Here is a 72089-nt window from a genome sequence, read left to right as displayed (position 1 = left end):
AACAATAAACCCTGAAAATGAAAAATGAAAATGACAACAATTAGTGTGCTCATCCTTGTATGGATGGATATATAAGGATGGGTGGATGGAGGTGATGAAGATGTGTATTTGGGGTGTGTCTGTGAGGTTATATGATTATTGGAAGGGGTGAATCTTGAAGGATGGCTATATGGGATGTGAGTGTGTGATTTTGGGTCTGTAGATGATTGTGTGGGTGGAAGGACTTTGTGGACGTGTGTGTATATGGGATTGCGGGGAATGTTTTAGGGGTATGACTATGTATAGGTAGCAGATATGGTTGTGAGGGAGTGTATGTTGGGGTTGTATGTGGGTTGTGTGTAAGTTGGATGTGTGTGTAGAAGTATGCATGGGGATGTGGTTAATGAAAGTGCATATGTGTATGAGGGTAAGTGTTGGAGAGGTGAATTGAGAAACTCTTCTCCCAAAACCCTAACAGCCCCCCTGCTTCTCCCCCCTACAGTCACACCTGACACTCCTCTATACTGTACATAGACGCTCTATGTTACATACTGTTCATAGCTATTTTATATTATACATAACTGTTTTATAATTATATTTATAATCACTCCTTCCACTTGTTGCTATTATGTCTTCTAGTTGCCCGTTGCGATTTTGCTCTCTTTTCCTCGCTTGCTTCTCTAGCTACTTGTATCCCCCCTTTTTTTCCCTGTTCATTGTAATTTTCCATTCTATAACTTTTCTGTAAACCGATATGATGTCCCCACGAATATCGGTATAGAAGACTTTTAAATAAATAAATAAATAAATAAATAAATAATTTTCTCTGTCTATGGGGTGTAGGTGTGAGTGGGTTTGTTAGGAGTGAATGTGTCTATGTAATGTCAGGATGCATGTGTGTGTGGGAGAAGGTAAGGCATGTGGGATGTGTGTGAAGGGTATGTGCACATGGTAGGTGAATGTAAAGTGTGTTTTTGGGGATGTGTGAGTGTGTTATGCATGGGCAAGGGGTGGATGTGGTAGTATGTGAGAAGGATATGTATGTATAAGAGGGGAGTGACCTCCTGCACTCCGGCCATCCGATGCCAGGACTCAAAATGGCGCCGATAGCCTTTGCCCATACTATGTCACAGGGGATACCGGTGCCATTGGTCAGCCCCTGTCACATGGTAGGAGCACAAGATGGCGCCGGTGACCATGTGACAGGGGCTGACCAATGGCACCGGTAACCCCTGTGACACAGGCTATCGGCACCATGATGAAACCAGCACCGAGGGTGTGAGAGTGTGTGAGAGGGTGTGAGAGTGCAGGGGATGTCTTCTGGACTCCCCGCTGGACCACCAAGGAGTTTTGGTAAGTCTGGGGGGGTCAGGAGGGTGGCGGGTTGTAGTTAATTTTAATTTTAGCTGGGACACGAATATAAATCACCGTATTAACGCATCGGGGCGCCATACGGCCGAATGCTACGCATTTGCTCCCCGACGAATCCGAATCATGAATGCAACGTATGGCGTCCCTCTGCACATCCCTAAGGGATATAAAATTTCTAGATTAACTTGTCTAGGGGGCAGAAGATACTGTAAATACTAAATAACACTGGTTGACACATTCTCAGCTACCCGTATTTTTCGCTCCATAAGACGCACCTGACCATAAGACGCACCTAGGATTCAGATGGGGAAAATTAAAAAAAAAAAAAAATTGTGCTAAACCGGCTCTGCGTCTGGGCGTCTTATGGAGCAAATTAGGGGAGTGCATAGCTTTTTTTTTTCTCCCCATTTTGTTTTCGGGTCTGGGGAGGGCCATTTCGGTCCACTCCCCAGATCAGAAAACTTTTCTTTCTCTGGGAACCCCTCCCCCCCAAAAAAACCCCCATCCCAACCCTTTAAATTAACAACCCCCACCCTCCTGACCCCCCAAGACCTGCCGACTTAATTTCCTACAACCCCCCACCCTCCTGACTCCCCCAAGACCTGCCGACTTAATTTCCTACAACCCCCCACCCTCCTGACCCCCCCCAAGACCTGCCAAACGTCCCTGGTGGTCCAGCGGGGGTCCAGGAGCGGTGTCCTGGGCTTGGGCCGTCAGCTGCCAGTAATCAAAATGGCGCCGACAGCCCTTTGCCTTCACTATGTCACTGAGACCGACCATAAAAACTGTCAGTCTAGCACTAACCCGTAAACGAGCATTCTCTGTTGCCGGTCCAATACTTTGGAACGCATTGCCTGAACACATTCGTCTGACTGCTAGCCGTATAGAATTCAAGAAACTGTTAAAAACCTATCTTTTCACTCAAGCATACAACATATACTAAGTCCACTACATTATAAGTCTCTGGTATTTTATGCTTATTTTATGATTTTAATGAATTTGTACTTAATTTTATTTTTGATTTGTTTGAATGCAATGTTAGTGTAATATTACTTGTGTATGTTCTAATATGTAAACCGCCTAGACGGATAGTTCCCTACCCATTGTGCGGTATATAAGAATTGTAAATAAATAAATAAATAAATAAATAAATAAATAAATACAATAGCAGCGGTCGGTCCCAGTGACATAGTGAGGGCAAAGGGCTGTCGGCGCCATTTTGTTTACTGGCAGCCGACAGCTCACGCCCAGGAGATCGTTCCCGGACCGCTCCTGGACCCCCGCTGGACCACCAGGGACGTTTGGCAGGTCTGGGGGGGGGGGGTCAGGAGGGTGGGGGGTTGTAGGAAATTAAGTCGGCAGGTCTTGGGGGGGTCAGGAGGGTGGGGGGTTGTAGGAAATTAAGTCGGCAGGTCAGGAGGGTAGGGGGTTGTAGGAAATTAAGTCGGCAGGTCTTGGGGGAGTCAGGAGGGTGGGGGGTTGTAGGAAATTAAGTCGGCAGGTCTTGGGGGGGTCAGGAGGGTGGGGGGTTGTAGGAAATTAAGTCGGCAGGTCTTGGGGGAGTCGGGGGGGGGGGTTTGTTAGATTTTTGTTTGGTTTTTTTTTTATATTCGCTCCATAAGACGCACATACATTTTCCCCCCACTTTTGGGGGGAAAAAAGTGCGTCTTATGGAGCGAAAAATACGGTATATCAGATTTCTGCATTCTATCAGGCAGAAAAGAAGAAAACCATTGTAAGATTCTGCTAGTTATACCTGTTTCAGACAAACACTTGGTCAGAATACCATAATCTACCATGTCAAATTCAGCAGACAAGTCACGCATCACTAACAAAGAGTCATTTATCTTATTTAACTCTCTGGAAAACTTCTGGCCCAAAGATGCCTTTCATCTGGCCAACCGCCCCAAGGCCTCTTCCTTAGTAACAGCTTTCAAGCCCCCCTGTCATCATTTTTATTTATTCCACTGTCCTCTCACAGACAAGAAAGCACTGTCCTCTCACTACAGCCATCTCTCTCCATTTCACAAATGATTAATGCAGTGGGACCTGCTATTACCAAGGTCATCAAGCCTCTCACAGTTGATACTGTTGCTCCTCTCTATTTGCCTCCCCTAAAAATGCCTTCCATCAGCATATTATGGCAGGTACTGTCAGTCATGGACCTGCTGTTATTTCTGGGTTGACTTCCTGGTTCCACATAACTGATAGACCCTTTGTTATGAGGTCTTTTAAAATTCCTGGCACACAGAAATCCCGCATTTTTAAAACGGCCTGGCCACGCCATATCTCCCGGTATGCATGGAAGTACCAGGCATTTAAAAAGGTGTGGGCCGGTGGTGAGGGCTGGGCAGGGTGAGGGCTGGCCAGGACAACGCCATTTTGTGCTGTCCCAGTTAAGCACATGCCGGCAGCCGGCCGGCACGTGCAACTTCTGCTTGGAGGAGCAGGTAAGTTTTTAAACAAAAAAAATAAGGTAGGTAGGGTGGGTTTAGGGGTCAGGGTAGAGAGGGGAAAAGGGTGGAAGGTTAGTTGGGGGGGGGGTATGGAATCCAATAAAGGAGCAGACTGGGAGGAAACTGGGCATAGGTCCGATCGCATTGCTGCACGTTTTTTTTTTACAAAATAACCTCCCCTTGCACGCACGAGTTGGAACCCATGCGCACATGTCTGCACCGATATAAAATCAGGCATGCATGTGCATGTATTGGATATTATAACATGCACACTTCGCCGCACGCATGATACAAAATCAGTGCGTCCATGTGCGCGTGCCTTGAACGGTGAAGTCTTTTAAAAATGTACCCTTTAGTTATGGGGATAGGGAAGTTCCTTCCCAGTCCATTCCTTTATTGAAGCAGACTGGGAGGGAACTGGGCAAAGACCCGATTGTGGTGCCGCACTTTTTTGATATAACAACTTTCCTTTGCACAGGTGAATCTGAACCCGCGTGCACATGCACGGGTATCTAATTTTATAACATGCACGCTGTGATGTGCGCATGATATAAAATTGGCGCATCAATGTGCACGCGCGGGAACCACGCACACATGGACGCCTGTGTGGTCTTTTTAAAATGTGCCCCTTAGTGTTGATGCCACTGCTGATTCTGCTCATGGATTCACTCTGCCTGTACTATGGCCACTGTGGCTCTTGTCATTGTCTCTTACTTAATCATCTGTTCAACCTGACAGTTGAATTTATTTTTTTCCCCTCTCTCTGCAGCCCTGGCCAAAAAATAAACATAAGGCCATTTAGGTTCCATACCTTGTGGTACCACCCCTAATACAATTTTAGATGTTTTAGCCCAGGGGTGTTATTTTATATTAGGCTAGGGGACTAGGAAGTCAAGGAGGGTAGCTGACTGGAGGGTGGAGGTCACTAGAGATTGGCCGGGTGGGTGTAGAGGCATCTGGTGTCTAGCTGTATGGGGATGCTATGGTTTGTTTTGCTTATAAAAGTGGTAAAAGAAAGTTTAACAGTCATTTCCAGCACCCCACCCTCCCCCCTCACCCAGCCAACTATCCCTACCCAGTCAGTATTCAACTACTCTTACCACCACCCAGATAGCCTCCAGTTGTTAATTCTCCCCACCCTCCTACTTCCCTGGTTCTTAATAAATCTACCTTTCTTTACATAAGACAAATGTAAATTGGTTCTCCAAGGACAAAGATCTTTGTTGCCATTGACATTCTTACTGTAGCTAAAGACCACATTGGGCATTCAGAGTCTTGAGGTAGTGAGCAGACTAAGCCTCAACATTTTTTTTTTCAGCTAAGCGATCGTTTTGGTTTGTATTCAGGACCCATATCTGTGTGCTTGCTTTGAGGCAGTAGCAGTCTGTGGTACAACCATTGTGATACCTAAACTACAGGGTGGTTGTAGAGGGGGAAATGAACAGATGTCAGTGTATTAAGTCAGGCTGGTCAAAATCCTCTCTGGGTTTTCTCTTGCATGTTCCCTTCCGTCCCAACCATGTCCTCTTTGAAGATGCTAATTGAGACATACGATAGAAGATTCTAAATACACAGTAATGTAATTTTGCGGCTCTCATGGAACTCTCTTCTCTCCTTCCTCACTTGGAATATGCTAGATTTTCTATTTCTTCCCTCTATACTGACAAGAAACCTCCATGTACCAGGCTTAGTTATATATTCCTTGGATGCAGTAGAAGGATGCAAGAGAAGAGAAGAACTGATTATGCTCAGAGTATTCACACTGTTTAGCATGCCCTTGGTAAACAGCATGCTCACTTTTGTTTTGCTGAATTAGTTTGTTCATTTATTCTATTTAACTGATACATTTTCAGGTTTCTGTGTATAGAATAATATGAGCACACTATTTCCGAGATTATTTACTGTGAGCATGCTGAAACATTTTGCATGGCTTTTTAAGAGGCTTTATTAAAAAGCCCATTATTATTATTATTATTATTATTATGTTTACTAGCCTAAACTAAAATTGGATTTATAAAAGTTTTATTGCATAGACCCCAATACCCACAATCCAAGTTTTGCTTTCATGGACTGTTAGTAGGGTAAAAGACCAAATAAATTACCCCCACACATCAAATATCCCCCTATTAAGAAAGTGCAGACTCAGCAATCTACTTATATACATACAAGATATAATTATAAATAAAGACATTTATATAAATCAGCCACAACTCTACCTTCCTGCAAGTTTACTGTATCTAATTACTTCTCTATAGATCTATTCTGAAAGCAAGAAGCTACGAGTTATCTGATCCTTACCACCTTACTCAGAATTCTTTTCCTGCTCTAGCAATTTCTGATCAATAAAGTGCTTAGTAGCCACATAATTGAAGAATGCACGTTATGATAAATTATTACAACGGTTGTTGGAAAAAGCAGAGGTACCACAGCCTTGAATTTTATAAAATTCTCCCACAAGGAGGGAAGGTTCTTATCTTTGCATAGATGGAAAGAATCATGAAAAAGTGAACAAAAGTACATTCATTTGAGAGCATTTTATTTCTATTCTAGATTCATGATTAGTTCTTTGTAAAAGTCTGTACAGGAGGCCCCCCAACATTCTTCATATTTTCAGAAATATGTAAAGTACTTTGTCTGCCAGAGGGCCAGGATAAGACAGAGAAATACTCTGCTTAGTAGCCTTTAAATTATCAATCATATAATATTTATCAATGTGCATCAAGCAACCAAAATCAAACCCAATATCAAACTGACAAAGCAGTACTCATTTCCTTTTTATTGACAGAAAACTTTTCTTCTGTGTACTCCATCATTTATAGGATTTGTATATTCTTATAGTTCAACTTTTTTTATTTTTTTTATCAGTTCTCATTCTGTATGAACTATTATATTTTTTGTGAAGGCATTATATATATTTGCTTATTTTATTCCACTGAATGGCTGATTGTTAATGCATCTTGTTTTATAGTCTCCAACTTACTCTAGATAGTATTTATTTATTTATCTATCTATCGAGTTTTATATACCGTCGTTCGGTTTCGCCATCACAATGGTTTACAAAGTTTCGATGTTTAACAGAGTTTCCAAAGATTCATGTGACTGTCAACATAAATATTGTAGTCTTTATAAACGTAGATTGTTGTGTTTCAGTTAAGTTTGTAAAACGGGCTTGCATTGGTTCCATAAGTTTGCATAGGGCTAATGGGAGTGAGGTAATATCTGAGAGTCATTGGGTGTTTTGGTAGGCTTTGGTAAACAACCAGGTTTTTAGTTCTTTTTTGAAGGTTTTTAGATTTTGCTGTGTTCTAAGTTCTAAGTATCAATATTATCTGTTAAATTTCAGTTTAAATTCCCTCAAGTCAAACAATTTGTTGATTTGCATTAACAGTTTATGGATTTAAAGTAATACAGTTCTTAAATTCTCTTAAAAAATAATCTTTTAAACTGAAATAACTATCAAATTTTCAGATATAGATGTACAGTTTGCTAATGGATTTATTACAGACTCATTAGGTGAAAGTCTGGAAGCAGAACCGTAGCCAGGCAATGTGGCGCCTATGGCCAAGTGAAAAACTGTGCTTTCACCCATTACACAGCACATGACACCATGAGTTGGGAGTGTTTGTTAAATGTTTGTACAGCATTGTGTAATGTATATTGGGCATGGGCATGACATTCAGAGAGAGCTACAAGAAAACAGAATTACAATGCAATAACATTTTTATAATCAAAACAGCACTAAGTGCCAGCACTCAAACAGCAATAACTCTACTTATGAAAGTGAACACTGCAAATATGACACACCCTATTAGGAAAACAGAACAAGCCAATCTGCTATTGTTCCCTACATACAAACTACACACTACTGGAAAAGCTCACTTCAGTCACACATGCAAAACATAGATAGACCTTCAAATACAGAACAAAGAGAATATAAAATAGAAATAGAAATGTACAGACAAAAACTGAACAGGAAACCTCAATGAGCCAAATTCTATATGAACTACAATAGAAACAGAGAAGCATTATATTCCTCATAAAACAATAAAATTAGTAAAACCATAGAAATAAAAAGAATAATTTGAAACTAATGAATAGAATAGCAATTAAAAATTAAAAACACTTCAAAATAACACCCAATAAATAAAACTAGTAAGGATTTTAAAAAATCCCCTGTTATCCATTATCTAGAACTTTTGATTTCTAGAAGCCCTAAAATTGTCATGGATTAGCAGACAGAGAGGAAGTGGAAACAGTCTCCCACACACACATGCTCTCTCTCTCTTCCACACATATACACACATGCAAGCTCTTTCACTCTCATACACAAGCTCTATCTCTCCCACACACACATACACGCATGCTCTCTCTCTCTCCCACACAATCTTGCTCCCCTTGCCTCCACTTCCCAGTACTCTTGGACCCAACCCCCTCTCCCCTTTCAGACCCCCAATGCCCCACCAGTTTTGCTCGCCTCTCCTCACCCAGACCCCCCCAGTCCCCAGCAGTCTTGCTAAACAGGCTCTCATCTCCCAGACCTCCACTTCCCAGGAGTCTTGCCCCCCAGCCTTTGACCCCTCCCAGCCTTCCTAGTGCCCAGAAATCTTGTTACCCCTTCCACACCTTCTTACCTACAATCCCCTCACTCACTGCAGGTGGCCAGTGCACGATTTCCCTAACACTGCTCACCCCCACGGTGCTAACGTAATCCCCTCATTCACCCTCCCTGCTCCTGAAGAATGGAAGGAATGAGCCTTGCAGCATGGGCTGCTTTCTCCCTCCCAACTGCCAGTGCTTGAATGACATCATCAGATGCCGATAGCAAGACTCAGTCCTTCATTTCTTTAGGAGCAGTGAGGGTGAATGAGAGGATCGTGCCATCCCACTGCCAACAATGAGGCTTCTCCCATTGTTGGTGGCCCATCATTCTGATGCCTATGAGTAGAAAAGCAGCATGGCCCGGCCAGAATCATTAGCATGGCCGGTGGACCTTGCTAATTTTCCACTTACTGAGGCCCTACATGACAGCAGCCTATTGGTAGTGGCACCTATATCGGCCATAGGAACACTACAGCTCTGTCTTGAAGAGCCTGATAAGTAGTAGTAGAAACAGGGGTCAGTATGGAAATCACCTCAGCTGAGGTTTCTGCTCAGATTTCTACATCTTGCTGCTAATACTTAATGGGCATAGCTTACATATGTATACATTGGAGTTGGGTTAGACTGGGCAGAAGGAAACAAAGATAATCTATCTCCAGCTGGATGTAAAGGAGTCTCATTTTACCTTCCTCTATATGGTATTTAACAAATAATTTCATCGAGGATTTTGTTGAGATAATGCTGCAAATACTCTCTCTTTCCAAAATATAAATGCTGAGTAATCAGACATGTATATCAATAAATAAAAGAAAAAGCCAGGGAAAAAAGTAATAATCTGACAGCCAGGACTAGTCACTCAATAGCTTCCTGAGTTCTTCCTGAATTCTTCTTTGGTAAACATTAGTATTGGGCTACTTTGCTGCCAATTTACAGTTACTCCACAGTAAATTGCCTCCAGTTCACAGCATCCTTATATCCATTCCACAGCTGTACCACCAAGGATAAAGCACTAATGTTCCAATTGTCATGAAACTCTATCAGTCACAGTCCTATCCAACTGTCTCACTGCTTCTTCATAGCCTCAAAGTGTCAACCTTATGGGTTCTTTCCAGGAACTACTGGTGCATGACAACTTCTGACTCTTTTCATGGTACTCCAAGAGCATGGCTTTTTTGTTCCAAAATCCCAGCTTCTAATAAACTGCACTACAATCGCACCACGCAGTGCTGAAAACCAGATTCCCACTATGCAGGATCATTTCCAATTGCAGAGCTACCAGAAAAAATTAAGTAAGTCAACCAGAATTAATATCAAACAAATAATCAAAGGAGAGATGCAGGGAAGATTGATGGTTTTTCAAGGTAGTGGAAAAACAGAGTAAAAAACACTTGATCTGTTAAAAGTTTCAAACCTTCAGTAGAACTTGACGACTCCCCATGATAAGTTCTTTCCCTGGTGCTTATCATGGGTTTTACAGCATGTAAATGTAACATACTATCATAGGAAATTTCAAAAGCCATTTACTTGCATTAAGGGGTAGATTTTAAAAGGGTGCGCGTGGGCATACATGTGCGCGCACTACCCAGTGCCCGCACATGTATGCCCGATTTTATAACTTGTACGCGTAAGTAATAAAATCAGGGGTTGGCGCACGCAAGGGGGTGCACAATTGTGCACCTTGCACGTGCGAGCCATGCTGCCTTCCCCCATTCCCTCCTCCTAGCCTGATCTTTCCACCCCCCAAAAAGTTTTATCATACCTATTGCACCTGCCGGCATGCGATCCTCCAACACAGCAGCAATGACAGCTATGTCGGAGGCCTCTGGCCCCACCCCTGCCCCGCCCACATCCCATCCACCCCCCGCCCCTTTAGTGAAGCCCCAGGACTTACATGCATCCTGGGGCTTTACGCGTGCCGCCGGGCCTTTTGAAAATAGGCCCAGCATGCGTAAATCCCCCCTACGCGCATAAATACTCTGGATTTATGTATGTAGGGCTTTTAAAATCTGGCCCTCAGTGCACTTAATGCCAGTAAATCCTATGGATAATTTAATTGGCATTTATTGTAGCAATTTTCAAAAGTCCACTTACGGGGTAAAATCCATTTACTCATGTAAAACTCAGTTTTAAATATGTAAATGCTTTTGAAAATCAGGCCCTTTGGTTTGCATTGGTTGTCCCATGAGTCTTTAAGGGGTGCATTTTTATCTAGACCTAGAGTAAACAATGTAAAAGTATACCTGTAAAGGATACTTCACATGATACAGTATATATGTTTTTGTTTCTATTATATTTTGCCTAAGCTTAAAGACTAAATCCATTTCATAGAGATAGGCAATTAACTTCTTCCCTTCTTACAGATGTAGACTGTATGATAGGAACATACACAAAGGCATTTCCTAGCTAAGAAGTTGGAAGCAAAAGCAGGAAACTGAAGGGGAGGCATGGAATTGGTCAGTAAAATAGATCTGAGTTTAACTGCTCCAGATATCACACAAAATATATATTATAGCAGGGTATGACTTGCAAACATGAAACAAACAATGAGAACTGTACCAGAATTCAGCACAGCACAGGAAGATGCCCAAACAAGTAATTGCAGATATAAAACTTAGGCAAGTACTGTGGACATTTGTTAAACATGCCATGATTAACTATTAAGGTCTGACATTGAAAGCCTTGCCATCCAATCAGATTTGAAATGAACTCTAGCCAATTGATAATGACTTGCTGATATTGCAGTGTTCCTCTGGTTGTCGTAAGGCTCAGTCATACCTAATGAGATACCTGGAAGGCCAATTATTCAGATGTGTATGAACTGGCTAACCAATGAAAGAAGCCTAGCTCCAGACATCAGCCACTTATGAGCCAGATTTGCACATGCAGCATTTCAGAACTTAGAAGGAATATTTGCCCCTTCCAACAATCAATTAAGGAAGGAGATAATATTTACACATAAAATAAGAGGAAAAATATACAATTTGATTTATTAAGCTCACAAAATAATATGTATACTGTGCAAGGTGAATTTTAAAAGCTGGGCAGGCACCAAAATCGGGAGATGTGCATGCATCTAGAACATGTACATGCACACCCAAGCTTATAAGCCAGCCATATGAGGGTACAAGTCCAATGTGTAAATATCTTGCATCGGGAAAAACCGGGGTGAATGTGGGTGGGACAAAGGCATTCCGGAGCAAGGCCAAGAGATATGCACACAAATAGCTATGCACCTGGGTGCATGCCCAAGTATATTTTAATGCTTATTTACTTCTGCTATGGATGAAGTGTTAGTCTTATACAACTATTTTCAAGCATCTATGAAGTATTTGAGGGGTCTGGGTTAACTATGGGGAGTGCAGGGTAAAAAACCAGGGGGGTTTGGAGAGTCTAGCTCTAGACTGGGCAAACTGATGGACAAACTGGTGAAACTGGTCATGGCCTGGATGTGCATCTGTTATAAAATAACCTCACTTGTGCATTCCAAAGTCAACTTACGCTGCTGTGTGCACACAAGCTTACAATTAGGAGCACACATACACATGCCCGAGTTATTTTATCACATCTTTGTGCACACAGGATATAAAATTGCTGTGTATCTGGCCATGTCCCCATATACATATGTTTATTGCGTTCTCATGCCCGTTTTAAAGTTATTGTCCCTGGCTTTTGTTCAGTGAGAGAGGAAGTGCAGCTTCTGCTGTCTTCAGTGACATTATTTGCTTTACTTGCTTGTACTGGAGTAATTAAACAGGAAAATGGTTAAAATTGCAACTTTATATTCTGTTTATTGCCAGGAAATCTCTGCTATTAAAACTTGGATACATTCTGATCTATCTGTGCCTACTAGTATGTTTTTTGTTGTAATTTGGTATAAGGTGAGGATCTCAGAATTTTTTCCCCACTAGTCTATATCAAAGCTGCCAGATAAAATGTAAAAGCTGAAAAAAATCCCTAAATCTGTTGCACGTCCTGGCTGCACTGGCACTGCGGCCGGGCCTGCTGTTATAATTAGTGAGGTTTGGGTGGACCCTTGGACACTATGGCAGCTGACCACACCCATGGGGGGGAAGTCCCATGAGGGGCCACAGGTCAGGCTCAGCTTAGGACACACAAACACAGAGATTGATCTTTAATTAGACAATGTGGTGAAGCCACCAGATGTGGCAGTGGTGAGCAGTAGAAGTAGCCCAGCTGGGCTAGTATCTCTCAGGCGTTGGAAAAGCGACTCCTCCGGTAGGAGTGCTATAGTGGAATTAACTGAGAATAATGAGTACAATGGAATATGCACAAAGCCCCAGTATAGAGAACTCCAGGATAGGGAGAACAGGCCCTCGAGGAGCAAGTACCTGATCCCTGAGAGCCCTGAAGGTAATGCACTCACACAGCAGTTCCACCTAGGAGATGGCACTAGGGCTGGAACGGAGGCAGGCCCTCGAGGAGCGAGTACCTGGTTCCAGGGAACAGCTCTGAGATGAAGATGGTAGTACTCACTGGTGTTGAAGATAGCGAATCCTTCCAGGCAGAAGAAAGGTAGGAGCAGGCAGCGAGTCAGTGAACATGGGCCCTCGAGGAACGAGTACCTGTTTCCTGATAGCGACCTGAAAAGCAAGTGAGGCTCCCGAGGAGCGGGTACCCTGTTAGTGTTAAGAGTCCAATGGAAAATTGGAGAGGCAGAGTAGCTGGGTATGGAGAGCGAATCCCATCTGTAAGAATCCCCTTGCTAACTTAAAGGCTAGCAAACAACATAGGCTTTAAATATCCGGGCAGCATGACTCATCACAGGGGGATGCTCCTGAGGTTCGCGTCAAGTAGGAAATAAGAGTGAGGGCCGCACAGTGCGCGCACCCTAAGGTACCAGTGGAGCATGGCGGGAGGCAGCACCCAAGCCGGTCCGGGGACACCGGAGAGGATGGCAGGCAGACGCCGCGGCAGTCAGGCATCCATCCAAAAGAAAGAAAGGTAGGTGGAGTGAAGCCATCGGGAAGGGATGGTTGCAACATCTGCTCACCTCGCGCTTCCTTCGACCAGCTCCGGGTAGCCCTCTCTTGCTGCCGCAGCCAGTTCATGGGGTCCTTGGGCTCTCCGCTCACCATCCTCCTTGTACGCTTCACGGTGGAGCTCCCGTCAAGGCTCCGTATTGTCGGCGTCCTCGGCCACGCCCCTAGGCATTCACGCGGCCGACATGTAGCCCTTTAAAGGGCGCAAGGCAGGAAAACCCATGGGGGTGCCTCCCGACATCATGTGGACTTGCTATTTAAAGCGAGGCCCTGTCCTCAGGACCTTGCCTTGGCAATCGGGTCAACACCGTTGGTGTGCTAGTTTGTCTTTGTGCTCCAAGTGTCCTGTTCCAGTGTCTCCTGTTCCAGCATCTGTGTCTTCCATTCCCAGTGACTCCATGTGTTCCTGTATCCTTCTCAGGAGGTACCTCTTTGGACTGACCTTTGGTACTGACCTCTGCCTGCCTGACCATTCTCTTGCTTGCTGCCTGGAACTGACCACAGCCTACCTGACCACTCTCTTGCCTGCTACCTGGAACCGACTCTCGCTTGCCTTGACCATGTCCGGACTGATTCTAGTATTGACCCCTGCTTTGGCTGACTTCTCCTGGACTGATACTCTGGCTCTGACCCTTGTGCTTCACTTGGATACTTCTCTTCTGGCCTACTGTGACCATTAGACCAACCTGCTTGGAAACCATCCATGGCTTCCACTTGGCTAGGCCCACAGGCGCTGCCTGTCTCGCCCGGAGAACCTTCCTGAACTATTGCCTCCCTAAGGTCTCCGGAGCTTCCAGTTTGGGTCTAACCTATCCACTCTGCATCAGCCGTGCACCCTTGCTCGTGGTGGGCACACACCTCCGCTACCTCTCCGGGAGACCACCAGAGGCCCACCTAAGTCCAGGTAGTCCGGGTACCCAAGGGTTCAACCTGCAGAAACCCCGGACTGTTATTGGCGAAGCTCCAGCTAGCCTCTGTCTCCTTGTGTGCTCTGCCTCCTGGTGGCAGGCGCTCTCTGGGTCCGACCATAGTGCCATACCAATCCTGCACCAGGCCAAGGGTCCACTTCCAGCGCAACAAAATCCAGGTGGTCAAAATTTGACCACCTAGATTTGGATTGCCTTTTGCATCTGCTGAAAATCAGTGCTAGATGGCTGAATTCCCCTGCCCCTGCTCCCTACCCCTAGAAAAGTCTGAGACTATGGATTTTTTAAGCAGCTATATTTAATTGTGAAAAGAAGGACAGTTACCCCACATGAAATCTAAATAGGTGGTTAGATACTCTTGAAAACTGACCCCCTTTTGCATAGTAATGTTGCTTTTTGTCTCATAATGCAATATTGTCCTACGTAGCTGGCGATATTTTCTGTTATTACTAAAATGTTTGCCATGAAATTCAAATAGGAAAGAGAAGAATTTGAATGCATTTTTTATAGTCTTTGAAATATACCAGTATGCCATGGCTGACAATTTTAATGCTTGTGTATGATTCTTGGATAGCCTGGCTATTCTATTTCATTTCAGCAAATTAATAAGGCTGCCAATGGGAAGAACTGGGATGGCCTGCCTATCAAGTTACAAACTCTTAAAAAGGTCAAACCAATACAGAGTATAATTTACAGAATTTATGAGGCATCAATGTCTAAACTATATTGATAAAAAAAAGGCCTATAATGTACCCAGAATGATACATCCTCTAAAGCTTTTTTCTTAATAATGATTGCAACAAGAACTGGGAATACTACATTGTCCCATTTATGTAAAATACATTTGTTTGAATTGTAATATTGTGGTTCCCCTCAGACTTTAAACTCCCGCAGAGTTGATAAATGAATTTACTGGATAATTATTTGCATAAAGATTAAGGAGTATACAAAAAGGATGTTTTGACATACAAAATGTGCATTTATTCCCTTTAAGAATTAATTTCTAAATTGAACATGATGAGAACAAGGAGATGTAGCATCTACCATGCCCTCTTATAGTGGTTTTAGTAATTGCTATTGCATTGGTATATAGTATGCTAAATAACTTTTTTAACCCAAATAGTCAAGTACATTTTTCCTCCTTATGGCTGTTTGTCGACCTTTTCTGAGATTAGTCAGAGAAAAGATGTTGGGCTTGATTGAGTTTTGGTAAAAACCAGAATGGCTTCTCCTATGTATTTCTTATATTTTTTCAACATTTGGACTTTCCCAGCCTGGCACACATTGCACAGATGCCTAGGCTCCATGTCAGGTTTCACTAAAAGTCTTTTAATTGAACCATCTTTTATCCTTTATTTTCCTAGTGAACAGATATCTGAATTCTAACAGCAACTTCTTTTAATGGTACCTTTAATGCTTCAAGTGATAATGCGTGTCATTCATCATTTTAAATATCTGATTTTTTAAAAAAATATTTTGGTATTTGGTTTTGCAGAGATGCAGTTACTGTATTAGTCCTGGAGATAACTGTACTTTTTGTAGGCTCTGGCTGCTTTTATTTGGACCAAAGTAATAATAATTCTAAGATGGTTTTGTACATGAACTTGTAAGACCTTATAGATCCCATTTTCAGGTGTGGCTGTGACCAACTTACACTGTTCTGGCAAGTTTATGCCCTTTATGTTTCGTTTCTGTCTCTGAGTTCTTCCTCTTGAAGAAGAAGTGTGAGTTACTGTGCCACCTCTACTTCCAGCAGCTGGTTTAAATCAATAATCCACTTTTACTTCAGGAATTTAAACTACTTATTGCCTCTTATTTATTTAATTTATTTCTTGGATTTCTTTCCCAAAAGGTCATCGCCTCCTATCCCATGGCAGTTGTTTTCTTAGAAGCTTCTCATGAGGGACTTTGTCAAATGACTTTTGAAAATTCAAATATACCACATCTACCAGTTCACCTTTATTCAAATGTTTATTCACCCCTTCAAAAAAAATGTAGCAGATCTGTGAGACAAGACTTCCCTTGGGTAAATCCATGCTGGCTGTGTCCCATTAAATCATGTCTGTCTAAATGTTCTGTGATTCTATTCTTTATAACAGTTTCCATGATTTTTTCCCAGCACTGAAGTCAGGCTCACTGATCTATAGTTTTCCAGATCACCTCTGGAGGCCTTTTTAAATATTGAGGTTACATTGGCCACCTTCCAGTCTTCAGATACCATGGATGATTTTAATGATAATTATTATCCTATTTGTAAAAGCTCTGAAATTTCATTTTTTATTTCTTTCAGAACTTTCGGATCAAGGTGATTTACTACTCTTCAGATTATCAAACTGGCCTACTACATCTTCCAGATTCACTGTGATTTGGTTCCATTAATTAGAATCATCACCCTTGAAAACTGTCTCCTGAAAGGTTATCTCCCCAATATCCTCACCTGTAAACACCAAAGCAAAGAATTAATTTAGGCTTTTCACAATGGCCTTATCTTCCCTAAGTGCCCCTTTAACCCCTCAACCAATTGACTACCTTGCAAGCTTCCTGTTTTGGATATTTTAAAAAGTTTTTATTATGAATTTTTGCCTCTATGGCCAAATTCTTTTCAAATTCTCTCTTAGCCTACCTTATCAATGTCTTGCCAATGCTTATGATTTATCCTATTTTCTAGGGGTGTGCATTTGTTTGCAACATTTTGGAAATCCGCAACATATATGTCCATATTCATTGTATTCGTGGGGTTGCGAAATGTATCGCGATTCCCCATGAATATAAGATATCATCCATTCCATATGTTTGGCGCCGCGTGCTCGCAGTGATTTCTTAGCAGCCATTTGAAATAGGAGAACGCCATTTGGGTGTATCCATAGCCAAAAACCAGCCCCTTCCTGTGAGTCATCAGTGACCTCACAGCCCTGTCAGAGTGGGTTGGACAGGTTGGCTAGGAGACCAGAATGCAGCATATCAGCGATAAGAATTTTTGCAATGTAGCCAATCGTGCTCTCACTCAGTGGTCGATGACGCTTTTGCTGATGACCCAGCTCTATATATACTTAAGCACGTGGGGTGCTACGCACTTTCTTTGCAGGGGTGATCTGGGGAGGTGGTCTCTGCGGAAGGTGACTGTACTCAGAGCTAATCTGAGTTCTTAAATCTGTATTCAATTGCTAGCTAGGCTAGCTACTTAAATAGAAAAAGATATTTGTTCTGCATTTGGCTGCAGTGCCAGCTAACCCTGTTTTTTTTAAGTGCTTTTTTTATTTGATCTGAGACGGTCTCTCTGTGCCATGTAGAGAAGCTGCTAACAGTGGAATTTTGCTGCTTAATTCACCCCCTGGGGTAGGTTGAAAGCTCCATTTGGGTGTTGTGGGTGGGAGAGATATATTCAATTTCTAGCTAGTTTGCTAGAATTTCCATTGAAACATATATTTCATCAATTTTCCTGCTGTGCCAATTCCAGCTTTTTTGTTAACTGCATTTTTTTAATTGAACTCACTCAGTCTCTCTGTGCACTGGGCATCAGTGCCAGTGGGCACTGGGTAGTTTTGCAGACTCAAGTATATTGGGACAGTGGGTGTCTGTGAAGCCAAATCCCCAGTGGGCCTCTTTTGTAGTTACAAGCTCGGTGTGTGCACACACATTACATTAGTGCACATCAAGGCACTGTGCCTGTGGGCAGCCAGTTTTGCAGACTCAAGGATATTGGGACAGTGTGAAGCCAAATCCCCAGTGGGCCTCTTTTGGAAATAATTCTTTTAATTGAAATTTATTTATTTATTTATTTATTTATTTATTTATTTAAAATCTTTTGTATGCCATCGTTTAGTAATGCACCATCACAATGGTTTACATATAGGCACATATATTTAGTTTGGTTACAAATGTATTTACAAAAGTGCCATTACAATGTCGGTACATGCTTATATAAAATAATGTATACGATATGTGGCATGGATCTAGTCCACATATATGATTAATATGGTAATCATACAAGGGTTGTGCTTAAGCTGGAGTTCTCTAACATAATTATTGAGTATAAAATAATATAAAAATTGTGGGACCACGCATCTAGGTAACCTTGTTCTGAGTTTTTTCATTCTCTGTTCTCATTGTGAAATGCTTTTCTGAATAGCCAGTAGGCAGTAGGCAGTGACATTAAATCCATAATGTCAGGGAAAGCTAGATGTGGTCAAGGGTTTGGGACTGGCAGAGGAGGCACTTCAAAAATCACTAGTGCCAGCCCCCCATTAAAGTTAAAAAGGGACCTGTTGCAATCTAAACTCTTTGGAGGGGCAGGCATCCGGAAAAAAATGAAATCAAAACATGATACATCGCCAGCACCTGTTTCTGACTGTAATTTTGGAGGTGAGGTAAGGGGAGGCTGAGTCATGCCAGTCAAAATGTCGACACCCAAAAGCAGCAGTGGGACAGCAGTCTTGACTTAGCATTGACAATGTAGCGCAGGCACTGTTTGCTTCTGATTCAGATGAAGAATCATCTTGTGTGGGATTCTCATCAGAAATGGAAGAAGTAATAGCTGACAAAGTTTTAGGAGGATGCGTTAGTCCTGTCTTAGCCTCCACTTCAGTGCAGCAGAGGAGAGATGAAATTGATGATGATGAGGAGGAAGAGCAGTCAGTGCAGGCACAGAGTGTGACTGATGCCCCTGGCATTGTACCCACTACTTCAGCTCCAGTACCAGCATCTACCCCCAAGGCTATACAGAATGATCACGAAAGACATCTGAGATCTGGAACCACTTTAAAGTGACAGAGGACCCGCGTTTTGCTCGGTGTAATTACTGTGGCAGGGCTATTAGCAGAGGCAAGCAAATGGGACATCTCTCTAATTTTGGCATGATGATGTATCATATGAAGAGGCAACACCCAACAACAGTACTACCATCTGGGGATAGTGGCAGTACCAGTCAGGGGACTCCTTCCAAGCAGTGTAAAGTGGTTGAAAAGAGGCAGTTACCCCACCACCTCAGCCCCTTCTAGCAGTCAGGTGGCAGGCCAGCAACCCCCTGACATTTATTTATTTTAACATTTTTCTATACCGTCATTCAGTAGGTACCGTCACAACGGTTTACATTAAGGCACATAAAAATGATGCTAAAGTATATTAAGTTACACAGGTACCTTTCAGGATCGGTAACATAGTTTGTAAATCTGAATCATGATAATTGGTAAGTGTAATGAAACATGTCCAGTTCTTGTCGTAACAGTTTAGGATATGAGATTAGCTTTATCATTGTACTTTTATCCTTTATTGATGAACTCAAAATGAAACAAACTAAAATATCAAATAAAATTATACACATAGATTTTGGTTATGTGTTTGTTTGTACCTGCTTTCCCCTGGGTACTATTCTCCTTTCTCTTTTTGATAAGCTTGTTTAAAGAGCCAGGTTTTTAAATGTTTTCTAAAGGTTTTGTTGTTACTTTGTAATCTTAACTCCAATGGCATGGTGTTCCATAGTATGGGTCCTGCCAATGATAGTGCTCTTTCTCTTACTTGTGTTAGTCTTGCTGTTTTGATTGATGGAATAGAAAAGTGCTTTGTTGGCAGATCTCAGGTTTCTGTTCAGGACGTGTACGCGAAGGACTGTGTTCAGCCAATCTGCTTTTTCATTATGTATTAATTTATGTATGGTGCATAGTGTTTTGTACTGAATTCTTTGTTCAATGGGTAGCCAGTGTAACTCTGCCAGGGTTTCTGTGATGTGATCACTTTTGCTTTTTCCGGTCAAGATTCTAGCAGCTGTGTTTTGTAATATTTGTAGTGGTCTTAGCAAAATGTATGGTAGACCTAGTAGGAGGGTGTTATAGTAATCAGTGCTTGCAAAAATCAACGCTTGCAGTACTGATAAAAAGTTGGCAGTTGTTAGCAGTGGACAGTGGACATGTGGCAGAAGCGACAACCCACCATGGAGGAATTGGGTGGAGTGCGGTAATGCTAACCCGGGGTAGAAGGAAGGCAGCCTCAAAAGTTGTAACCAGGAGCATTGGGGAAATGATTGCCCTTGATGACCAGCCCTTGCAGATAGTGGAGAATGTGGGTTTCAAGCATTTTCTGAAGGTCGTACTTCCAAATTACAAAGTCCCCTCCAGAACCACATTTAGCAGAAAGGTCATCCCCAGCCTCTACAAGCAGTGTCGCAGTCGCATCCAAGTGCTGCCAGCTAAGGCAGTGTGCATTTTACCTGCGATATCTGGACCGCCATGAATGCTGAACACTCTTACCTCTCCCTGACAGCACACTGGTGGGACCTGGCTGAGGCAGGGGTAGGCAGCAGCTCTATTACTGAACAAGTATCAGGGTGGAGGTGGGCTTTACTGCACACCCACCTAACGGAGCAGGCCCATACCACAGCCAATATTCTAGCATGCATCGGAAAAAGTGCTGGAAGGCTGGCAAGCTACTACTGGCAGGGTTCTTTGTCACAGAAAATGGTGCAAACATGGTTAAGGCAATAACCGAGGGGTGCTTTAAGAACATCTGATGTTTTGCACACACTCTGCACCTGGTAGTGAAGTCAGCTCTGGGGTTGGAGTCCAAGCACCAAGAGAATGGATACCTGCAGGACTTAATATACAAGTGCAGGAACATAGCAGTGCACTTCCACAGAAGTGTGAAGGCGGGGCAGGTTCTCCGACAAAAGCAGACTGATTTGGAGATGCCTCACAAGCGTCTCATTCAAGACATTGCCACCCGGTGGAATTCCACCTATATGTTGCTGCAGAGGTTAGTGGAGCTGCAGACACCCTTTCATGAACTTTCTTGTTCAATGGACTTAGGTGTGCAGAATCCCCTAGGGCATCATGATTGGTTAGGGCTAGTAAAAATACTGCAGCCCTTCAAGGATGTCACGGAGGAGCTGAGTTCCAGACGTGCCACCTTGGCTGACATCATCCCTATTGTTAATTTCCTGGATGAAAATGTGGAGGCATTGGAGGCATTTGAAAAGAGGCAGAGTTACCCCACCACCTCAGCCCCTTCTAGCAGTCAGGTATCAGGCCAGCAACCCCCTGACATTTATTTATTTGGAGGCATTGTCTGGACGTTTTGCAGCAGCAGGTGCAAGAGAGATTAAGGCCTTTAACAGAAGAGCACAGATTCATGCTCGCCACAGTCTGTGATCTCCATGTGAAAGGGAAACTCGCCCTACAGTATGATTGTCTCCTATTGATGAAGGACCTGCTGTTAGCAAAAGTCCGTGAATAGGAGCGCCATTGGCAGAGACAGATTAGGCGTGAAGCAGAGGAGGAAACAGCGAGCACTTCAGAGAGTTGTGCTAGCCCAAGCAGGAGCAGCACTCTGTCAGCGACAGCTAGTACCTCTTCCTCCTCCACTTCAGTACGCCAAAGGCATGTTGCCCATAAAGATTAATCTTTTGTGCTATGGGCTAGAGAGAAAGCAGCTGGCCTGAGTGACTCTGAGGCCACCCAAGCAAAGGAGACACCAGCACAACTGTCAGTGACACGGTATCTCTCAGAGCCTACAGAAGACATGCAGACAGATCCACTGGCATATTGGGCACACACGTCCACTGTCTGGCCATACCTAGCCAAAGTGGCTCAACAATATCTGTCATATCCACCAACCAGTGTACCAGGTAAACATGTATTTTCAATGACAGGGGATATCATGAGCCCTCACCACTCAAGGCTGGCACCAGAGTTGATAGAAATGCTAGTGTTTTTGAAAATATACATGCCTTTGCTTGGTTTTCCAAATTTTCCCTGTGAATGGCAAGATGAATAAAACACTGTGCCTGTCCATCCACTGTCCAGGCCGTACATCCCTACAAGGGCCTGACCTGAAACACTGTGCCTGTCCGTCCATTATCCAGGCCGTACATCCCTACAAGGGCTTGACCTCAAATGCTGTGCCAGTCTGAGTTTTGTTCTGGTACTTCTAATTTTAGTGCTGAAGTGAATAAGTATAGCTAATAGCTTCTGGGTATTCACAAATAATTTCCAGCTCAGTTCTTGCTTCACAAACGGCAGTCTCTATTGCTCTAAAAGCATTCTCTGTTGAATTATCTTTTAGAAATGTAAAAGATGCCATTTTATTCTGGCAGTGAACCAGTTCAAGAAGAAGTGACATCAAACCACAACATACCTGTACAAAGGAAATCCTCGAATGCTGTGCCTATCCATCTAGGCTTTACGTCTCTACGAGGGTTTGATTTCGAATGCTGTGCCTGTCTGTTCAGGATTTATGCCCCTACAAGGGCTTGACCTGTATCCTCTAATGCCGTGCCTGTTCGTCCAGGCTTTACATCTCTACAAAGGTTTGACCTCAAATGCTGTGCCTGTCCGTCCAGGCCTTATGTCCCTCCAAGGACTTGACCTGTATCTTCTAATTCTGTGCTTGTTCGTCCAGGCTTTACGCCCCTATGAGGACCTGACCTCTATCCTGAATGCTGTGCCTGTTCATCCAGGTTTTACGTCTCTACAAGGGTTTGACGTCTAATGCTGTGCCTGTCCATCCAGACCTTATGTCCCTACAATGATTTGACCATTAACGCTGTGCCTGTCCATCCAGGCTTTACGTCTCTAAAAAGGTTTGGCCTCGAATGCTGTGCCTGTCCGTCCAGACCTTATGTCCCTACAAGGGCTTGACCTGTATCTTCTAATTCTGTGCCTGTTCATCCAGGCTTTACACCCCTATGAGGACCTGACGTCTATCCTTGAATGCTGTGCCTATCCGTCCAGGCATTATGCCCCTACAAGGGCTTGACCCCTCTATCCTCGAATGCTGTGCCTGTTCATCCCGGCTTTATGTCTCTACAAGGGTTTGACCTTGAATGCTATGCCTGTCTGTCCAGGCCTTATATCTCTACAAGGGTTTGACCATTAACACTGTGACTGTCCATCCAGGCTTTACGTCTCTACAAAGGTTTGACCTCGAATGCTGTGCCTGTCCATCCAGGCCTTATGTCCCTACAAGGGCTTGACCTGTATCTTCTAATGCTGTGCTTCTTCATCCAGGCTTTATGCCCCTATGAGGACCTGACCACTATCCTCGAATGTTGTGCCTGTTCGTCCAGGATTTATACCCCTATTAGGACCTGACCTCTATTTTCGAATGCTGTGCCTGTTCATCCAGGCTTTACGTCTCTACAAGGGTTTGACCTCAAATGCTGTGACTGTCCATCCAGGCCTTATGTCCCTACAAGGGCTTGACCTGTATCTTCTAATGCTGTGCTTCTTCATCCAGGCTTTATGCCCCTATGAGGACCTGACCTCTATCCTCGAATGCTGTGCATGTTCATTCAGGATTTACATCTCTACAAGGGTTTGACCTTGAATGCTGTGCCTGTCCGTCCAGGCCTTATGTCCCTACAAGAGTTTGACCTCAAATGCTGTTCCTGTCCGTCTAGGCCTTATGTCCCTTCAAGGGCTTGACCTGTATCCTCTAATGCTGTGCCTGTTCATCCAGGCTTTATGTCCCTAAAAGGGCTTGACCTGTATCCTCTAATGCTGTGCCTGTCCATCCAGGCCTTATGTCCCTACAAGGGTTTGACCATTAACTCTGTGCCTGTCCATCCAGGCTTTATGTCTCTACAAGAGTTTGACCTCAAATGCTGTTCCTGTCCGTCTAGGCCTTATGTCCCTACAAGGGCTTGACCTGTATCCTCTAATGCTGTGCCTGTTCATCCAGGCTTTATGTCCCTAAAAGGGCTTGACCATTATCCTTGATTGCTGTGCCTGTCCGTCCACATTTGGTATGTACGAGCATAAAAAGCTGACTTAAGATATTTGGAGCTTGGATATTTCATATGCTCAAAAGTTTTCATGACATTCATAATATGGGGGCCATGTTCCCTAAATCTCTCTTAGGTGCCAACATTATTGTTTCTTCTAGTACTATAGAAAAGGTGGTAGTTAAACTCTAGTTCATCCTCTGTCCCATAGTTTACAGAGGCACTGTAGGGTACAAAGTCAACATAGGTCAATATTGTAGATTTGGGTGGGAGATGACATCAGCGCTTCTTTTGGTCCTAACAGCTGAACCCTCATTGCAAAGGGAAACCTCAGTCTCTGGCAATTCAAAATACTAATCCTTCACAGCATGGATGCTTAAATAAAACAATTTTCTTTTAGTTTCAGGACAGAGCAGAGAACCTCCTCCATCTTGCTCATGAAGTCATGATCTGTTTGCACATGCTTAAATCCTAACAATTTGTACCATTATACACTCTAGGGGCCAACCCATTCCAGGGAGCCCTTCCCTGCTCAAAGAAAAGGGAACTCTCCCTGGGGTAGATGGCCTGCCTATCTCTTAGTACCTGTTGACCCATGTTGAACCACTGTTCACATGGCACCCTGCTCCATGTCGCCATGCTTTGAAGGCTTGTGCTCCACTCTAGGGGCCAACCCATTCTGGGGAGCCCTTCCCTTCAAAAAAGGAATGGGAACTCTCCTCGGTATTCCAGCCTATCTCTTAGTACCTGTTGACCCATGTTGAACCGCTGTTCACATGGCACCCTGCTCCATGTCGCCACGCTTTGAAGGCTCGTGCTCCACTCTAGGGGCCAACCCATTCTGAGGAGCCCTTCCCTGCTCAAAGGAAAGGGAACTCTCCTCGGATGTAGCCAGCCTGTATCTACCTTTGACCCATGTTGAACCGCTGTTCACATGCCCCCTTCTCTGCCTTGAAAATTCTCATTTGTATATCTGCCATCTCCACCAGATTTTAAAAGACCAGCGAGAGCTCACTAGATGCCAATGGAAACACCCCACTCTAGGGGAGAACCCATTCTAGGGAGCCCTTTCCTGCTCAAAGGAAAGGGAACTCTCCCCAGGGCCAGCCTGTCTTGCCCCTATCAGCTTTCTGCCACTCTGCCTTGCTGCCATACACCAGATGACTCACTCAACTCCTTGTAGTGTTCTTGCCACTATCATGGTTCCTCAGTGTGTTGGTGCTAGTCTTTCTGCTTGCTATGGTCCCCCTTCTTTGTGCTGTAGGATGTTGATGCCACTTGTCCTGCCGCTTTGCCTGTCGTGCTGCCTTTGAGGGTTCATGCATCTGTTATCAGTGCTCTCTTTTGAAGCTGTGGTGTTTTTGACACTCTCGCTACTGCTTTGTGTCTCTGTTAAAGCACTCTTTTCACGTCTGGTACCCCTTTCCCCTTTTACAGTGCCTTAGGCTATTCATGCCACTTTGGTGCCTCTTTGCCACAGTCTAAGTACCTTGGAGCTCTTTTCTTGTTCTGATGATTGATCCCAAGAAGTTTCATCAGAATTGAAAAGAAAACCCCAATTCTGCAGCCAAAAATAGGCTGCAAATACTTCCCCCATTGACTTTAATGGGAATCGGAAAATGAATAAATCGTATCAACAAATTGGTTTTCTCCCGTATGAAATGAATGCAATGGATACGGGTCCCAGAGAAATGAATACCGAATAGCAACGGATTTTTTCCTTCTGCACATCCGCTTACCAAATACTTCTATGGACATATTCATATAGATGTAGATTTTAAAAGCTTTGCATATGCAAAAATGGCCACATATGCGCATTAGTGGGTTGCGTAGAAGCTACACAAATTTTAAATAGCCGGGAAGGGCTCACCTGCATTAATGTACGTGCACCCAGAAAAAGAGGCAGGGCATGGGCGTTCCAGCACTGACACACATAACCCCTAATCTTCTTCAGCCAGTGTATGTTATGCATATAACTTTGCTACAGCAACTCAGTAGGTGCAAGATTCCAGCAAATATCAGAGAGAGAGAGAGAGAGACTCTTTATAATGCTCAGCCTGACACTCAACTGACACTCAACTTATGGACCATTGTAAGGAGGCACTTTGATTCATTAAAGAATTTTAGACCTTATAAGTGATGATCCTTACAATGCAGCTAGCAGAGACTGCAGTGTACATATCAACTGCTTTTGTTAGAATTTTTATCGCTTATAAGGTCTGTTCATTTACCTGAGCGTTGTGTTACTCTGGGAGTTCAAATCATTACCTGAACTTTTCAGGGAGTTCAATATCTGCCTAACAGTGACTTGTTTCAACCATCCTCTACTACTAAACATGTTAAAATACCTTGAAACTTACTCCGCCTTCTCCTCCCCAGAGTTACCAGTGATGAAACAGACTTTCAGTTTCAAAAACATAATGTTTTATTAAATAGCTTATTGATCTTATAAGAAATGGCAGTATCTTTTTATTTCATGCATACATACAAAAAATCAAGATAGTGGAAACTGAAGGATAGAGATTGTGTTTCCTTCAGGGAGTAAATAGATACAATTACAGAATATACTGCTTCTCATGCCAAGCTGTTTGCTCCTCATTTTAAATTTGCATTACCTTTTTATACACTGTTAAACATGGCTCTCATATGCTTCTACCCCTCCCCTCGCTCATCCCCTATGTTTCCTGGTATTTTTCCTTCATGCACCCCTCAAACATCACACATTCTGCTTCTCAGTCTTGTTTAACTTTCTTGGCACCTTCCATATCTCACATTCATTTCTGCACTCTCATGCCATTCCCAACCTTGGGCTGACAACTACATTTTTTTCCTCTTCAGGCCTTGTTACTCCAATTGCTAGTCAACATGAGGCATTTTTCTTAAAGCAATAATTAACCTAAATCTTCATTTCCCTCTTGATGATTGTGGACAATAATCACACTCAGGGCCATGCGACTGTCTTAGGTTGTCAGAAGGCATACTCTGAGCTTACCCGTCATTGTCAACATGACTCATCCTGAGGAGATCCCTTTCCAGGGAATCTGCTGTATCAAGGGAAGCACAGAGGTTCTGTGTTGACTGTATTCAAGGTAATAGGAGATATTGTTTAGGCCCATAAAACAATAAACAGGTAGGCAAACACATTCAAACTGCTATCACACCTATAAGATGAACCAGAGCAAACCACAAGAAAACCCGTGCAATTTCTCCTAAGGATGTGAGCCAGTTTACCAGTTATTCCCACTAAGTAGACCAAATCCACTAAGTAGACCAAATCCATTACTAAATTACAAAATTATCAACGGAAACACAACCTTGTCCTTTTGCAATAAAACAAATAATCATTCGGTTCTGCATTTTTATCTATTTATTTATTTATTTAGAGCTTTTTTTATACCGACTTTCTTGATACAAATCAAATCAACTCGGTTTACAGAGAACTAAGATCTTAACAAAAACAATAGCAATAACACTTAGCATGAGGTCGTAATTAGAGGAGGTAAAAAGTTACAATGAAACAAGGGAATATAAGTGGGAAATGGAAAAGAAGAGGGGGATAATACGATAATAATACTAAATCCCAATAAGTGAGTGTGGAGGCGTGGAAGGCCTACCTCTAAACTATGACATGTTTATGTGGACTTAATGCTTGTCTGGGTTTTGCAAACAAAATGCTGGATTAGGTACTGTAACAGTAATGCTGTTCTAGCATCTGGCTATAATAATTCATTAATAGTATTGTTAAAAGTATACTCAAACTCATAAACCATAACTTCTGTTTTTGTACCATAAATTAAAAAAGGAATCTCTATAACTAATGGAATGACACCTGTAATAGCTAATAGGGAGGTTTTGTTAGAATTAAGGTGATCTAATAACTGTTGCAATTCTTTCAATTGGGAATAATTAGAGTAAACATTTGGAATTACAGGCAAAATCGGATAAATGTGTGTGCAGGATAAAACACTTGCACTGAAGTGCTTGGTATGCTTTGCATCCACATACAAAATAATGTCCTTGTAGAGCTACCAAACCAGAAAGTGAAGAAAGTCAGGAAAATAAAAACAAGAAATAAGAGAGAAAGAATTATATATCCCCCTTGATCCCTCTTGAACCTTGAATGTGATCAGACTAGCTTCCATAGATAAAGTTAAAGGAGAGCACATCAAGCAAACATTTATCTGACTCAGTAGGACTGGAAAATGCTACAAAAATGCTTGGAATGTAGAGACTAATAAAAACTTCATTAATTCAGACTATATAATTAATTTGAAAATCTAAATAATGGCATCTGCAAATATGTACCTAACCAGGTATTGACTGGGTATATTATAAAAATCAAATAAGGGTATATTGACTCATAAAACAAAGGAAACAGCATCTAAGTAAGGCAAAGAACAAAACAACATCAAGAGAAAATCTGGAAAGAAGTGTGAATATTTCAGTTCGTATAATGAAGGGTGCAAGATGGCTTCTGTGACAAAGGATGGGATGATTTCTGAAATCAATGACACATGACGTATTCAGTTCTCTCAGTATGGTGCATTTCTTTGACATCGAAGCATAGCCTCTTAATTCATTAGTGAGATGTGTATGTTATGAATCAAAACCTAATATAAAATCAAAACAAATTCAAATTAATCAGGGAGAAGATTCCATTATAGCAACATAAGTGTTCAGACATTACATAGAAACATAAATTTCACTAAACTGACACACAAATAACATAAGACAAACAACAATTAACACATATTTGAGCTCAGAAATTAGACCAAAAATTATTTGGGAAGTGTTTGGATCAATCCAGGATTTGTTTAAAAATGAAAAGAAATTAATGTAATGGTTAAAGTGAAATTTTAAAGTGACATTACAGTTTTCCTTGAAACTAAACAGTTTGACATGCCTTAATTCAGCAAATAGCATTCATGAGGCTACTTTCTTGTTTCTATTGTTATGCCTCTAGGAGGAACTACCACAAGTTGTGGTGGAATAATACCAGTTTTAATTTTTAACCTTGGAATAAGTTCTCATAGCAGCTACAGAGATATCTGCCTTCACTACTGGGAAAGCCTCCTCCACTCTGAGAAACAGCAAATCATTGTTAGTGCATACTTGTAATTTTGACATAAAGGCAATTCATAAACAATTTTGATAAAATCAATTTGGATTTGCAAGAAAAGGGCCTGGGGTGCTTTAAGTGTGCCGGTGTGATGACCAAATCTTTTCATGCCAAGGAATACTCGTAACTTTTTCAATGTCCTAGGGACCTGTACTTTCAAAACAGCCTCAATTCTCTTAGTAATCATTTTCTTTTTAATTAACATTACCATGTCACAACCTACTCCATCAGATTCACTTACGCACACCCTCAAAAAAACTTCACAGTAGTAGCGCACTACTTAAACAAAACTCTTTCCAAAAAAAGGAAGAGCCCATTCAACTCTGCATTCCCTGCACTGACAAGACACAGATTTCACTCACTGCAAACAAAATTAAACATTCTTGCCAAATCAAGGTTATTAGTATTCTCAATATCTTTTAATTCTTCACCAAGCTATTAAACTAAAAGATTAATCCAATGAATTTAGTTTTTTCTCCTCCATTTGTTTTCTTCTGAGAAACATTTTCCTGCATTCCCCTACTCACCCCCCTTTTTCTCTGTTGTTAACCCTTAACTGCCATTGTCCTTTCAAGTTCTGAACTTTAACACTAGTAATTAGCTTCTCTAGGAATGCTTTTTAATTCTGAAACAAGGAAAAACAATATATCCTCTTCTGATAATACATTAAATACTCATAGCCTTTCTAAATCTAATTATTAGATGAAAATAGCTTCAAATGAGCACATTTTGCACAAACATGTCACACAATAGAGCAGGAAGCAGGAATGCTGGTAGATAATATCTAAAATAAAGGCAAATAGTAAAAATGTTTTCTTTTTAAGTCTAATCACCTGGTAAAACTTTTTCATTTACCAAAGAAACTACTGTGAATATTTTACCTAAAGAAAGAAAGAAATCCTATTCGGTTCTAACCACGTCAATTTTAATTTATTAAAGCAGAAAAGTAAAAAGTACCCCCTCCCCCAGCTGGCCAGCCTAGGAAGGCATCATTAGAAGACCAATCAATCCACTTATCATGACACTTCTTTATCTGCTTTTCATTAGGTCGATGATAGCTAATTACTTGTGCAACTGGCGCGTCCACCAGGGCGGTAACTATATTTGTACAAAACTGTCATATCTTAAGAAAAAAAAATAAAGATAAAGAACTTCGCAATAGAAAGCAGCTTAATAAAACAATAAGCAGTGTGCACACATTTATAGCAACAATATAAAATGAGAAAACAAAACTGTTCTGATGGCGAGTACTATTTCTTCAATTTTTTTGCTTACCTCAATCTCATCCCATGATAACGATGGTACCATATCTCATCTGATCACGTCGCAGTCACCAATAATGTTCATTTATCTGAGTGCTGTGTTACTCTGGGAGTTCAAAGCATTACCCGAACTTTTCAGGGAGTTCACTATCTGCCTAACAGTGGCTTGTTTCAACCATCCTTTACTACTAAAAATGTTAAAATACCTTGAAATTTACTCCGCCTTCTCCTCCCCAGAGTTACTAGTGATGAAACAGACTTTCAATTTCAAAAGCATAACATTTTATTAAGTAGCTTAGAGATCTTATAAGAAATGACAGTATCTGTTTATTTCATGCATACATACAAAAAATCAAGATAGTGGAAACCGAATGAACGAGATTGTGTTTCCTTCAGGGAGTAAACAGAGATGATTACAGAATATACTGCTTCTCGTGCCATGCTATTTGTGCCTAGTTTTAAATTTGCATTACCTTTTTATACACTGTTAAACATGGCTCTCATATGCTTCTACCCCTCCCCTCGCTCATCCCCTATGTTTGCTGATACTTTTCCTTCATGCGCCTCTCCAAACGTCACACATTCTGCTTCTCAGTCTTGTTTAACTTTCTTGGCACCTTCCTTATCTCACATTCATTTCTGCACTCTCAAGCCATTCCCAACCTTGGGCTGACAATTACATTTTTTTCCTCTTCAGGCCTTGTAATTCCAATTACTAGTCAACATGAGGCATTTTTCTTAAAGCAATAATTAACCTAAATCTTCAGGTCTAAAATTCTTTAATGATGTCAGTTTTGCAATGAATGCATCTGAAGGCGTCTATAACAACACCCCCACTAACCTCAACCGCCTCCAGAAAACTCACCCCAAATCAAAATGCCCCCTTACAATGGTCCATATATTGAGTGTCAGGCTGAGCCTCATAAAGAGTCTCTTTCTCTCACTCGTGTAAAGCAGAAGACATATGCACACAAAGATTATTTTATAAAATAACGTGTTTATGGGTGCATGCACATCCCTTTTCAATCTTCCCAATATTGTATACCTCAATAATAGAAGAATAAGAAAAATGCAAAAGTATATACTAATAGGGAACATTTTATTTTAACTTCTACACAAATCTGATGATTACCACCAAATTACTTTAGAATACACAGTTCCACAATTTACTGTTTTTAAACTCCAATCCCTCACACATACCCAGAATACTAAAGATATCAGGAACCCCACCCAAAGTACTGTCAGGAACACAGCCCAAAGGGTGGAGTCCAGGAGGTAACCTTATGACCACTCTGAATGCCTTTTAGGACTACAGGTATGTGAGAGCCCCTGTGCCATGATGCAAATGACACATCCACGGGGCTGGCCATGGTCCTTGCTGTTGGCGGGTGAGCACATCTAGGCATGAGCTAGGCTGAAGCTGAAGATTTGGAGTCCAAGCAAGATGAGAAACCAAGCAAAGACTGAAGACAAGGAGTCCAGATGAGACAATGGACCAGGCGAAGACTAAGAATCAGGACCAAATGGACCAAGGCAGGACCAAGGCTCCAAAAGAGAAGGCACGGGAACTTCAGAAATCAGAACCAGAACTCAGGAACTTAGAAGACTATGGAACAGGACTAGGAACTCAGGAGCAGGACTCTGAAGACTTCGACAGGACACTGGTCTGAAGGCTGAAGACACCAGAATGCTGAGGTGGACTGAAAACACAGGATGCTTGCAAGTTGCTGACACAAGATGAAGATATCAGAATGCTGGACTAGGCTGAAGATACCAGAACACTGGAACACAGCTAGGACCAAGACACTGGAACAAAGAGAAGACCAAAGCTCTGAACCAGGCTGAAGACACAAGATGCTGGAACAAGATAAAGTCCAGGATGCTGTCAAGACACAGACCACAGGAAAACAGGTGACCTTGAAGGATCTGAAGACCACAGGAAACCCTTGCAAAGGCCAAGCTGAGCAGACTGAAAATCCCTTTTATAGGCTGGTAGGAAGGCTGACATCTGAGAGTGTTGTGGGATTTTCCCACCATTGGCCCTTTAAATTTGCAGCAGACATGCTCATGTGTGTCTAGGGGAACACTGGATAGGAGCGACAGGATGGCTGTAGTCAGCAACACTCCAGGCTGCATGGAAGACAACAGCGGCATCTCTCTGCCATATAAGGTGTCGGCAGCATCTGGGTAAGAGAGGCCAGACAGGAAGCAGAGGCAGTGATGGCAACGACTCCTCCGCAGTGTACAGCAGCAAGGCTGAGGCTGCTCGCAGGCCTTCCCACTCTCCATAACGCAACAAAAGACCAAACCTTCCTAACTGTATTCTACCCTTGAAAAAGAATAAAAAGGTCAGAATCAAAATTTTAGAAAGGTTTTCTAGGTGTCCTGATGCCAGAAGCAGTGGTAATCACTTTGAATATTTACTGTTAACATATGCCTATGGTAACAGTAAATTTGAAAAGATTGCCTGAAGTGGTGGAAAATGTATCAAGGGAAGCAGGTACAGCCCTTACAAGACTGCAAGGTAACTTTAAATCCCTAGCAGGCACAGTCTTAAATAATAGAATGGCATTAGACATCCCATTGGCAGAAAAGGGAGGAGTGTGTCAGGTAATTAATGTCTCATGCTGCACCTATGTAGACAACTCATTCTATTAATACCTTAAATGACATGTCCCATAAAGCCCATGAAATATATGAAAACCTGGAAAAGAATGACTGAGACATGCTCAATCTTAGTGTTTTATTTTGGGGAGACTTGGCAAACGGATAGTGAGGTGGATATTGATCATGTTGAGATTAGTAGGAGTATTGCTTTTTGTGTAGAGTGCCAATGTACTATGGCACTATGTAAGAAGAATGTAGCTACTTCTACTCCATTAATGGCCATGAAAATATATGAGATCAATACTGATTTACCAATGTTCCATGAACAAATTGAAATGACCAACATCAAAGTAGGAAGAAAAGATTATGTGGATCACCGTTCAAATTGTGGCTTGCCAGGTACTGGATTAATTGAGCCTTGTGCTCATTGTGGTATATAGCTGACCCTGTTATAAAGACCCAATATAGGAGAAACTGTGGAATTTAGATAGGTTAAGACCATGTATCAAAGTCAGCTACAGAAAATGAAGTGCTACTGTGGAGCAATTATAGCTAAGCTAAGGAATAAGTTGTTTACAGCATTTGGTAATAACCCAATACTTAGATTAAGAAATAGAAGTGTAACTGTCTGAAACTATGTTTTATTATTGGAATGCAACTGGAATGAAATTATAGTGAAACTAGCAAGAAGATACTTTTTTATGTCTTCTAAGTAAACATGTTTATAGGAAAGGAAATGTAGTATATCATATACATCATCTCCAAGATGGAGGATAAAAAGACAACTTGTTCTTGGAGCTAAGATGGAGAATAGGATCTAATAACGGAAGAAGAAAGGTTGTATATATCAGATGATTATAAATCAGTGTAATCAGTGATGAAGGTATAAATCTCATCCATGATTAGTTACATGGTGTGACACAAATAGAAGTGTATGAAAAATAGGAAAATAAATAAATATTTCATTGGTTAAGTATTTTTTTGTAAGGTTAATGAAAATGTATAAAATGTTCTATTCCTGCCATTATGACCAGAGCAACTGGATTTTTATCCAAGCTTGGCTTTCATTGCAATAAACCACAAAAGGAGAAGTGGCCTAGATTCCTTTATTTTTAAATAAGTGCAGCATGTGTTATGTTTGCTTTCTGGAGATAAGAGAGGACTTGGATTTTTATTTTTTCTGAAGCCAGGAATTTGTATTAGGAAATAAGGGACTGGTTTTCCTAACTCCAGCACATTCATGTCTGTGCGTATGTATGTATATAGGGCAGCTTATGTGCGTATGTATGTATGTGAAGGGCAGTGTGTCTGTGTGTATGTATGCACATGTGTGACTGTATATGTGGGGAGCCTAGATGTTTATGTGTATGTGTACATGTGTGTCTGTGTGTATATGTATCTTCCCACCTGTGATTGTGCTTGTATGTAGAAGCCAGAGATATGGATTTGCAAACATAGCATATTGTTTTTGCACAGTGAACCTTCCAATGTTCCAGACATCACCTAGTGGTCACAAACAGATACAGCAGTGTGACTGACAATCCTTTTACATATCTTAATAGACGATACAAGACACAAAAAATATCTGATAAAACCTGCTAAATGCAATATATCAACAAGCGGAAAAAGACCACTCTAGAGAATTGTCCTACTTAATAATTCACTAAAATTTTATCACTTTGTGCGCATTCATTAAGTAGCAATTCTTGACAGGTTTCATGATAAATTTTTCATTTAATAATTATTAAAATATGAAATATAGAAAAGAAATATGTGATAGGAGTCTTCTTGGGTTTTGTGTGTGTGTGTATATGGATGGAAGCCTGCCTGGTGTGTGTGTGTGTGTGTGTGTGTGTGTGTGTGAATGGGAGTCTGTCTGGGTTTTGTATGTGCATGAATGGGATCCTACCTGGGTTGTGTGTGTGTGTGTGTGTGTGTGTGTGTGTGTGTGTGTGTGAGAATGGGCACCTGCCCGCTTGTGCATAAGTATGTGTGTGTGTGTGTGTGTGTGTGTGAATGAGAGTCTGCATGGGGTATGTGTGTGTGAATGGAAACCTGTCTGGGTTGTGTGTTTGTGAATTTGAGCCTACCTTTGTATGTGTGTGAATAGGAGTCTACCTGGGTGGTGTAAGTATATGTGTGTGTGTGTGTGTGTGTGTGTATGTATGTAGAAGGTAACCTGCCTGGTGTGTGTGTGTGTTGTTTGAATGGTATCCTACTTGGACTGTGTATGTGTGTGAATGTGTGCCTGCCTATGTTGTGTATGTGGATATGTGTGGGATACTGCACGGTGTGTGTGTGTGTGTGAGAATTGAAGCCTGTCTATTTGTGTGTATGAATATCTGTGTATGACTATGAGCCTGCCTTGGTTGTGTGTGTGTGTGTGTGTGTGTGTGAGAATGGGAGCCTGTTTGGATTATGTATGTGTGTTTTTTGTGAAGAAAGTTTGTGCCACTTCCATTAATCCACAACTAGCATAGGGTGACTGGAAATCTATGGCTTTCAGGTATGGAGAGCGAAGGATTTTTTCCATCCTTATTAGTTTTAATTACTGGGTGTCTTATGTATCGTGGCAGATGGGGGCAGGGGAAGGAAGAAAATAAACCGGGAATAGCTGGGGGAGGGAATGAATAAAATGGGGGTAAGGGAGGGAGGGAAGTGAATGAACTGGAGATGGGGTAGAGTGGGGGATGCCAAATGAAGGATCAGCCTTGGGTGTCAAATACTTTAGGTACATCACTGTGTTACAATAGTTGCTGACAGGTTTAATAACAACTTTCTCAATGAATAATTATCAGAATATGAGGTATAGCAAGAGAACTATGAGTCACAGAAGCATAAATATAAATACCAGAATTGTAAGCCTTGGTTCTAGATTTTACAGAAAACCCCATTGTTCTACATTGCTTGGGTTAATGCATTGAAGGGGGGGGGCAGTTGGTATTTTGCAGCCAAAATCCCTAACCCCAGATATTTTAATGGGAGTCTCTGGAGGTCAGGCACCTTGGCTTTACTTTGCTTAGTATTTTCTTGCAGGGTTCTGGCCGATTTGGAGTACCCGCGGCTCATCCACTACCAGATCCTTTGGACTTGAACCCCCAGGCTGCAAGTCCAATCCCTACTGCTCCTGACAGAATGCTGGTCTTCAGGGGGCAGGTAACAAGGGGGCACAGGCTTAGTTTGTTTATTTAAATAAATTTTGACACAAAATGAAATACACCTCATAAAACCCATCAAATGCAACACAGAAAAAAGAGCCCTCTAGAGAATCACCCCATCTAATATTCACTAAACTTTATCACTGTGTATGCATTCTTCATGTAGCAATCCTTGTTGACAGGTTTCGTGACAGCTTTCTCATTGAATAAATATCAAAATATGAAATAGAGAGCGAGAAATAAAAGTTCGTAGAAGCATAAACAGAAGTACACCAAACTGTATGCCTTACTCCTACAGTTTACCCTCCCCCCCCCATCATCTTTCTATGTTGACTCGTTATTGCTGTAGTTGGGAGGGTGGGCACTTTTCCCAACTCCAAATATATTGTAAGCAGTGGCACCAGCACTGCTTATGATTTCCAAATTAAATTCACTCAGGCCTAATTAAAATGAACTCAGTCATCTGAATTATGCAAAAAAAAAAAAAAAAGCTATGTCTGGGAAAACTAGATAAATTGGAAGATAAAGAAGAGGTATGGTCTAATTCTTGAGCCCATTGCCAAAATGAATCCTAGCCCCGTTTGCACTAATTGTCAAATTCTGTGGTAGCTGGCACTCTACTATCCATAAGCAAAAGGGATAGCATCCAGTAATATGGGACATTCTTCCTTCTCTTTGCCCTTGAAGAAGCTGTCATGAATTACAGGTGCTGAAATTAGTTGGCAAATCAGCTGCCTCAGAGGTGACTGCACAACTATTTCTGAATTGTTAAGGTTGTAAAACACCTTGGTATTCTGTTTTTAGAAAGGACCTTATACACTAATACATGTTACAAAAATGCAAATTCCTCATAATCGAGGGATTAAAACTGGAAAGACGTGTTCTGTCCATTTCATGGGGGAAAATAGATAAGGAAGAACACTAGATAATAAGACAAATAATTTGAAATCAATCTAGGAATAAAAGCATAGAAATAAGAATGGGTTAAGAGTGCACCATTTCCTAATCTTGTTATAAATATAGCCATAAAAAAGGATTTATTGTGTACTGTTTTCTGGTTGCTGCTTTTATCCCTATCTTAAGAACAAATTCTTATTATGCCAATTTTTCTTTGTTATGAGAATGAAATATGGGAATTTAAATATCTCATATAGTTTCTAAGTGATTGTGTTCCATATGCCTTTGACCTTTTCAATATGCTGTATTCTGATTGTTTGCCATCATACTATATTGCACAAAATACATTAGGCAGTGGAATTCTGATTAAGCAGTTTGAAGAGGACAAAAGATGTAATAGAAGCAGAACACAGCATACTAATCCACTGCTGTGATAACTGTAACAGTGCCCACCAAAACTTTTCACTAATGTTATCTTAAGATTTTAATCAAATAGTTTGCCCTATATTCTGCACAGTAATTGGTCTAACATTCATTCTCAGAGGCAGAATTACTTTATTACATTAATTTGCATAAACCCAAACTTTGTATTTACCCATTATTCTGCATATTCTTTAAGATACAGTTTTGAAATTTTTCAGGGAACCTAATAGTCTCAAATAAGTCCATGAGTATATAATGAGGGATTTTATGCAGGATTTTTCCCATGGGGTATGGTTCACTTAGAGAGCAATTTTCAAAGCCATTTACATGAGTAAAAAGTGATTTAATCATGGTAAATAGGGTCTCTGGAAATGTCCCTTCCTCAATGCGGCTAAAAGTATGCGCACTGTGGAGCAACTTGAATCAAGTCCCTTTTTTTCATTTAAATATTCCTCTATCATGCCACCTCCTTAGGATATATACAATAGGGGATAAGCCATAATCAAGACATAGAAAATTCCTTGTTGGAATCTCAAAAAATACTTGCCATGGCTTAGCAAGATACATAATATGAAGTCCTAAGCTCATAGAAGGTCATCATATATGAAAATATAAAATACCTTTTTTCTATGCAACTATTTTTCTATCTCACTAAGAGGCCAATATACTAAAGGACCTGAGAGTGGCAGTTCACCTACCTCCACCTCCGTAATATCATTTGGAAGCCCTGATAAATGCTTAGTGACACTCCCACCCTGAGCTCCCTTGCAGGTCCTAAATATAAAATCCAAACTCCATTAAGACCTTCACCCTTCCCTCTCCATCTTCTGGACCCACAAAATCCATCTTGATCTCCATCCTCCAGCTCCATCCTTTCCTCTAGAGCTTACCCCCTCAAAGGGTAGAAACAATCCTCCATTTTCTTCTGCCTCACTGGACTTGATTTGAAAATATCACAGGAGCTCCTTTACACATATACAAGGAGCTCTTGCAATAAACTGGTGCTATTCTGAAACCAGATGCTGGCAGGGCATGAGCAACGTGGGATCACTTATGACTCCAGAATACTACTCCATTGATGGGGCGAGTTTTGGGGGCAGTGGTCAATCCCTAAAGAAAGATCTAGAAGGATATTTGGGACAACGGGTTTGGGTGGGAAGTGGGCTAGGATTCCTAGATAGGATTTTGATTTTATGTTTAGAGCTCATAAAGGGATCAGGGTGTGACCGAGTACACAAACTCTAAAAGAAAACTTGGATGACGACAATTGAGATTTGTGGGTGCTCAAATAGGCTACAAAATGTGTTTCATGGGAAACCAAATTCATTTACAAATACATTTTAAAAGGTGCGTGTGCACATAAACGCACGTATTGGGCACACAAGCAAAAATATGCTTGATTTTATATTGTGTGTGCAAATACACGCATACCATTTAAAATATCCCTACTATGTGTACTCACACAAATGACGGGGAGAGAGAAAGAAAGAGAACGCCTCTTTTACAGGGCCAATCTGATACTCTATATATATCCCACTGTAAGAGGGGCACGTTCAACTCAAGGTGGGTTTTGGGGGTGGGGGGCAGTGTTACAAGGGTCTACAGACCCTTGCGCCCTAGGCAGACTAATGTAACACCACCTCCCTCCCCCCCCCAAAAAAAACCCAAAAACACCCAGAGTTGAAAGTGCCCCTCTTTAAGTGGGACATATAGAGACTGTCAGATTGGCCCTATAAAAAAAAGAGTCTCACTATCTCCCTCAAGTGTTCAGGATCCCTCTGGCCCAGACTTGCACCCCATCAGAACCAGCAGTAAAGTTACCTTATGTAACTTGGCACACATTGCCATGGTGAGCCTTGCAAAATGCAGGGGTTATTTGTAAATGTCTTGGCCACAGAATGCCCATTTTTTGCCTCCTTATTCTTGACACGCCTACTTCCCGGCTTCTTAAAATTTGCGTTGTTCTCACGTGGCCCACATACACATGTATAGGGCCATTTTTGCATGAGCAATGCTTTTAAAATCTACATTTTAGGTGGTTTCAAAATGAAAAAAAAACCCGTTCATTTTTTCGTTTGATATATTTTTCATTTGACAGTCAATGGGGGAAGCATTACAGCCTATATTGGGCTCCATAATTGGGGATTTCTGATCAATTATCTTAGAACTTGTGGGAATAAATCATCAGAAAGGGGAATGAATTGCAAGAACAACTCAGAGTGTAAGGTCTGGGGTACAACAGCAAGGCACAGTGGCAAAGAGGACTGCAAGGTGCAAGGCTGAATGGCACAAAGACTCACAAGGTGCTGGATGGAGTTTTGATTTTCTTGTAGAATGGGCTTTCCAAATGAAACAATCACATTCAGAACATGAAAATAATTTTACAAATGAGTCTTATATTATGTTGTGAGGCTTTTTGGGTTTTTTAAAGAAATGTTTCCCATATTTTGCAGCATAACTCTGGCTGTTCCATTTCCTACTTTCTGGTTCTGCCTGAGTTCTCTTATTTCTCTTATTATAATATTCAGTAAATCATTTCTTTTGAGCATCTTTTCTCTTGTGATTGTATTTCTTCCTTCTGAAGGAGGGTGTTTTGGGACAAATCATCCAGTGTAATCAATCATGAAACAGAGTGGGAGAACCAGGATGAAATTGTGGCAGGATTGGAGAAAAGGAAGAAGTACAGAACAGGTGCCATGCTGTGGTAGTGGAATCTAACAGGTCGATTTTAAAATGAGAGTGCATGCACCCATATATGCTCGCATCAGCATGTGAATGGTGATTTGCTGACATTTTAGGAGTATTTTAAATTTGCCCACGTATGATTTAAAATATGCCTGCCATGCGTAAGTATGCTCCTAATTTTAAGAGGTTAGTCAAGCAGACCTACTTCGTGCATCTTCCATAGGCTTTTGCTTGCTTTAATTCATGTAAGTAAGCGGATTTTAAAACATGCTCACACGAGGGACATTCCCAATTTTTCCCATTAGCCCACCAGTTTGCCCAGTCAATATTGAGATCTTCTAGACCCCTCTGGTTCCTCATTTTCCATGCTGCCCCAGTTGATCCGGACCCCTTACCCTGTCCTGTAAGCCCTAAAATGCAAGGTCTGCAGAGTTGCTCATCAGGGACAGCAGTACAGTCACGTGGCTAACATGCCACTGCACACGGCAGCCTTTGATTTTAAAATATGGAGTTACGCGCACAAGTGTTGGTCCCTCCCTGGAATGCACAGGCTTCACCCATGCCCCACCCTTTTTCTTCCCCTTTATTTCTGTTGTGTGCACAGGTATATATGTGCATAAATTGTGGCTTTTTAAAAACCATGTTGCTTGCACATGATACACATATGTGTGTATGTGGGCATTTTTGCACAAACATAAGAAGTTGCCATCTGAGTCAGTCTGAGGGTCCATCAAGCCCAGCATCCTATTTCCAACAGAGGCCAATCCTGGTTACTAGTACCTGGCAAGTACCCAAATATTAAATAGATCCCATGCTTCTAATGCCAGTAATAGCAGTGGCTATTCCCTAAGTCAACTTGATTAATAGCAGTTTATGGATTTCTCCTCCAGGAACTTATTCAAACCTTTTTTAAGCCCAGCTACACTAGCTGCCTTAAACACATTTTCTGGCAATGAATTCCAGAGCTTAATTGGGTGTTGAGTGGAAAAGAATTTTCTCAAATTTGTTTTAAATGTGCTACTTCAATGTTGCTCTCCTTCATTCATTCTGTTTCTCCCCCCTGGCAACCTACCCAAACTGTTTTAGGCTATCCAACGCCTAGTTTCTTTCCTTAGTGCTTTATCACTCTAATCTTTGCTCTCGCTATTATTTAACGCATATTCCTTGTTACTCAAAGTTGTTTTTTTGAAATGTTAATCAAAGTTGTTTTTAGATGTTTCTTGTTCTTTGTAATTGCTCAAGGGCAAGCCTTTTTTGTTTCACTGTAAACCGGTTTGATTTGTATCGATTGCAAGAAGATCGGTATAGAAAAGTAATAAATAAATAAATAAATACTTGCTATCTTCATGGAGTGCACCCAAGTCTTCTATTATGTGAAAGAGTAAATAACCAATTCACATTTACCTGTTCTAGTAATCTCATTATTTTATAGACCTTTTTCATATCATTATTCAGCCTTCTATTCTCCAAGCTGAACAGCCCTAACCTTGTTAATCTTTCCTCATAGGGGAGCTGTTCCATTTCCTTTATCATTTTGGTCTCACTTCTCTTTACCTTCTCCAGTGCAACTATATGTTTTTTGAGATGTGGGGACCTGAATTGCATGCACATAGTATTCAAGTTGTAGTCTCACCATGAAGCAATGCATAAGAATTATGAAATTCTTTGTTTATTCACCATTCCCTTCCTAATAACTCTGTTTGCTTTTTTGACTGCCACAGCACACACACTGAGCTGACAATTTCAATGTACTATCCACTATGACACCTAGATATTTTTCTTGGGTGGTAACTCCTAATATGGAACCTAGCATTATGTAAGTACAACATGGATTATATTTCCCTATTTTGCATCACCTTGTACTTGTCCACATTAAATTTCATCTGCCATTTGGATGCCCAATCTTCCAGTCACACAAGGTCCTTCTGCAATTTATCACTGCATGTGATTTAAATACTCAGAATAATTTTGTGTTCTCTGCAAATTTGACCACCTCACTCATTGTATCCCTTTCTAGATAATTTATAAATATATTAAAAAGCAAAGGTCCAAGTACAGATCCCTGAAAAACTCCACTGTTATTCATTGAGAAAACTGACCATTTAATCCTACTGTCTTTTAACCAGTTTGATATCCATGAAAAGCCATCGCCTCTTATCCCATGACTTTTCAGTTTTTTTAGATGCCTCTCATATGCATTCTAAAATTCCAAATACACTACATCTACTGTTCACCTTTATCCTCTTGTTTATTAACCACTTAAAAAAGTTTCATACTTGTGAGGCAAGACTTCTCTTGGTCAAATACATTTTGGCTGTGTCCCATTCAACCATGTGTATCTATATGTTCTCTGATTTTTTTTTTTGTTAGAATAGTTTCCACAATTTTTCCCAGCACTGAAGTCAGGCTCACCCATCTATAGTTTCCAGGATCACCTCTGGAGCCCTTTTTAAATATTGGGGTTATATCAGCCACCCTCCCATCTTCAGGTACAATGAACAATTTTAATGATAGGTTACAAATTATTACTAATAGGTCTGAAATTTCATTTTTTTAGTTCTTTCAGAACCCTGGGGCATATACCATCTGGTCTAGGTGATTCGCTACTCTTAAATTTGTCAATCTGGCCTACCTCATCTTCCAGGTTCACCACGATTTAGTTCAGTTTATCTGAATCATCACCCTTGAAAACCTTCTCTGGAACTGGTATCTCCTCAACATCCTAATTAGTAAATATGGAAGTCAAGAATTAATTTATTCTTTCTGCAATGGTCTTATCATCCCTAAGTGCCCCTTTAACCCCTCGATTAATATTAATATGTTTTTGCATGGAAAATCTCTCTTCTAGTTGAATACCTAAATTGCATACTTGATTGGATAGAATTATATTAGAAATGCCCACCTCCAGGTCAGATGGTTTAACCATAGAAGGATTTCTGTTTATCCAGATAATTTCAGTCTTACTGGAATTTAGTATAAGTTTGAGATATGACAGGACTTGCTGAATAGCCTTCATGTAAATTGAAATCAGAGAAACAGTATGTTCAAGTGGCATAGTGAAGGGAATATAAAATTGTGCATTATCAGCATACAAATAGAATGAAATTCTTAAACCATCCAACAATTCACATAAAGGAAGCTTATAAATATTGAAAAGAGTGGCCAAGAGGGACGAACCCTGTGGCATACATGTTTCAATCTGAATAACATTAGAAAAATAATTGCTAAGATCTACAAGATAGAACACTACCATCAATCCCAATCTTAATCAGTCAATGAAGCAGTAAATTATGATCTACGGTGTCAAAAGCCACAGTCAAGTCAACTAAAATGAGGAAATAAGATTCTTCAGAATCAAAACCTCATAAATCTGAATCCAATAATGAAAAGAGTTTCATTTGAATGATGCTTCCTAAATCCAAATTGATTTGGTAAAAGAATAGCTTAATATTCTAAATGATGTACTAGTTGAGGCAACACAACTTTCTCAAGAACCTTAGATAAAAAGGAAAGATTAGAGATTGGTCTATAATTAATCCAATCATCATTCCTTCCAGTTTTAGACTTAAGAATAGGCTTTATCACAGCTTGATTTAAACTAGTTGGAAAAAGCCCTTCTGATAAAGAAATATTAAGTTAGTGATTTTGGGAGTGATATTCTGTTGCACTTCTTTCAATGAAAAAGCTGGAATTGGATCAAGAGAATGGGTAGTGAGATTTTAGCAATTATTTGTCCAATTTCGAGTTCTTTCATGAGTTCCATGTAATCAGTCCATATGAATGCTCAGGTTCTCAAGGAAATACAACAGGAAAATTATTCCTCAGATTATTATTTTTTTCCAAGAAACATTTTGTATAATACTTACAATTAACCTTGGAAAATCAAAATTTAATTAATGAGGAGGATGATTGATCTTGAATTAAGTATTTAACTGTGTCATAAAATAATTTGGAATTAAACTTCACCCCATGAATTTGCTTAGCATAATACTCGTTTTTAGCTCTATTAATTAAGGAGTGCTATTTACCCAAAAGAGACCTATATTTTCCCAAAGAATTAGAGAAAGGAAATTTCTGCCAAACGTTTTCAAATTTTCTAAAAACCCACTTAGTATGTGTTAAATTTCCATTAAACCAAGAGTCTTCCATTTGGAAGAATTCCTCTCATTAATAGCAGTTTTAGGGTGTCATTCATCATTTTGCTATAAGGTCTTAATGCATGTATTAGTGCCCTAACATGCATTAATATGCAAATGAGACATTAGTTACACATGTGGGAGGAGTTAGGGTGGAGTTTATGGTAATGTTCGGGTCCTAACTATAAATGTGATAGGATAATGCATGCAATAATAGGTTTTATCGCTGGAAATAACTACACCTTTTTTCTCCATAGGTTACTTTACTATTTATACCACTGTATTAGGGGAACTTTTACCTCTGGGTAGGGGTTTGGGGTAGGCTTAGAGGGGCACTTTTACATACACAGTCAAAGGTATGACTTGCAAAGAATACATCAGTGAATATTCTATGTCATTTGGAGTGCTGAAAGGGAAAAGAGAACTAGATTTGTACAATGTATTCTCATCTCTACATAGTTTCAATCAATCTAGGCTGAGAGTAAATTATACAAATCTAGTTCTATTTTCCGTTTCAGCACTCCAAATGACAAACTATTCACTGATTTATTCTTTGCAGGTCATACCTCTGACTGTATATGTAAAAGTGCCCACTAAGCCTATCCCAACCCCAACCCCAACCCCAAGGTAAAACTTCACCCTATTACATTGGTATAAATAAATGGTATAAATGGAGGGATGGCCGGCGCCATCTTTAAAAATGGCGCGGGCCATCCAGTGCTCCTACCATGTGACAGGGGCCGGCCAATGGCACGGATACCCTGTCACGTGGTAAGGGCAAAGGCCATCGGCGCCATTTTTATTAGTGGCAGCCGACGGCCCGAGAGGGGAGATCGCTCCTAGGACCCCCACTGGACCACCAGGTACCTGTAAAAAATTTTTGGGGAGTCGGGAGGGTGGGGGAAGCTAAGGGATTAGTTTGAAATGGTCGGGTGGGTTTTTTGTTTATCGGCTCGGGCACAGCCGATAAACAAAACCGCGATCGGGCCGGACGAAAAAAAAAAAACCACAATGTGAATTGGAACCAGAATCAGAACTGATTCCTGTTTCGATTCACATCTCTAGTCTTTATTGAGTCACACTCTCTCTCTCTCAACCACAAAATGCAATAAAAACATTTTCAGCCAGTATCGCAATACGGGAGTTGTGACATTTGCCTAGCCATGCCCCCTTTCTTTATTGCAGGTGCTATGCTTGCTATAATTATTGCAAAATGATGAATCTAGGCCTTAGTTATCAATGGGCTAATATCAACAGCCACAGCTAACAATCTGATCCCAAGAGTTAAAAGCAGAGGAAACATTATCTAGATTTAAAGTGGAAAGTTCATTTCCAAGTTTCTCTGAGAGCACCTCCCCATCTATTTTTTTTCAAAAGGAAAAAGTAGAATTTTGAACAGGAATTTTAGAAGAAAAATTAGGAAGAATGATGTCAGCCTTAATCAAATGATGATCAAACCAGGGCAAAACACTATGGGAAATATCAACTGAACAATTATCTTTATTAGCAAAAATCAGATCTAAGATATGTCCTGCTTTACGTGTAGCTTTGGAAACAAATTGAGCCCACTCCAGGGCATGCATAGCTTCCAAGAAAATCTCACAAGCTAATATATTAGGCGTTTTATCCACATGAGGATTAAAATCAGCTACAATCAAAGAAGATACTGAAACAGGAAAACAGTAAAAAGCTCAATCATTTTTTTAAGTTCTTTCTTACTAATAACCAACAAACCTCCACCATTACATCTAGTTCCAGGAAGGTAAAATACATTATAACTGGAATGAGAGATCTGATTTGTCAAGACATTATTAGTAGCTTTAAGCCATGTTTCAGTAATACAACAAATAGATGGGCTCAAATTCTCTAAAAGAAAATAATTAAAGGGATTTTCTTTGTGATTGAGCATTAAATAACAATAAAGATAGTATTAATATTTCTGATAACAGGATAAACTAACTCTTTACTCCTCCTATGAGCCTTTTTGGACAAATCCCCTAAATCCCCATAGGAATCATGAACCTAAATAGATTCTATAAAACAAACACGATCCATAGTGACCTAATAAGAGCCTGTCAAAATAAAATACAAAATTTAATCTTAAAGGAATGGGACTGCACAAAGGGGTCTGTTCCTTGTGTATGCACCTATGGTGTCATCACATGCCTCTTAACCCAGAGCCCAGGAAATGATGTCAAATTGGGCGGGTTCACAGTCCTACCGGGAAGGGGAGGCAGATGGTCAAGGAGGCAGCAACTGGTGGAAATACCAGTGAGATGGGACACCAGGAGGCCTGAGATGGAATATAGGCAGAGAGAGAAAGAACATTGTGGTGCCTATAGCATCATGTTACGGCGGTTACTACCCCATCATGTTACGGCGGTTACTACCCCAAACCAAATATCCAAATTACTACCTCCACCTTCCTCTATTCCTGATGCCTTTCAACTAGCTTGATCACTCCATTCTTATACTTCACTTCAATGCATATCCAGCATAGTTCTCTGCTTCAACAGCAGGGGAAAAGAAAAACTGTTACTTCACACATCCAGCAGAGCTCTCTGCTTAAACGGCAGGGGAGAAGAAAAAAGGATTCACACTCACAAAGCGGGGAGTAGCTGGCTTGTTACGGCGGTTACTACCCCAAACCAAATGTGCCTGATACTTCACTTTCAATGCATATCCAGCATAGCTCTCTGCTTCAACGGCAGGGGAGAAGAAAAAAAACTGATACCTCACGCATATCCAGCATAGCTCCCTGCTTCAACGGCAGGGGAGAAGATAAACAACCAATAAGGGCTGTATAACATAATCTGGGTAAAAACAAATAAGCATGGGTGTAGCTTGCTTATTGCGGCGGTTACTACCCCTACTACCTCTAACTACTCAAGCTAGATATTTCACTTGGATGCAGCTCCATCACCGCTCTCTACATTGATGGTGGGGGTGGAAGGGAATTAGAACCAAGAGCTAAGAGAAACAGATAAGTATGAGAGAGGAAATGAGGGAAGCTTGCTGGGCAGACTGGATGGGCCATTTGGTCTTCTTCTGCCGTCATTTCTATGTTTCTATGTTTCTATGTTTCTATGTTTCTATGTTTGTTTTTTTTTTATTATTTCTTTTAAGATAACAGAGGCTTTCCAAACTAAAAGTTAATCCATACAGTGAGAGTTCATTTACCCACATGCTGGAGCAGCATTATCAAAGGAAAGCAGAGAGCTAAATTATCATAGAGCTCAGACGTTCTTTGCAACACACACAAGCACTGCCAAGCATGTAAACATAGTGTTGTGACCCACCCTGCCCACCTTACCTCTGTGGCGACTCCCTCTTTGCTTGTTGGATATTTGGCTGCTGCGGCGTCATCTTGCTGCCCTTCTCCGGCATCCCCAGACCGGCAAGACGCTGCACTCTGCCATGTTTCCCAGAAGCCTAAGGGCACGCACGCGGCGCGGCCCCAACTCAAGTACCAGCAGCGGTGCGAACCTCAGGGGCGACCCCCTGAGAGGACGTCATCCACACCAGATATTTTAGGCCTATGAATTCGCTAACTAATTGAGTTAGCAAGGAAAGGTTTTGTACGCTCCTAGCTACTCTGCCTCCTCGGACTTACCAGGGGTACCCGCTCCTCGGGGGCCTTATTTCTCTTTTGCCTTTCAGGAACAGTCTGGAACCGGTACTCGCTCCTCGAGGGCTCACGTTCTCGGATCTGCTTCTGAATACCACTTCTGCCAGGAAGTAATCACTGCCTACAACACCAATGAGTTACCATCTTTCTCTCAGAGCTTTCCCTGGAACCAGGTACTCGTTCCTCGAGGGTCTAATCCATTCCAGCTCCTGGGCTGCTTCAAGAGACTATTGTGTGAGTGTTACCATCAAGGTTCTGTTCCTGAACTCTGCATACCCTGCCTACTCACTATATTTAGTTTCTCTACAGCTCTGCCATCCTGGGATCGCTGTTCCAGTATCTGAGGGACCTCAGCCCAGCCGGGCACTTCCAGCTTACTACTGCCACCTCTGGTGGTTCAATATACTGTTTAATAAAAGAACTAGTGTGTGTCTGTCTCCAAACTCTGAGCCTGAGCAGTGGTCCCTCTCGGGATCTTCCCCCGGGGGCATGGTCATCTGCCACCGGCCCAAGGATCCACCCACAACTATCCCAAACTATAACAGATTGCTAACTCCATGGATCCGGCACAACTCAATGCCTTGCAGGCCATACCGGGCCTGGCCCAGCGCATTGTGGAGCAGCAAGATGCCTTGGAGAAACTTACTTCAGCGTTTCATCAGCTATACACACAGAAGGTTCAAGGCTCAGCTTCCAACCATGAAGGTCAGTTACAGGAGGTAACTTTAAAGACTGCTGTACCACTGGCGGCTCCAATTCGCTTTCCCAGGGCTTTTTAAACTAGGGGTGCATGCATTTTGCCTTACAGCCATCGTTGTTTCCTATGGCTCTCTTCAAGACTACCTACATCCTTTCATACCTGGATGGTAGGGCCTTCTCTTGGGAATCTACCTTGTGGGAATGCAAGGACCCCATTTTGCAGGACATAGAAGGAATTATGGACTTGTTTAAATCCTTTTTCGAAGACCCTGCTCGAACTTCTGTAGCCGGCTCTGCTTTGGTTGAATTGAAGCAAGGCAACAGATCTTTGGCTGAATTTGCAGCAGAACTCTGCTGGGACCCCAAATGTCTCAAGACTCTTTTGTAGAGGCCTGGATACCCGTTTAAAGGACGAGCTGGCTGCTCGTGAAACACTTAACTCGCTGGATGATTTAGTAGCCTTGGCCACTCAGATTGATCACTGCCTCCGGGACAAGGTGTTGCGTTCATTCCTATTCTCGCCCTTGCTCCACCCTCTCTACTTTTGTGGTGACTCCCTTTAGCTCAGACGGACAGATGCAGCCATGGCTTCTCCCCGCCTCTTGGTCCCAGAATCCCCGGGCTGGCTTGACGCTACGGATCCACCATGTTCCTTGGCTACAGGAGCCAAGCCTATCAGACTGCTATCTCCTCCCCTTGGGAGGAGCTGATCGATACCAGATCGCTCACTCCGCCCTCCTGGCGGGGTAAGCGCTAGCAGATTTCTAACTCAGCAGCCTAATTCATAACAGATTGCTAACTCCGCCCCCCTGGCAGAGTGATCGCTAACACAAGGTGAAGGAACTCCGGCCTAAGGTGTTACCTGGGTTGAAACAGACTAGTGCTGCATCTGCACCTCGGATGGTTCCAGTAATCATTGCTGCTGATAAAGATGAATCGATGCAACTTGGTCATGGACGTTTGACTTCCAAAGAGAGAAGACTTCGGAAGAAGCGCGGCCTTTGCATGTGGTCAGCCTGGCCATGATGTCTCTACCTGCTCCATTTGTCTGGAAAACGGACGGGCCTAAGTCCTGCAGGAGGACTGTTCTTAGGCCATACTGCACCCTCTCCTCCGCTCTCTCTTCCAGTCTCCTTGACCTACGGACTGGTCACGGTTCAGACTCCTGCCCTAGAGGACTCAGGGGCAGGAGGCAACTTCATTCTCAGACGTCTAGTGGAATGCTGGAGGAGTTCCGCCTTGCCTGATTGAAACACCGAGGCACTACTAACCTGCTGATTCTCTTTCCCTCCCTCTCTCAAAAGACGCAGAAGCTGATTTTTTTTCTTTCAGACGCTGACGCTGGGGCTTTCTCTTTGTTTTGTTTTCCTCTCTCCTTCTCCACAGGCGCCGACGCCCGCGGACCCCGGAAGTGTGACCCACACCCCTCCCCCCTGGCCGACGCTAACATCAGGAGGAGGGGATTTAAAAACAGAGCTGGACCCTGAGGCGCCACGTGCCGGCGTTGCACTCCAAAGGGGCACAACAAAGGGGCAGGCCCCTTTGTATGCCCCTTTGTACACCCCTGAGAAACCCCACAACAATGAACGAACCAACGACAAAACCAGAGCCAACAACAATGATCATGGGCAACGAAAGAATGGTACCAGGATTATAGTCTATCAAAACCTGCCTAAACAAAGGTAAATATGAAAACTACTACTCACACAAACACAAAAATAGACACATAGCAAACGAAACTAAGAAAACTGAATCCACTAACCTCATACAAATAAAAAAGACCAAAATAACAAACAACTCCATCACAAATAATTTATTAATGATAACATTCCTGTTAGTAAATGTGCAATCAATTACCAAGAAATTCCCTATAATTACAGACCTATTATATGACACAAAACCAAGCTTCATAGCTGTTACTGAATCATGGTTAAAAAAAAATCAGACACCGTCTTAAAAAATCAAATAGCACATAAAAACTATGACGTCTTCTCAATACCCAGAATAAATAAAAGAGACGGGGGATTACTCCTAATAATAGAAAAAAGATTTAAATGTAAACTAATACAGACTACACCACCAAGAAACCATGAAATTGCTCTGTTTGAAATGAACACCATACAAATTTGCCTTGTATACTGCCCTCCTACCCTATTAGAATTAAATATCTCCCCTCTAATTGAATTCCTAACAACACACTTAAACACCTCTAAACCCACAATTGTACTAGGTGACTTCAATCTACACATGGATACACACCCCTTATCCAACACCTGTCAAACACTGATAGATTTCATGACAGCATTAGGATTCACCCTAATTACTGACAAGCCCACCCACAAAGCAGGACACTCTCTAGATTTATCATTTATAAAACACAGACAACTAGAACACATTAAAACAGAATATATACCGATACTGTGGTCAGACCACTTCCTAATAGAATCCGCTATCAAACATACCGAACAACAAGTGACTCAAAAAAGAGAACCCATTGAATTTGAATATCGCCCACCTTTTAATACAGACACCCTAAAAGACAAACTAGAAGAAAAATTAGCTGAAATAGATTGCACCAACTGCGACTCGGCCACAACAGCATGGATGCAAACAACCGAAAACTTAGCAGATGAGATAACCCAATTAAATACATTTTGTTTCTTGGAACCCAAAGAAACAAACCCCTGGCATAACGAAAAGATAAAGGTAGTCAAAAGAAATCTGAGGAAAAAAGAAAAAGAATGGAAAAAAAATAAACAACTGAAAACCTGACTAAATACAGGAAACAATTAGCCTACTATAAACAAATAATACTCAATGCAAAGAAACAATATTATAGCATGAAAATAACGAAATTCGCAAACAACCCAAGAGCCTTGTTTACCATAGTAAAAAATCTCACAAATGATACATCTGACTCTTCACAAAACCTTCCAGTAAATAGATGTAATGAAATAGCTACATTTTTTAATGACAAATTACGAGCCTAAAAACAAAGATTCCAAAAATAACTAAACAGAACATCAAAATGCAAAAAAGAGATGTTAAACAATGGGAGACATTCAGTGAAATATCCGAAATAGTTGAATCGATGCTAAAAAAACTAAACCCTGCCCCACATGCGTATGACACAATACCCACCACAGATACAAAAAAAACTAGCCACCACAACCTCTCCGACTTTAACAAAAATCATTAATCTATCATTAAATGAAGGAAACATGCCAGACTCACTAAAAGGAGCAATAGTAAAACCAATTTTGAAAAAAAAGAACAGCGATCCACTCACCTTGAGCAATTATAGACCAGTATCAAACTTACCACTAATTGCAAAATTAATAGAAAAAAACGTACAAAATCAATTAGCAGAACAGAGGACAATAATATTCTGTACCCATCAAAACATGGATTTCGCAAAAACTATAGCACTGAAACACTACTACTTACGCTAACAGACAACATCATGAGAGGTTTCGACAGCGGAAAACATTACATTTTAGTAATGCTGGACCTATCAGCGGCATTCGATACAGTAAATCATGAAATCCTATTAGATTAGAAGAAATAGGATTATGCAACACAACAATCAAATGGTTCAAATCATACCGAAATAACAGATATTTCCAAGTGCAAATCAAAAAAGCAATGTCAGAAAGAATAAACCTTCAAACAGGAGTTCCGCAGGGATCAGCCCTATCTGCCACACTATTCAACATATACATGCTGCCGTTATGCCACCTGCTAGCTGGTCTGGGCATCTCACACTACATATATGCTGACGATATTCAATTAATACTTCCAATTAATGACTCAATTGAGAAAACATTAACATTAGCCAACATGTATCTAGATAAAATAAAACAGCTCTTAAACTAAATGGAATTAGTTATTAACATAGAGAAAACAGAATTCCTACATCTTTAACGAAAAAACATCACAATCATTCAAAACCCAATCACAATCAATAACAACCAAAAAACGAAACCTTGGAGTGATTATCGATACGGAACTAAGTATGAAACAACATATATCTCTAAAATTAAGGGAAGGTTACGCCAAACTTATGACTCTCAGAAGACTTAAACCACTACTAACACCAAATGACTTCTGATCAGTACTACAGGCATTAATTTTTTCAAGCACTGATTACTGTAATGCCCTTCTACTAGGATTACCCCACATCACGAGAAGACTACTACAGGTATTACAAAACACAGCTGCAAGAATTTTAACTGGTAAAAGTAAAAGAGACCATATCACCAAAACCCTAATTGAACTACACTGGCTACCCATTGAACAAATAATTCAATACAAGACTCTATGCACCATACATAAATTAATACATGACGAAAAGGCAGAATGGCTGAACACAGCCCTTCACGTACACGTCCCTAATAGAAACTTGAGATCAGCAAACAAAGCCCTACTAACTATTCCCTCAGTAAAAACAGCCAGACTAAGTCAAGTAAGGGATAGGGCCCTATCCCTGGCAGGACCTATAATATGGAACACAATGCCTTTAGAAATCAGAACACAAAGAGACATCAAAGCATTCAAAAAAAGTTTAAAAACATGGCTATTTAAGCAAGCATACCACAAACACACACACACACACACACACACACACACACCAGCTTACTCGAATGGTGTGTGTGTGTGTATTTTATTTTACTTTACCTCTATTAGATTGCAACAACAGAGGACCAAACTTAAGTGTTAATTTATCTTATAGTCGATATACTTAAAGTAGACATGACTTATCACAACCACTAAGTAATATTTAATATGAAACTGTTACAGTACTTGATGGCACCTGTATAGTTAATATAACTCAACACATTTAAGTTTGTAATTATGTGCCTTATTGTGAACCGTTGTGACGGCAACTAGTTTAACGACGGTATAGAAAAGATTTTAAATATATAAACAAACAAACAAATAAATAAATACATTGAAAGATCCACTACTGAGTCACCATTTGAAGTGGTTTATGGATGTTCCCCAACACCGCCACTTCCACTGAAGCTCTCAGTGACATCCCCAGCAGCTCAATCCACTGCTGCTGATATTCATAATGCTTTTCACGTTTCACTTCTGAAACCACTCATACTCAGTGAATTCTCTTCCAAATCTCAAGACCCATCTGTCATCAATGCAGAAGACGACTTAGAATTCAAAGTCAAAGAGATTCTGGATGTTCGTAAAAGAGGCAATACTTTTGAATACCTTCTGAAATGGGAAGGTTTTGGCCCTGAAGAAAACCCTTGGGATCCTCAGACCAATATCCTGGACAAAGAGATGCTTCATCAGTTCCACATTGTGCATCCTTCAAAACCCAAGCCTGGTACCCGAAGAGGAGATCGCCCTTTGAAGGGGGGTACTGTTGCGACCGTCGCTGCCCGTTGTCTCCACCCCGCCCACCTTACCTCTGTGGCGACTCCCTCTTTGCTTGTTGGATGTTTGGCTGCTGTGGCGTCATCTTGACGCCCTTCTCCGGTGTCCCAAGAACGGCAAGACGCTGCACTCCACCATGTTTCCCAGAAGCCTAAGGGCACGCGCGCAGCCCTGACTCAAGTACCAGCAGTGGCGCGAACCTCAGGGGCGTACCCTTGAGATGACGTCATCTGCACCGGATATTTTAGGTCTCTGAATTCGCTAACTAATCGAGTTAGAAAGGAAAGGTTTCGTACGCTCCTAGCTACTCTGCCTCCCTGGACTTTCCAGAGGTACCCACTCCTCGGGGGCCTTGTTTCTCTTTTGCCTTTCAGGTGGCAGTCTGGAGCCAGTACTCGCTTGAGGGCTCACGTTCTCGGACCTGCTTCTGAATACCACTTCTGCCAGGAAGTCATCGCTGCCTACAACACCAATGAGTTACCATCTTTCTCTCAGAGCTTTCCCTGGAACCAGGTACTCACTCCTCAAGGGCTTAATCCATTCCAGCTCCTGGGCTGCTTCAAGAAACTATTGTGTGAGTGTTACCATCAAGGTTCTATTCTTGAACTCTGCATACCCTGCCTACTCACTATACTTAGTTTCTCTACAGCTCTGCTATCCTGGGATCGCTGTTCTAGTATCTGAGGGACTATAGTCCAGCTGGGCACTTCCAGCTCACTACTGCCATCTCTGGAGATTCAATATACTGTTTAATAAAAGAGCTAGTGTGTGTCTGTCTCCAAACTCTGAGCCTGACCAGTAGTCCCTCTTGGGATCTTCCCCCGGGGGCATGGTCATCTGCCACTGGCCCAAGGATCCACCCACAACTATCCCAAACTATAACACAGACACATATGCTGGGTATCTTTTCAATTAACAATTTTACTCTGCAATGAATTGTATTCATAATGTATTCATATTTCATGCATCCATCTGCTAATCTTATTGCATAAACAGCTGATTGGTTATTTTCATCAATGCATTTTGTCTCTTATTATATTAATATTAACACAAAGGAGCCTTATGCATGATTACACCAGTAAGGTATATCTTGAACTATTATCATAGCAAATTAGAATATTTTTGTAATCTCTAAAAACAGACAGAAATAGCAAGATTTATCTAGCTATCTTATTCAGAACTAGCTTGCTCACTGAGTCAACAATTCTTTTCCTGCTGTAAATTATTATTTTTTTTAATTTAGATATACAGTCCACTTTTTCAGCACTTCAAAGTGGATTACATTCAGGTACTGTAGGTATTTCCCTATCTCCAAAGGGCTTACAAACTAAGTTTGTACCTGAGGCAATTGAGGGTAAAGTGACTTGCCCAAGGTCACAAGGAGCAACAGCAGGACTCAAACCCTGGTCTCCTGGTTCATAGCCCACTGCTTTAACCACTAGGCTACTCCTCCACTCCTATCTACTGATTCACAACCCACTGCTTTAACCACTAGGCTACTCCTCCTCCTCCAGGTAAGAACCTTATGCATTTCTTAGTAAGGAAACTCCTCTAATCCTAGCTATTATTTTTCTCTTATGATTTCAAAGTCATGAGTGCTTTTTGGCCAACAAACAGAAACAGATAAACAGAACAAAAACACACAAGACATAAACCACCTTCAAATATTGGTCATTAACCTGAATTTATAAAAACTTATTAAAACTCTTAATTCTTCAGAAATAATTCATTGTTCACATATTACCCAGAAAGAAAGTTACCATTTAAAATACATTCACACTAACAAGCAAGCACACTGCAACTTTTGTTTTCCATCATATTAGATGTTTCATTATGCCTTATGCTAAAATTGAGTGCTGAACCTTTTAACCATTAACCTGTTAGTTCTGTGATTTTATCTTAATCTTATCTTATCAACCATACCTAGCTAATAATCACAGAATAACCTTCTTAAAAGGATAGTAAACTGCATACATCCTAGTGTGAAGACCCATGTAAACCATATGCATTCTAGTCTGATAAGGACCCTCAATCTCTTACTATACTCTATCTTAAAAAGTCTTAACTATTAAGTGTTCTCCAACTGTTAGCCTAGCAAGAACAAAAATATAAACTCAAATCAATGGTTTTCCTTTCTGGAATAGAGAAAAGAGAGCGAAATCCAGCCCAGCAGGGAAGAGAGAGTATGGAGGTAAGGACAAATCCTCATATCTCCCTCCTTTAAATAGAGCAGACAAGCAGGCAATTATACTCACTGTCTACAGGGGTCTCCAGGTCCCATCTGGGATGCTAATTGATGTTGTTCACTGAAATAAAATGCTTAAAAACAACAAATGTGGAGAAAACATTTCTTTTATTAAAAAGCTACAAAATAATATAAAGTATACTTTGGAGAAAGGCAGTGGCATCATGCTATGCAAAGCACCAAGATAACACTCTCTTTCACGTGATTTTAATAATAAAAAAATCTATATATAGGATTTCTACCTTTGCTTCTTTCCTCCCCTAAGCTAAAATTTCTGTGATTGGCTGTCTATTATAAACAAATAACCTGAATGGCAGTATGGTAATTTGCTCTCGGTCTCCATGTTAATTATCATCATCTCATACGTAAATGATGTTATCTATAGCTCGCAATTAGATGGAATGTTGACTAGCCTTGTGTCTTAAAAAAATGTTCTATAATCTCATAGCTCAGTTTTGGCTGCATTGGATTGGTGTTTGCCACAGCCACCAGACCTCTTTTTAGCCATGGCTGAATGGGATCCACTGCAGTTAGTGAGCAGCTGTAGTGGAATGGTATCCACTGGGCCTCTCTTTGGCCATGGCAGGATGGGATCCACTGCTTCCATGCTGCTATCGGATGGGTGATGCTGATGGTGACCAGAGCACTCCCCAGCTCATGGCAACCACTGAACTTGCCCACCCCAAAATCTGGCCCTGTTCCAGCATCTTTCTTATTATATTACATGAGATTATAGGGGTTATCCATCACCTTGGTGTGCAGCATAGCCCACTTACACTCAGCTGCTATCTGGCCCTGCCTTAGCCTGGTCCCATCATTTTGCCATCAGTGAGAAGTAATCATGCTTATCATTTGCACTGGTCCAGATATTACCGGTGAAATGCATGCTACTCCCCTCTGTCTTTGCCAGCTTTTCCTGGCTACGGCCATGACATTGGTTGTAAAGGGTGTATATAACCTGCCTACTAAATGTAGTCCTGCAGGACAATTTGTAACTGGGGACTAATATATACAGCAAACATTTAAAGCTGGTCATCCAGGACAATCATTTTTCTGATGCGGCTCATTACCACTTTGCATGTTTCCTGCCTCTTGCCCTGGGACAGGGCTATGGAACATCACCCAATTTCCTCTATGGTGGGTTGCCTCTTCAGACATGGCAGGAAATTGCTGCCCTGCCACCTGACTATTAGATGGGGCTGTGGGACTAGCTTGAGATAAAATCATATCCTTTTCAACCCCTTTCTTCTAGTTTTTACTATGACTGGCAGACGGCGTCTCCAGGCTAGTACAACAGTCCTTCCCTGATGCCAATGCTAGCAGATACTGCTAATTGCAGGTGTTACTGCATACAAGTGTTTTTCAGATGTTCTACTTGCTTTCTTCAAATGATAGCCTTACTGTAGTGAATTCAATGAGAAAAACATAGGTTCTCCCTCACTTAAATTGCCTCTGGTTCAGGGATGTCTTCCGTGATGTCTGCTTTACATCCTTGGATGATGATGTTGACAGTGGAGTTGAAAATGATGGTGGATCCTGAGAAAAAATGCCAGAGGAATCACTCATGCTACCTACACTGCCTGTTCTTCCTGGGGATTATTCCTATCACCTTAGGTATTATCACCTATTTTCCCCCATCAACTTACTGGAGGTTAAGAGATTACTGACTAATCCTCCCAGCTATTAGCTGTTTAATTTCTGATTCAAGGAATCCCATACAAGATTCTTCCTTAGAATAAGTTGTTGAAAATACTGCTTTCATTGCCTCAGACGAAGTAACCAATGTAGAGGAGATGTTGCTCATTTTGGCTATTGGAACTCTTTTGCCCCTATCCATGCCACTGTCCTGGATGGCTCTCACAATGTTTGCTCCTGCTCTAAATCAAGAGGAAAAGGAACAAGCTATGGTGGCACATGCTCTCCAAATTTCAATTGCTTCTGTCTTGAGCTGCCTTCCTCTCCTGCCATTTTGTACCTAATAAATTCTCTCTTCAATTTAGGAGCACAGCTATCTTTTTTATTCCTGCTTATAGGCTGAGTTAGCTTTCCACCAATAACTCTGCTCCTGCCAAACCCGCTATTCCCTCCTCTCCCTTTTCCTGATATAATGAAATTGGTTGAAATGAACTGCCTGTTGGAGGTTTGGATATTACAAAGGCATTTACTGTGACTGTAACTACATCCTCCCACTTACAGTGTGAAGAACTGTCTAATACACACATACAGTGCAACTTAGCTGTGTGCTGTGTGTACTCAGTGCTGACTGACTCTGTTTCTAGTCCACACACCAAACAACTGTTAAACTCTAACAGAACCAAAAAGACTGGCAGTTTGGTAAAACTCCTCTGTTAGTCTGTCAGTGTGCTCACCTCACTGGTGTCCAAAGACAGACACAAAAATATCACTAATATCTCCTACCTTGACCCTCCCCTACTTAAAAGAAAATAAAAAAAAACAGCAAAAGTGCCACTGTCTGTCTTCGTGGCAAAGTGAGTGAGATCAGTACAGCACAGAGAGGATCAGAAGTAGATCTTTACCAGTGCCAAATCCAAAAGTGTTATCTTTTTTAATAACTCACGAGGACTTTTCCAAACTCATCCTTCTCTATCAACTGCTAGAGTAGAAAGACAAAGCTTCTTGCACAGTTCAGACTTTACAGTGGAAATAGGTCACTGTCACTTGATCCAAGTAGCAGCTATAGGCTAGTTAAAAAATGCTACACTATGATTTGACTACTGTGTGGTTTCTTTGTCAACTTGCCCTGCCTCAGCTTCGACAATACTGTGAGGTCTTATAGGCTAGAGTTGGTTGCTATAGTTGCCAGCTGTATTTTTTCTCAGCAGTACACAGCTATAGAGTTGAATGAGCCATAGACTTGAATGGGAAACATACAACTGAGACAAATTTTTGATTCATTCGTGGAACCCCCTCCATTTGTTTTATGATTCACAGCTGAAAGAGAAAGGTATTGATTTGTTGTGCTTTATTGATTCATTTCAAACAAATGGATAGCCATAATGTCCATGTGCTGATGTTCTCAGTTGTTCTTCCTGTTCCCTAGAGATGGGTAGGGTTTAGCTTGCTCTTGATTTAACGTGCATAACAATTGTGAACTGGGCAAGTGCCAAGTACTGGATTTGAATTGGACTACAGCCTGAAAAGTTCTGCCCAACTCTAGTTAAGTCACTGAAACTAATTCATGGACATGTATAAAAACTTGGATGCATTAGAGTCATAGCTAACATGTGACATACTGCAGAAAGCTGTTAATAGTGACTATCCAAATAGAGATGCACTTCACATTGCTGGGTTTAACACAGTGTGCACTGCAACTAACATAACATCAAAGCTTAAAGGTAAAATAGAAGTGGCTCACTTTCCAATTTGATCTTTATCTTGGTTGTTATCCCTGAAGATAGGGTAGTGTTTTAAGAATAGTGTAAGAAAAAGAATTCAAAGTTGTGGACATTTTTCATACAATTTGAACCTGCAGGCAGTTGTGTTTTCATACATGATGTCATATATAAATGGGTCCTTTAGCAGAAGCCTATAAACGTCATCTATTTTGGTGATGTTACCATTTATTGTTTAAAATCTCAATTGCTCTTAATATGCATTGTTGTTGTCTGAGAGGATAAAAGCCAATAAAACATAAGCACAGATCCAAACCTCAGTAAAGCAGTGAACTGTATCAGCGTGAGAGTTTATAAGGTTTCATCCCTTGAGCATTTTTAATATGAGTGGAACAATCAAACAAGGGATATGGAAGAATCTGATGAAGGTCTGAAAAATTCTTAGATAACTATAAGAAACATCAAAAGTTTTCATATGCTGGGAAAAGTTTAAGTAGCAAATTCTTCATCTACAGCAGGTTTTGAAGTGGGCTTGCTTAATCAAGAAACAGTGTATTAAATAAATTCAAATAAAAACAGATTTACCCCCAGAGATTTGAGCCTTCGCCTCCACTAAAGGACAAGTAGCTTTCGGGATAATCCAGAAGGAATATGTATTCATTAGAAACAAATGGTGAAACTGGGACAAATTAGCCTTTTTTTGGTTTGTTTCAATCGAATGAAAATGCCTGTAGAAACATTACAATGTTTGTGATTTTTTTTTCATTTTCATTAATTAGTGCACACTATTTGCAAATAGCGCGTGCTATTCACATAGTTGCAAATAGCATGCGCTATTTGCCAAAATTGAAAAAACATGAAAAAAAACAAAAAAGAATCCCAAAAAATGAATGCTCAAAACAAAAACAAAAAACTAGATGTGCACATCCCAATGATCTAAATGTGAAAAAAAAATGAGAAGAATGAGTCAATTTTCAGTTTAATTTGGGTGAACCAAATCAAATGGACTCAGTCCCCTGAAAAACTTGAACTGACTTATTCAGTTTGGTCTCATTAATGTCTATGGGGTAAGCAAAGTAAAGCATTTTTGGACTTGAATCCAGATAGAGTTGGGCCATTTGGGGGATGAAGACAAAGAACAGGATCAACCATGCTTCAATACTTTTTGAACCAGCTTATCCCAGTGAGCAGCTGCCCCCCCCCCCCCCACTAAAGCCTCACGCCTCTCTACGACCAAAGACAGAGCTTTTTCGATAGCAGGCCCATCTATCTGGAATAGCATCCCATCAAATCTCAGATTAGAGCCATGCCTTTTAACTTTCAGAAAAATACTTAAAACTTGGCTCTTTCACCAAGCCTTCGCCGATCCACCAGTCTTTCACTAGTTGTCCTTCAATCTAACCCAGTCTGGCATTTATACTCATGAACAATGGACTCTGAAACTTCTAGGTTAAACTTCCAGGTTAAAGCACCTTTTAAGCTTTAACCTGTACGCTCTTTGGTAATACATTGTAATACGTTATATTTATTTCCTGCCTTATCTTCCTTCCAGCTTGTTGCAAGCTTCCAAGTTCTCTTCCCCTGTTGATTGTAACTTTGACTTATTCCTACCTATTGTTATCTTCGTTCACTTGAATTGTTACTCCAGTTATACCCCTTGTTAAATGTAAACCGATCCGATATGGTTATTTACTATGAAGGTCAGTATATAAAACTTAAATAAATAAAATAAATGTCATGACCATTATTTTTTAATAGGAAATTAAAACTAAGAACATTTTGAGCTGTCAACATTTTGTTCATTTCTGTTAGATTTCAGAGAAAGAAAGCAGAGGAGGGTTATGATAAAGGTTTACAAAATCATGAAAGGGCATGAACAGGTTAATATAAATCAGTTATTTCCTTTCTCAGATAATAGAAAGACTAGGGGCATGCCATGAAGTTAGCAAGTAGCTCATTTAAAACAAATTAGAGATGATTCTTTTTCACTCAATGCATAGATAAGCTCTGGAATTCATTGCTTATCTGTGGATTCAGCAGTTAACATGACCGGGTTTAAAAAAGGTTTGGATAAGTTCCTAGAGTGGAGAAGAGGGAAAGTCCATAAACTGCTATTAATCAATAAGGAACAGTAGCTTGGGATGTATTTAATGTTTGGGTACTTGCCAGGTACTTGTGACTTGGAAGACCACTGTTGGACACTGGATGCTGGGCTTGATGGACCCTTGGTCTAACCCAGTATGGCATATTAGCTACCTCTTACAATGTAATTATATGTATTTATCTGATCTTCCTTTTCCTTCTTACTCCAAGTTCTATCTTTCCTTGTTACAAGTAACTGCTTTTTCTGCACTATTGTTCAAGTTTTAAGTTTATTTTGCACTCCTGTTTCTTGTGAACCAGCATGATGGGACTATCGTCTTGAATGTTGGTATATAAAAAACTTAAATAAATAAATAAAAAATATCTTATGTTTAGATATTCTGAAACTCCTTGCTTCAAATCTTAGAGTGAAAAGATTAGAATAAAGATAATTTAAATGAGAAAGCAAAGTGCACAGTTAGATTCACTCACTAACACTGTGTCTAGTGAGTGAAGTGCTTCTTAGTAGCATCAGAAAGTTTATAATCTCTGTCAGATGATTATAGTTTATAGCATAAAGGTAACACTATCACTACAGCAGACACTGTGCCAGTGGTTGCAGGAAACATGCAGATTGTTTCTTGCAGTGTGTGGAGTGTTTCTGCTCTGTAGTGGTGACTGACTGAAAACCTCTTGCTTTCTCTGTGCAAGAATCAATGTGACAGTGTAATGATTATTTTGTGTGTATGTGTGATTCTTGCACTGTTTATTTCTCTTATTGTACATAGGCACTCAGCAAGCAATATCAGTTCATTTGCGGTGCTCTCTTTATGACAAAAGTCATTTCCTGATCTGCATTTCCACACTAGGGTGGTCAAATATTATAAGAAAAGTAACTAGCTCTCTGTACTGCAGCACTAGGATGTGCAAACATTGTTACACTAAAGGCAGCTACACATTAGTGACATGTTTTAATAAATGCTATTCATCATGTCACTGGCATTATGACTAATATATAGGAATTGGAGAGGATAAGGAACCAACACAAATAGCAATGGTTATGATAAGAGCCATAGGCAGCCATAGGCAGAGGAATAAAACCCCTCCTACCAACTTCAGAAGACATTTGTTAAGGGGGAGAAACCAGCTAGAAAGGCAGGGTTGGTTGACAAAGTGGAATACCAATTGCCTGTTCCTATCTCCATTATTGGTATGGTGCAGTGGTAGAAAAAGGCAGTCTCAGTGGAAAGTTACAGTAGGAGTGGAGGGGTACTAGGAATAGAAGGGCATCAGCCAAAACCATCATGTGAGTCAATCATCTGTGCTCAAGATATCAGAATTGATAGAAAAGTCGGTCATCCTTAAGATAAATATCCCTCTTCTGGATTTCCCTGAATTTTCATGGATTAGGAAGACTGAGTGCACAGCAGCAGTAAGCCAGTATTCACACTTTTTCAATTCAAAGCATTGTTGTGTTGTTGCCTTTGCCACTCCTTCTGGCCTGCATGTCTCCTGGTTTTCACCCCCCAAAAGGACACTATAAAAAAGTCCTTTTCCTCCCCCTCCCCCTCTCTAGATGCTGCTGCTGTCTGCTTCCCTGTCTACATCCAGAAAGCAAGAGGAAAATATTAAGAGAAAGAAAGAATCAATAAATATTTCCAAATAAGAAAAATGAAATATATTTACCTTGGGAATATTGAGGGAATATTGAGTCAGTATTCAAAGGGATTTATTCTGATAACATTTCGGTTATCCAGATAAACCCTGGAGTTTATCTTTGCCACCTAGCCAGATAACTTAGAGGCATTTTGTGAGCATTCAGTAGAGTTGTCTTAGCTAATTAAGGGCCAGGTTCATTATGATTTTTCCCCCATTTTGTGTCTATGGGGAAAACCCTTACAGGTAAATTTTCAAATCCCGGCATGCACAAATACTGGAAGGTAACGCGCATGGCCAGGCCAAGAGCATTTTCAAAACGGCCCTGCCACACATATATTTCCCAGTATGCGCGGAAGTGGTGGGTTGTTTAAAAGAGGTGGGCCGGGAGCTGGCCAAACAGTGCCATTTTGCACTGTCCCGGTGAAGCGTGTGTTGGCAGCCGGCCGGCATGCGACTTACTCCTCCTCCATCAAGCAAGTAAGTTAAAAAAAAAAAATTAGTTAAGTTAGGGTGGGTTTAGGGGGTCGGGGAAGAGAGGGGAAATGGGAGGAAGGATAGGTAGGGGGATAGGGAAGTTCTCTCCCAGTTTGCTCCTTTATTTGAGTAGACTGGGAGGGAATTGGGGATGGCCCAATCGTGTTGCTGCACATTTTTTAAAAAAAAGATACTACCCCTTCTGCATGCAGGTCCGAACCCAGGTGTGCATGAACGTGCAGGTATCAAATTTTATAACATGCACGCTGTGATGCTCGCGTGTTATAAAATCGGCGCATCCATGTGCCTGCACTGGGAACCTTGTTCACATGGATATGCGTGCCTTTAAAAATGTAGCCCTCCGAGCTGGGTTCAAGTTATCTGGGAATGTTTGTGGATAACTTTAAACTTAATCAGATATATTCAAAGAATATAGTTAGCTGAATGATAAGAAAAAAAAAATGTAGCAGACCCGCTAGTCTAAAAGTCTAAAAGTTTATGGCCTATTGGGCTATTAGCCACCCCCTTCCCCCCATGGTATGTCAAAATGAACTTACCACTGGGTCCCCTTCTCATCCCTCTCCCCTGCTCCCATCACTGCAACCCTGACACTGTCACCCACCCAGCACCCCACCAATTCCTACGGGCCACAAGGATCACGGTACATCCATACTGCTACCAGCAGCTTTGCTTTGACAACAATGCTGGCAGTGTAAACTATCAATGTTACTATCAGAATAGTAGGGATGTGAATCATGTCCTCGATCGTCTTAACGATCGATTTCGGCTGGGAGGGGGAGGGAATCGTATTGTTGCCGTTTGGGGGGGTAAAATATCGTGAAAAATCGTTAAAAATCGAAAAATCGAAAAATCGAAAAACCGGCACATTAAAACCCCCTAAAACCCACCCCCGACCCTTTAAATTAAATCCCCCACAAATAACTTAAATAACCTGCGGGTCCAGCGGCGGTCCGGAACGGCAGCGGTCCGGAACGGGCTCCTGCTCTGAATCTTGTCGTCTTCAGCCGGCGCCATTTTCCAAAATGGCGCCGAAAATGGCGGCGGCCATAGACGAAAAAGATTGGACGGCAGGAGGTCCTTCCGGACCCCCGCTGGACTTTTGGCAAGTCTCGTGGGGGTCAGGAGGCCCCCCACAAGCTGGCCAAAAGTTCCTGGAGGTCCAGCGGGGGTCAGGGAGCGATTTCCCGCCGCGAATCGTTTCCGTACGGAAAATGGCGCCGGCAGGAGATCGACTGCAGGAGGTCGTTCAGCGAGGCGCCGGAACCCTCGCTGAACGACCTCCTGCAGTCGATCTCCTGCCGGCGCCATTTTCCGTACGAAAACGATTCGCGGCGGGAAATCGCTCCCTGACCCCCGCTGGACCTCCAGGAACTTTTGGCCAGCTTGTGGGGGGCCTCCTGACCCCCACGAGACTTGCCAAAAGTCCAGCGGGGGTCCGGAAGGACCTCCTGCCGTCCAATCTTTTTCGTCTATGGCCGCCGCCATTTTCGGCGCCATTTTGGAAAATGGCGCCGGCTGAAGACGACAAGATTCAGAGCAGGAGCCCGTTCCGGACCGCTGCCGTTCCGGACCGCCGCTGGACCCGCAGGTTATTTAAGTTATTTGGGGGGGGGGTTCGGGAGGGTGGGGGATTTAATTTAAAGGGTCGGGGGTGGGTTTTAGGGGGTTTTAGTGTGCCGGCTCACGATTCTAACGATTTATAACGATAAATCGTTAGAATCTGTATTGTATTGTGTTCCATAACGGTTTAAGACGATATTAAAATTATCGGACGATAATTTTAATCGTCCTAAAACGATTCACATCCCTACAGAATAGTACACTGACAGCAACACTGGTAGCTTATGTTTCCATCATTGATGTCAAAGCAACGATGGAAATTGATGGGGATTGGTATGAATTTAATATGATCCCAGTAGCTCAGAGGAATTTGGGGAAAGTTTGGTGAAGCAGCAGGGTTAGGGTTGGGGTGGTAGTGAAAAGGGGAGGGAGAATAAAGATGGGACTAAGTGAGAGGTTTATTTTGACATATTGTGGGAAAGGGGAGGGGGGGATGGCTATTGGTCTGATATGCCATAAACATTTGGACTATCTTTTGGGGAGGGGGGATTAGGATGGTAAGCCTGAGAACTTCACTGGGGTGGGGGGAGGGGGTGGGCATTGGTCTGACAGGTACACTAGGTTTTGTTTGTTGTTGCTATAATTGCCATTAAACAAACAATATTCTTGAAAATATCAGTATGGTAAACCATATTCTAATATAGCTGGTATTGATTGAAAATTGTCTGGCTTTATTTACCCAGAGAATTTTATTTGAGGATATTAAATGCTGAATATCCTGGATAACTTATCCAGTAGGGATAGGCATTTGGGAGAAACAAAATAGGAAATGAGATGAAATTTCCTATTTCGTTTCAGATCATTTTCAAAATAGAACGAGTTAAGGTCCAACAAAATTTCGGCCTAAGGCTCGGCCATGTTAGGTCACTGTGATCTCAACTTAGGCCTCATGCAAGGCCCTGGCTTTGGCCAGGACCTAGGCCTCATCTGTAGATCACTCCCGGATTGGGTAAGTGGAGGCCAGGGCGGATTATGGCTCCTGCATTTTTCTGGGTGGGAGGCCCCATTTTTTTCCCTGTTTTGTTTTTTTTTGGGGGGGGGGGGCAATTTTAATGTTTGTTTTAAACTAAGGAAACAAAATAACATTACACACAATGAAATTCATGGGGGAAAAGCCCTGCAAAAATGAAATGAAAAAGAAAACAAAATGTACCCCCACCCCTACCTTATTAACCAGCTATCTTTAGCCAGATAAATCATCCATCTTCTCTTTTTTGAACATTGATCTTATTTCATTTGTCTGAAAAAAATACTACAGTTAATACATTTAGTGTTAGCTTATTATTTGGGGAAACTGAAATGTAGCCAACTTAAAGCATATACTTATCTGATAATTCAGTGTTCACTACCTACGGAGATTCATTTAGAAAGAGAAGAGAAATATTGTAAACCCGATGTTTGATGCAGTTTGTGTGAAGAGTTCATACTTCTATTAAATTGAGAACCTTTCCAATTGTACTGTATCCTGTCATCAAGCCTCTAGATTAGACTAAAAGAGAGAAGACAACAACATCATAAATAATGTCAAATAAAGACCAAATGGTCCATCCAGTCTGCCAGCATGGAGTTCAGTGATGTAGCTGTCACTCCATGCAGGTTATCCACTTGACCTTCTTGTTCAGAGTTATAACTGCTGCTCTGTGCAGGTTATCCACATTCTGAAAAGTTGCCGCATGTTACCCCAGGGTTTCATGCCTATTCTTTTTTGCCTCTAGGGATCTACTGGGTTTATCCCATGCCCTTTCGGTGGTGGATGCCAGGAGGACATTCTAGGCATCTACCTACTTTTTTTTGTGAAAAAATATTTCTTAACATTGTTCCTGAGTCTACGAACCCACAAGGTTTTATGCCATGACCCCTGGTTCTATAGTTTGCTTTCCTTTTGATTTTTTAGTCCTTTTTCTACTATGCATTTTTTATATTTAGATTTTTACAAATAAAATGTATTACCATATTAATAAGTTGTTTTTTTAATAGTAATGTCATAACATCAATTAATGTAGCTGTGTAGCTTATTCATGTTCTAAATGCACACTAAAATGTTTTAACATGCACTGAAATGCTTTATTGTGAACTAAACATTTTAGCATGCATTAAATCATTATAACCTATACTAAACAGAAACAAATCATTGTTTGTTTGGCCGAGTCCCCGAAAATTGAACAAATGACCTGCTCTGTTGGGGATCTAGCATCGTGGTCCAGGCCCAGACCGACACCTAGGCCTAGACATGGGCCCAGGCCTGATCCCATGGCTCAGTATGGGGTCCCAAGCCAGAAACCGGGTCGCCAATGCTTAGGCCATGGGCTAGGCCAAGTCCCGGGCCCAGGCCTCATGTTGCAGCCCCACCCAGAGGCTAGGTCCCAACATCTGGGCCTTGGCTCATGTCAGGGACCAAGTCCAGGTCTCACTCTGCAGCCCAGCACAGTGACTTGGGTCCAACGCCTGGGCCAAGGCCAGGTCTGGATATAGGGTTCTGATACCAGAGTCTTGGCCCAGACCCTACAATAGGGCCTGACCTGGACCCAGGCCCGATGCCAGGGCCCAGCCCGGAGACTGAGGTATTCAGTCTGGTCTTCTTTAATGAAATGGTGCCCTCTGCTAGGGAGGTGCAAGGGTTAATTAACTCCAGTGCATCCTCCTCAGCAGAGGGCACCATTTTGATGTATGGCAGCACAATTAGTGTATATGGCACTATTCACAGTTCTCTGAAAGCTTATCCTCCCTTTTGTCAGAAAATAATTTTCCAAACAGAGAGAGAGAAATATATTCATACACATGGTCTGATTCATATTATTGCAATTCCTTAACAAAAATGATCTCATTTTTAGCTTTAGCATACTTGAGCAATTATTCTATATTTATTTTAAGTAATTTTGTTAAGGAACATTATAGTCTGTGCAAATTATTAATCAGTTGATTGCTAGAATTAGTCAAAAGTGTAGGAGTTTGATCCAGTATTCACTTCCACATCACACTATTAATATTATCTGTCCTCTGAGTTGGATGTTTCAATTTTTTTCATGCTTTGTGCGCTACTTCCTTTTCTACAAAGAAGTAGTGTACCATAAATACATGAAATTATCTTCTTAGGGCTACCTTAAGCAGAATTATTTTCATAAGAGTAGAGGTGCAAATGAAATGAATTCCTTAACTGGTAAATAGTTGCATTGTATGTCTTCATTTGACAGAAAGAGAACGGGGGGGGGGGGGGGGGGGGAAGCTTTGATTTAGAGGAAAAAAGAAGTTTTAATTTTCTCAGTGACTTAAAATGCCATCACTGAGAGGACATGTTTTAATCTTTCTTTTATCCTAGCGTACAAAGCTTTTGTTACACAACATTAAGAACAATCTGTTATTAGACCACAATGGTGTATTTCAGGAATAAGTTTTATTTATCGCTAGCTTTTACAGATTGTTTTATTAAACTGGTATTAATATATGTATTTTCTTCATTTACAGGGTACCGCCTCCTAAAATAATGATTTTTTTAGTCACGTGTTAGTATATTAAGCTGAGGAAGTGGCTCCTGTCTGTCATTTAGGGTTCCCCTGTTATATAAGGAAACAAAGTGGAAGGCAAATCTTCCTCTATTACAGAATGCAGGTCAATTACTTATGTAGTTAGATGTGGCAATTTTGAACAGTCCACAGTACTTGCAATATGTCTGGGTATTTTAAGTCCATGTACATTGCAGCTCATTTTCAAATAGATTCAACATGGGTAATTCATTTTGAAAATTACCTTCTGTGGGATTTATGCATTAAAATCAGTACTACATTTTTTTTAGCCATGTGCTTTGTTCAAAACTTTACATGTACACTGATGCCACTTTGCTGGCTATACAATGTGCAGGTAGGCATTAAAAGAAAAGTGCCCCAATAGTGCACATATTAATGCCATGGGTGGTGGCAACAAAACCACCTTTGAAAAAGCATGGTCACATTTAATAGAATGATCACATTAACTGCATGGTCTTGTTCATTTGACTAATATGTTACATTAAATAACATACACAATGGTGTGAATGTTAATTAAACTGAGCATGCTGAGTTGCCTGACTTTTCTGGAACTCTGGAAAATGTACAGAGAAGAGCAACCAAAATAATAAAGGAGATAGACTGACTCTTAGGGCTGCTCAGCTTGGAGGAAAGATGGCGGGGGGGGGGGGGGGGGGGGGGGGGGGGAGGGAATATGGTACAGGACTATAAAATCATGAGTGGAATAAAATAGATAAATGTAAATCAATTATTTACTCTTTCAAAAAATACAAAGACTAGGGGGATGCCCCATGCAGTTTAAAGTAGCACATACAAAACAAATTGGAGAGCATTCTTTTTCACTCAATGCACATAAGAACATGCCATACTGGGTCAGACCAAGGGTCCATCAAGCCCAGCATCCTGTTTCCAACAGTGCCCAATCCACACCATAAGAACCTGGCAAGTAACCAAAAACTAAGTCTATTCCATGTTACTGTTGCTAGTAATAGTAGTGGCTATTTTCTAAATCAACTTAATTAATAGCAGGTAATGGACTTCTCCTCCAAGAACTTATCCAATCCTTTTTTAAACACAGCTATACTAACTGCACTAAACACATCCTCTGGCAACAAATTCCAGAGTTTAATGAGGGTTGAGTGAAAAAGATCTTTCTCCAATTAGTTTTAAATGTGCCACATGCTAACTTCATGGAGTGCCCCCTACTCTTTCTATTATCTGAAAGAGTAAATAACCGATTCACATCTACCCGTTCTAGACCTCTCATGATTTTAAACACCTCTATCATATCCCCCCTCAGCTGTCTCTTCTCCAAGCTGAAAAGTCCTAACCTCTTTAGTCTTTCCTCATAGGGGAGCTGTTCCATTCCCCTTATCATTTTGGTCGCCCTTCTCTGTACCTTCTCCATCGCAACTATATCTTTTTTTGAGATGCGGCGACCAGAATTGTACGCAGTATTCAAGGTGCGGTCTCACCATGGAGCGATACAGAGGTATTATTACATTTTCTGTTTTATTCACCATTCCCTTTCTAATTATTCCCAACATTCTGTTTGCTTTTTTGACTGGTGTAGCACACGGAACCAACGATTTCCACTATGACGCCAAGATCTCTTTCTTGGGTGGTAGCTCATAATATGGAACCTAACATTGTGTAACTATAGCATGGGTTATTTTTCCCTATATGCATCACCTTGCACTTATCCACATTAAATTTCATCTGCCATTTGGATGCCCAATTTTCCAATCTCACAGGGTGTTCCTGCAATTTATCACAATCTGCTTGTGATTTAACTACTCTGAACAATTTTGTATCATCTGCAAATTTGATTACCTCACTTGTCATATTTCTTTCCAGATCATTTATAAATATATTGAAAAGTAAGGGTCCCAATACAGATCCCTGAGGCACTCCACTGCCCATTCCATTCCACTGAGAAAATTGTACATTTAATCCTACTCTGTTTCCGGTCTTTTAGCCAGTTTGTAATCCACGAAAGGACATCACCACCTATCCCATGACTTTTTACTTTTCCTAGAAGCCTCTCATGAGGAACTTTTGTCAAACATCTTCTGAAAATCCAAGTACACATCTACCGGTTCACCTTTATCCACATGTTTATTAACTCCTTCAAAAAGGTGAAGCAGATTTGTGAGGCAAGACTTGCCTTGGGTAAAGCCATGCTGACTTTGTTCCAGTAAACCATGTCTTTCTATATGTTCTGTGATTTTGATATTTAGAACAATTTCCACTATTTTTCCTGGCACTGAAGTCAGGCTAACTGGTCTGTAGATTCCTGGATTGCCCCTGGAGCCCTTTTTTAAATATTGGGGTTACATTAGCTATCCTCCAGTCTTCAGGTACAATGGATGATTTTAATGATAGGTTACACATTTTTACTAATTGGTCTGAAATTTCATTTTTTAGTTCCTTCAGAACTCTGGGGTGTATATCATCCTGTCCAGGTGATTTACTACTCTTCAGTTTGTCAATCAGGCCTACCACATCTTCTGGGTTCACCGTGATTTGGTTCAGTCCATCTGAATCATTACCCATGAAAACCTTCTCCGGAACGGGTACGTCCCCAACATCCTCTTTAGTAAACGTCGAAGCAAAGAAATCATTTAATCTTTCTGCGATTGCCTTATCTGCTCTAAGTGCCCCTTTAACCCCTTGATCATCTAATATTCCAACTGACTCCCTCAGAGGCTTTCTACTTTGGATATATTTTAAAAAGTTTTTACTGTGAGTTTTTGCCTCTACAGCCAACTACTTTTCAAATTTTCTCTTAGCCTGTCTTATCAATGTCTTACATTTAACTTGCCAGATAAGCTCTGCATTTCATTGCTGGAGGATATGATTAAGGCAGTTAGCATAGCTGGGTTTAGAAAAGGTTTGGAGTAGTCCATAAACTGTTATTAACCAAGTAGACATAGGGTCGGATTTTCAAAGGGTTCAAAAGGCCCAGCAATGAGCGTAAAGCCCTGGGACACGTGTAACTCCCGGGGCTTGCAAAAAGGGGAGGTATGGGGGTGGGAGGTGGCATGGCAGGGCAGTATGGGGGCAGGGGTGGGGTCAGAGGCC

Source organism: Rhinatrema bivittatum, chromosome 6, assembly GCF_901001135.1.
Source record: "Rhinatrema bivittatum chromosome 6, aRhiBiv1.1, whole genome shotgun sequence".
Taxonomy (NCBI): domain Eukaryota; kingdom Metazoa; phylum Chordata; class Amphibia; order Gymnophiona; family Rhinatrematidae; genus Rhinatrema; species Rhinatrema bivittatum.
The sequence above is the reverse complement of the archived record's forward strand: the minus strand, read 5'-3'. Positions refer to the sequence as shown.